The sequence below is a fragment of the Anas platyrhynchos genome, chromosome Z (assembly GCF_047663525.1).
Source record: "Anas platyrhynchos isolate ZD024472 breed Pekin duck chromosome Z, IASCAAS_PekinDuck_T2T, whole genome shotgun sequence".
NCBI lineage: Eukaryota > Metazoa > Chordata > Aves > Anseriformes > Anatidae > Anas > Anas platyrhynchos.
The window spans coordinates 19,691,620-19,763,708 of record NC_092621.1 but is presented as its reverse complement, the minus strand read 5'-3'; positions in this window follow the sequence as shown (position 1 = coordinate 19,763,708).

Here is a 72,089-nt window from a genome sequence, read left to right as displayed (position 1 = left end):
TAGCAGTCTTTGACACAGTACCCAGAGGCCACTGTGGTTAGGAGGCTCCCCCTGATCCCTGTCCACTCTTAAGGACATCAGCTTCATGCCCATGCCCTACAGCTGCAGCTCTTTACACTGCAGTTTTGTGCATTAAACCTCATCCCACTGCACATTAAGCTATTTGCCACAGAGTGGTACACTGCCTCCATGGGCTTTGTATGTGTTCTCTGGACAAGCCATAACCTCTTACTTCATTCATGCCTTTGCAGCAGATCTCAAACACAAAATCTACTCTACTCTTGGTTGCTATTTACTCACCACTTGCTGTAAAACCTTGCCCAGAGCAGCCCTGTCCCTCTTGCCATCTGGTCTGGTGTGCCAGTGACCTCTAGAGGCTCACGTCTCACCTCGTGGTGTCTGAGGCCACAGATCACAACCAGGACATGCAGCTGCTGTGGGTCCTGTCCACCCTTCCTGGATGGGAATAGCTACTTATGCAGAGATAGGCCACACTGCAGATAGACTGCCTGATTACCGCACTCGCAAAATATGTACTTGCTTTTGCAAGTGAGAAGCACAGTGCAGAGTCTATGTCACACAGCACACAAAAGTTGATGGATAAAGACCAGGACATGGAAGGACCTGCTGAGCACATTGCTAGGCACAGCTGTGTACAGAGTTGAGCAACAAACTGCTTACACAAGTCTCAATTCTTTTACAGTAGTGGAATGTGTGACCAGTCAATGTAAGAGTGCAGCAACAGCAGAGGCCCTGTACTACAGACAGCACCATGATCCAAAGGTAGCTTCAGATGAGTTGCCTTAGCAGAAGTCTCTAGGTACACCTATAACATCTAAAATCATAAAATGGCCAACTAACAAGGCAGGGAAAAGCTGAAGTGATTCCCTCTCTCACACAGACATCTACTGGCCAGGAAGTCTTGCACTTCTACACTTAAATGGAACCACAGTCTTATCCTGTATAGGTTTTGGTTTTGTTTTTTATTTGTTTTGGTTTTGGTTGTTGTTGTTGTTGCTGTGTTTCTTGCTGTTTTGTTTTGGCTTCGTGTTTGTTTTGATTTTGTTTTTCAGAGAAAAAGATATTCAAGAGCAAGGAAACCCTCCATACCTCATATGCTCACTTCTCACATCACATTTTTGCTCCCCTTCCCATATCCACAAGTACCATGCAAGGCTTAATCCCAGTTTGAAAAATGGACCTCTGAGCTGTAGAATCCTGCTTGATGATCTTGAAAATATTATCAGCCACTGTGGCTATTGCCAGTCCGGGGTTTTCTATAGTTTATGAACAAATTCTACACCTTCCTTGATAGGACAGTTTTTCCCATGCTTTCAGAGAACCATAATGATTTGCAGAACATCTGACAGTATGAACTGCTAACTGTGGGGAAGATATCCATTGCACATAGAGACACCAAGCAAACATGGAGCAGCCTGTAGTCAGACACAATGCACCAACTTACATGTGTACAGCACCACAGACGTGGCCACGTAACAGAGCTGCTTGGCACAAGTAGGATGTATGGGCTTTAAAATGATTCATTCCCTGTGATCAAACAACCCCCAAGTACTTTGGAGGATACAGGACCTTCAAAACCCCAAGTACCCAGAAGAGAGTGTTTGGGCGTATAAATATATACGTGTATATAGAGATATATTTTTATACATATATACGTATTTTACATATATATGTGCATATATATATATATGAAGTATGCAAAACAACTCTTGCAGGTCATGAAATGGTCCTTCTACGTACTAAAGAAGCTTCAAATAACATTGGTGGGTGGAGGAGGGAGGGTTGGTTAGGACTAGAGAAGCATTTACAAACACTCACAGGCATCCCACAAACCCTCATATTCCTGGAGAGCCTTGACTGAAATTGGAGGACCCAAGAGGCAACAGGCACAAACTGAAACACAGGAAATTCCAGCTGAATATGAGAAAACTTCTTTACTGCGAGGATGACAGAGCACTGGAACAAGTTGCCCGGGGAGGCTATGGAGTCCGTTTCTCTGGAGATATTCAAAACCCTCAGGGATGCAACCCTGTGCAATATTCTCTAGGTGACCCTGCTTCAGCAGGGGGTTGGGCTAGATGATCTCCAGAGGTCCTGCTATCTTCAAACACAGAAGTTGTACCCTATAGCCAGCCAGTTTCATCATGCTCTTGTGAAAGCTCCTCTGGCCTGGCACTGCCTCTCAGCACCTTGTGGTGGGTGTACCAAACCAACCTGGCCAGTTCCACACCAAAACAATAACAGCTAATGTCCATGTGATATTCTCAAGCACGTGGCTTATTGTAAGTATCACAAAGGTAACTTCCTGCCCATGAGCTCTCTGGCTCCTCTCTTATGTAAAATATTTCTCTAGATTGCTTTTGCTCATGCTGCTCATAAATAGGCCTCTTTAGGTCTACCTTGCAAATCTCTTTCTTAATGCAGCCAGACTTTTTTTTTTTTTTTTTTTTTCCTGAAGCTGTCAAGAACAAAACAACAATAACACAAGCTAATAAAATAGTCCATCAGGAATATGTTGACAGTGTAATAGGGTTTGTTCTACAACTTTATTTTCAAAAGAACAACAAAAAATTTGAAAAAAAAATGTTATGATATCTCAGGTAGGCTAAGATATTGCCATACATGTTACTGATGCAACAATGTGCACCCTAAACAAAAACTCCTGTCTATTGTAAGGTTTTGCCAGCACTCATTGGCTAACATAATGGTGAGAAAATGCAATTGCAAAAGAGAAGCATTTTCTCTACTTTATATTGATTTTGTTGTTTTAGCCCAACTTCTAAAGGGGAAGAAGAACGGAATTTTCATTTTATCTACACAATGACGTTATATAACTATATCTTGTAGAATCCAATTTCTGATGTTATGTCTGTGAAAAAGAGTGTTTTAGTCGACAAAAAGGGTGAAGGAGAGGTTATATTTTTTAGGTTGCATGGTGCTTTCTGGTCATTGTCAGAAAATAAACTCCCTCTCAAATGCAGGCAGGTGTCTGCATAGAAAGGATTTCCCTGGGGTTCAGAGAGGAAGGACCTGAATAAAATAGAAGATGTTAAAAAATATATATATACCCCATTCTCTCCATGCACCATTTTAGCACTCCTCTGTAGACAGGCAAGACATATATTAAAGAAAGGAAAAACGGGGGGGGGGGGAAAGAAAAAGGACAGAAAAGCAGAAACAGACCACCACGTTATATTTACAGCAGTATGCACAGTAACAGGTCTGGCTGCAATATGTGTAGGAAAGCCTGCTGGAGAAATCATGTCACGAGTAGGGATAGATGTCAAGTTTTCTTAGCCAGGGATTAGAAAAAAATATGTTTGTTTCCAAGTAAGCTTATCCTGCACGTTGCCAGGAAATAGCTTAACGAAAGCTGCCACTCAGCCCCATTTCTTTTACCACAAAGTGAAGAAAACATCAGTTCAGCTGGAAACACTGACAGGAGCCACCAATTCCTGTTTTATCTGCTGGAGCTTTCTCCTGGTTCTTGCCAAGCCCTACCCGACTGGCTGTGAGCTTTCTACGAGCTAGCACTAGGGGTTAGTGTTCATCAACACCCAAGAGCTTCCCTTCTCTCAACAAACCAGCACTGGCTACTTACTTCCGGTGTGATCCCATTTCAGCCTGCCAGAAATGCCCTCTGCTTTTGTTCAAGGAATATCAAAGGTTGCTATTCAGCTCTTTGATGAGGAAGAAAATCTCTGTGGTCATGTACACACAAACAGCACACCAAACATTTGATGAGGAATATCTTTGCAGTTCTCGGATCAGGCACCTACTTTTTCGAAAGCTGGGAAGTGTGCAACTGAAGGGTCCATCTGTGTATTGGCAGCCAGGTTTAGAGAAGGGAGAGAGAGAAGGAGGGACATCTCTAGAGAAGATCATGCACCCACCAATGTCCAACACAAACTGAAAACAAAGCAAGAGTGACTTCATACATGAAAGGGAAACAAAGCCAAAATGAAACCTCTCACTTAATGAGACTGAAGCAGTCAATGTCTTTTTTCTCTGAGAGGGCATCTGTCACCCATGTGGGACAGCCCACATGAAGCAGATTAAAACACAGCTAAAGGTGACGGAAAACAGAATGCAGACTGTGGCTGGATCTTAAGAACAATTTTTCAGGATGAATAAGGAGCTGTCACTCATGTTTTGACAGCACAGAACAGGTGTCGTGAGGCAGCAGATGGGGCCCAGTGAGAAGGGGAGGCCTCAGTGCAGCACCCTCACCCCTGCACCACAAGGGCCAATGTTCCTCACAGTCTCCTCCAGCCACCACCTCCAAACACCACCTGGGACATTCCCCTCAGTGTATTCAAATCTCATACTGCTGGTAAGAGCACAAAGAAGGCCATAAAGCTCTCCTGTGGGTGCCGGGAGGCTGCTACCTTTGCTTGCAAAATGTGTAATGATTAAGAAATGGTCTGTTTCATGAAAGTAAATAATTGTAAGCACGTGTTTATATGGAGACATTCAACTCCAGGACTGCGTTCTTCCTAAACAGCAGTCATAAATGCAGACTTGAATTTAGACATGTTTTGCCATGCTGAAGCCTGAGCTGTCCTGGGAATGCTGGGATAAGGAGTATTTCTTACTTCCAAAACCTCTGGCAGTGGCCAGAGATGATCTGAGAAAAGCTGGTGCAATATAAGTAGGCACAAAAGCAGAAAGTGATTGAAGGTTTCTAATCACATTTGGTAGGCTCCCTACTTCAAATCCTTCTGAAAACTTTGCCCTTCCAGTTATGCAAAATTTAATGTGATGTTTACAGAGCATCTGGCAGTTTAAGCAAAAGCTCACTCATAACCCTTTAAAATCAATACTGAGCTTTTTGTTGTTGTTTTGTCTTGATTTGTTTTTATTGTCTCTAATTTATTTTTTTGTTAAAGATAACTATTTCATGGTTTCTCTTTCACTCAGCAGCTGAACCACAAACACCACCACAAAACAATGGCTGGTCTTAGCAATTCTGCATTTTCTTCTAGGATCCCACCTCCCCTAGCCCATACTCTAGGACATACTGTGATAGCAATAAGAATAACTTCATCCCTTGCTTAGCATTTCCAGGCACTGCAGATATTAAAGCATCTAGCACAGAGAGATGTTTGTGTCTCATGTTTCTAATGGAGGCCTATGAGAATAGCAAACTAGAGTACTTAAAAATACAACGCAGCAATATCAAAGTAGAATTGGACTTTTGCAGGACTTTTGGCACACAGTATTCTCACATTCAAACTGAAAACAATCTTAGGGAAATGAAGGGTATGCTGGAAAAGTAGAGGGGCACTCAGGATCAAAGTTCAGGACACAGCAATTCAATGTGCAGCTGGCAACTATCTAGGGATGACAGTCTCAGGAGAGCCTGCTGGGACTGATGCTACTGAGCATCCTCACCTGTGACCTAGGCAGTGGAATGCAATGTACCCTCAGCAAGTTCAGGGGTGAAACCAGTGGATGTTGTCAGTGCCCACAGTAAGGAAGGATGGTTGGGCTGGCAGGCTGAGGGAAGGAGTGATTCCCCTGCTCAGGCCTCCCATGGCCCCATACAAAATGCATTTCCTTTCAGGGATCAAACCATGAGGGGTTTTGAGAAGAAAAAATACTAGGGTCCAAACTGGGTTGGCCAAGCTAGGCTCACAAGTAAATTTGGATATTGACCTCACCATCCTACTTAGAAAAAGGAAAAGTTACCAAATAGAAAAATAAGGAGAAAAAAAAAAAAAAAAAAAAAAGGCAAATCCAAAAATCCAAGCAGGATTGGAAAGCTCTGTATTAACCCTCTCCCCTCTATCTATTATGCAGTTCTTCATGCCTCTTGTGACCAAAATATTAAATGATAACAAGCTTATGTTAGCTTCATGACAACATGAAAGGAGGAGGTCAAGCAAGAACACACTGTTGAAACTTCGGGCATCAGGGAGCTGCAAAGCAGACAGAGATGGGGTTGGTGCCAGCAAGTGTTTCCTGTTTTGATCCAGAACATGCAGTGTAGGATCCTGCTCTTATCACAAGAAAGCTCTTCCTTCCTACACCTCTCCCGCAACTCAAAAGGTCAGAGCAAGATGGCCTGCCTAAAAACAAGCAGAAAGGAGCATGATCCCAGAGTTTTCCACTGAGAACAAACCAGCCACCTTCCACCCAAGCTAGCCATGGGCACAGTCACGTACTGCATGTCTCCCTTCATGCCCAGTGGCCCCTCCTGAGGTTCCTGTGGTCCCCCTCTACCACATGTCCAGACCACTGCTCGTCCTCCATTTTCCTATCAGCAGCAGAGCCAGCTCACAAGTTCCAACTTATCTGCCCATACCTGACCCTCACACATAAAGATGGCCTTTTCAATCAGATGGGTGAAATGATGGGTGTTAAGGGTAATCCTATAGGGATAAATAGGGGTTTAGTCCACATCTTAAGTACTGCCCTTTGGCAGCTCTTACCCTCTGGCAGGCACCGAGGAGAGCACTGGCAGTGACACAGCCCCAGGAGGAGCAGGAACAGGTGGGATCAGCCACCAAGACATAGCACACAGCTGGCTGGAAAGGGTGAAAAGTTGGAAAGCTTTTCTCTACAAGCTCCCTGAGGGAAAGCAGAAGGTTTTGTTCTTTTCATTCAGTTCTACACAAGGATGGAATGTGCAAAATGATGGTTTAACACCCCCAGAGTGTCTGTGGCCCTAACTGGACTTGCTTGGCAGAATACAGCCAACTCACTACTCACACTGGTGTTGCTGTTTCTGTGTAACTTTGAAGGAGAAATCTCATCTCTCCAAAGCTGTTGCCCCATTTATTTTGCAGGCTTAATTACTGCTGTCATATCCACTGATGTTAATTCTTTAAGGGAATAAATATGCAATTGATTTTTAAAAATGATACTGGCAAAATCCAATTGCATATGAAACCCCAGAGTTTTAACAATAGCCCAGTAAGCTTGTGCAGTTGAAATATAATCCCTGCCTACTCACATATCATCATAAACTCTACCCAAAATGGACAGGAGGAAAAGCTCTCGCTAGTCAGTCCAGGATTGTCACCACCCCTACCTGTAGCTTCTGCTCCAGTGTGCTGGCTGAAGGGGACCAGCAGTGCTGAGAGCTGCCCAACCCAGCTTTGCAAGGGAGCCCCATCATCTCCACAACAGGGAGAGGCAATCCTGCTGCTCCCAACCCTGATGCCACAACAACAGATCCAGAACAGGTCCAGGTTTTCTGCCATAGAAACCACTCACCAAAGATGATGGGAATTTTGTGGTAGGGCAAAATGATGTCCTTGCAAGGTATTTAATCTAGGTTTACAATTTCAGAATGTCCCATGTACATGAACTATTAAAAACATAAAAAAAAAAAAAAAAAAAAAAATTCTCTTCAGTTTTCTTAATTCTGCATAGTCCTGGTTGATACCCTTTCCAACACCAAATAAAAATGAAAATAAATAATAAGTTCTGTTAAGAACCTCCCACCAATGATAATGTCACCATTTCAAGGAACCTACAAAGTGATCATGCTCAGTAATGTCACCAAAGTCATCAGAAGCCAGATTCTTTTCTGTTCTCATAAAGGGACAACCAAAGATCATATTTTGATTCTTATCTTTCCCGTTTCCATAAACACCTTTTTCTTTTTCAGTCTGTGATCCTCAGAGGCTCTCTGGCACATAGAATAGATCAAGTTTCAATAGCACCACTTCTGCCTCTCAGTGTAATATGCTGTTGCTTGATGGAAGCTGATTTTTCTACTCTGCTCCCACGGTGATTCATGTATGTCCCACGCAGCTCTGTCAGGCAGCATCTCTGGACATTTGTGTTCTTTAAAACCTTGTTTGGAACTCCTAATTCCATCAATATGCTTTATGCACCCACTCGTTTCTATTTAATTATACTTTGAAACAATAGAAGTCAAAGCTATATAATTCTAGTTTTATCAGACTCATGCAGCTCTGAAAAATGATCTTTGACTGGAAGGGAAATAGTTTCTTCTACAGAAGTGCACAGAATAACATTCCACAGCCTGTTCTGCATTTACACTGGCGTGTTGATTTCTTTCAATAAATTAAAAAGGCAGAATTACCTCACAGAGTGCAGGATAAGATTTTTCGGTTGAATAATTTGTTGGCTAAAAATGTAGATTTGGGTACATCTATAACTATTTTCAGACAGGCATATGATTTATTGATTAGTTTCGGCTGAAAGAGCCTGGAGAAAAAGGAACAGAAATATTAAGAAGTGCTTTGATTTTTCATTTAAAAAATAATTTTGTTTAAAAATGTTCCTGAACATAGCACTGAATAATTAAAAAAAAATGTGAAAAATATCCTGTTTTTCAGTTCAACAAAATAAGAATAAATGTTTCATTTTAATCACAGACCAAACTTAAAATTAGAGCTAATCCACAAATGTAGATGCCTCGTAGAAAGGTCTTGTAAGGCAGTGCTAAAGGAATCTACCAGTTTGAAGAAGATCATTTCTCTGAGATTTAAGTATGCTCATACATAGAATCATAAACTCTCACCAGAAGCCCCAAAACAACATCTAAACAAATTTTGAGACAGAGCTATACTGCTGGTAATTTTGTCATATTAAGCAGCTACATCCTAATTCAACAGTGAGCTCCCATCTGACTGCTAGACTCCTTGAAAGACAGCACATAGCAACTCCTGAAAATATAAGGAGTTACTTTCACCTTCTATTAGAACAAGTGAATATTTGCTCAGAAGATGAAATGTTAGTTTTTCCTTCTCCTCAGTCACAGGAAGTGTTTCAGGTAACTGGCACCAACTGCTGATGGACAGCATTTGATGAATTAACAGCAAGTTATTTGCTGCTCGTGGACTGTTGACTAACCTCTGGGTTTTCAGCTATTCCTTATTAGAAGCAATTACTTTAGTTAAATCACAATGGACAAATAACAGAAGTTCTGGGAGAACATTATCCCAGTGGAAAACACCTATTTAAGAAAGGCCTCATGTTCTATAGGGCCAGGGATTGCAAGGAAATCCCAGAAGCAGCTGCTGGCAAACACACTGTTTCCCAGCCAACTGCATGCGGGGCAGCTAAGAAACCTGCCCTCTGGGACTAATGTATCTTCAGTACATGGCCTGAATTAGGGCAATTGATTTTCCTAAGAAACAAGCTCCTACGCTGACAGCTTTGCTTAATAAAACAATTCTCAGGCCACAACCTACTTGACACCATTCTCTGTGCCAAAAAAATGTTTGTAGTTGGCTCTGCAGCATGGTTTGTGCAGCTCACCCCACCAGGACACAGCTTTCAACCAAAGCCACTTCACAGAGCAGCTGCCAGATTTATCCTCAAATGCTGCCTGCCTTTAGCAGCTTAATTATCTTATCATCATCATCATATGGTTATCTACAGGCACCTGTGGGAAAGAGACAGTCTTGGGAAAAGGCCATTATTCCTCCTGTCGGGTCTGACCTCAAAACTTTTTCCCAAGCCTGTACATTTGTTATGACACCAATTTCAAACCTTCGCAATAACTCAACATGATAGAGGAGACAGCAGACAGAGCTCACACCCTTCCCAGGGCCAAGAGGTTCACAGGCCATGAAAACCACCCAGCCATGTCCTCCGTGCCTCCAGAAGTTGTCAAAATAGCTCTGCTGTCTGCATCAAGTACCAGGCAAAGGGCTTTGAAAAACATTTGCAGGGATGAAAACATGGACATGGGGCCATTTCTGTACCCCAAAAGTGCATGCAGGTGCACCCATTTGACCTTGGGGCAAGAAGCCATGGTGAGGGGTGAATCCTGCCCTTGGCTCCCAAGCATTATTTAAAGAGTTAAGGGGTTGTTGGGGTTTGTCCTGAGCATTATCCTGTTCCCACTCTGACAGCTTGCTCATCTCATAAATGAACTAGTCTACCTTCTGTTCACAAGCTCAGAACTGACAAAAATCACATCAATCATTTCCTGTATATTCTGAGAGTAAAGTAAGAATTTATAAATTAAATTTTCATTAAGACTTTGATGATGCATTTCTAATTCACTCACAGAGGAATATGCTGTAGACAGTTATGGCAAAACAGATCCAAGCAGCATATCTAAATTAAAGCCAGACAGCAGTACCAGAGAATGAGTATGATATTGCATTAAAAGTGGTGCCATAGAGACGTCACCACCTCACATCACTAAAAAGAGAAAGAAAGTGCTTTTATTAGCATTTAACCAGGGTTTGGTCTTTGAAAAATAAGTGTGCTGTCAATTTTCTGGCAAATACGACAAGTTAAAACTGCTTCTTGGAAAACAATGTAGTAGGAGTAGGTCACACCACAGACAAAGCTTAGCTCCATGCCCTCAGTTGCTCCTCCAAGGGGAAGTCACCCAGCACACTGCAGTACTTAGATGAGCAGACAGCAAGAAAGGTATATTTATTACCGTGTTTCTGCTGAAGCACAAAGGAAATGCTGAGAATGAATGAATTCTATAGCAGAGGTCACAATTCTGTTACTATCCCTATTTATTCTTTAATTTACAAGTTTAGTGCTCGGTAATAGTCTATAAGGCATGTTTCCTTTAGTTGCACCAAAAATAAACCAGGCCTGCTATAGTCTTCCAGGCCAGGTTAGTGGTTCCTGGGACACCAACAATTTCTCAGAAGCCTTTTCTCTTTACCTTCAAATACACTTCCAGAAAAGCTATTTCCCTAGTACAACTGTGTCTTGATTACAGACAGGCCCAAGTTCTGGGGAAAATAAGCTTCCAATTCCTTTTTAAACATCCCATAATTTTGCAAAGACAAGGAATCCTCTCTTTAAATTCTGCCTATCAAATCCTCAGACAGAAGTAAATCACATCCTTCTCAGTTTTAAAATATTCTCTGTACTGTTTCCCAACATCTATACCGACTCTTAGAAATTAAGTGTCTCTCAATTTTATGACACACATTTTCCTTTAGAGCCTTTTAACACTTTTATCCCTTGAAGTAACTAAAATTTCCATTTCAAGCTTATGTTTTTGCTCTGATATATAGCATCCCTAGTTGTTTGCCTTCATTGCAGTCAATGTGAGCAAGTAGTAGTTCATGCTGGCACACTGACCACACACTCCTTACCAGATAAATTGCTCTTTTATGAAGGATTTTAAAGTGCTTAGAAGTTTGTCCAGCAAAAGCCATAATAAACTGGAGGAAAATCTTATTTCTCATATGTGATGCCAACATTATGCAACTATTAGGGAAGAAGGACATTGATATTTGACTTGATCTTACAGACTCCTGGCAAATTCTGGCTTACAAGCATGGCAAAAAGCTCCAAAGTATTCTCAGATGTTGGTATAAAACCAGTATAATTCAATGTACAACTAATTCTTCACAGAGGATGTGAGGGAGCATATGGTGTCATGCCCATCAAAACCCTTTCTGCAAGCCCATAGTGTATTTTCTGCTACAGGAACTAGGATTGCTGTAGCACGGCAAACATTGCAAACAATACATTAATTTATGTCCAAAATGTTTTCCAGGAATGTTGGGGCCAAAGCAAATATCTTTACCTTCAAGCTGTCTACAGTTATTTCTTTATCCAAAATCACAGGAGAACTTCAAAAACTTCAATCACAAAGTAGAACTTCACTTCATTATTTATGTGGGCTCTACTGTATAAGTACAGCCATTACACTGAGACCTTTTCTCATTTCCACCCCACCTTTTTTTTTTTTTTTTTTTTTTTTAAGGCATTCCTAATTCTTTTCTGACAAGTTTCAAAAGCAAGAAATTTTAAGCACTACAAAGCACCATGGTCACAGCAGGTTCTGAGAACACATTGTCAGTTGCTAATACAAGACAGGGCAGCACTTTTGCCATGAGCAAGCACAGAGCACCATGTAACCTCAGATGAAAGTAGCAGCTGTTGGTAGACAACAGATCTCATTTGCCATTAGTTGCCTCTGTTTCCACTGTTCATTTCTAACAGTAATCAAATTTTGAGTTGGTCATTCAATGTGCGCAAAAGAATAAATCACTGGCATGTTCTTATATCAGAACAAAAATACCCTTGTAGTCTGAAACCATCCACATGCAGCCATAAACTGAGTTACATTCTGTAGCACCATAAGAATTGCTTCACATGGAGCCTGGACAACAGAGGAAAATTCTCTGTGTAGCTATGAAAACTTAAGCCCAGTCTACCCAGACCAAAACATTATTTTTCAAGCAGGGATTTACATGAAATACATTAGAACCAGAACACAGGAAAACATCTTCAGAGAACGTTTTCCTGTTGCAGGTTACATTCACATCTAGGGGTTTGGTTACAAGAATCAAGGTTCCCTAGTAGAAAGGACACATCTGCTACAACTGTTCAGCCAACAGGATTACAGACACTTCTCTGGGTAATAAAAAGTTTCTACAAATGAGGAGAAAAATATTGTTATTTTCCTTAAGATGTTTTATTAAGGAAGTTTTTAGGCCATAAAGCTAGCATATGTTGTTACGTTGCCTGGGCATGGAGAGGGACTGTGACGGTTTGCACTATTTGGCAATGTAGGTTGTGTATCACCAGGTATGGAGACCTGCCTTGATCTGAGAGATCTGCTGTGCTCACAGCACAGACTACCATGCAGAAAAAGAGCTAGTATTTCCCATTTTAATGTTTTTATGGGGAAAAACATTAATATCTCTATTCTTCAGAGCTGAGCTTTGGGGGGGAGGGGGGAGGAAGGGAGGGAATTATTTCCAAAGAAAAATTCCCTGCTCTGCTAATAAATGATATTCAAGTAATGTGTGATCCCACCACAGATGTGTCAGCTTTAGAAAAGAATGTGTGAGGATATCATGTTGCTTAGTTATTTTAAGACTTCCAGTATTACAAAGCCATCCGACTTATAAAAAGCATGTGCAGGCACAGCCTCATTTTTGCAATGGAACCCACATCTAAGGAGAAAGCTCAACCAAAGAGCACAATTATAAAAGCAACCTGCATCATTTCAAGTAGATTCTGCACTGAAGGCCTGATCTCATTTGTACCAGTGTGAGCACACTGAAATCAGTCAAATTACACAGATGTAAAATGAGGAGATGCAGAGCCAGACCTTAGAAATCTTTGTCCCTTGCAATATATTATGTTCTTGTGCTTAAATACTATACCCTTTGCGTAGGCAACACACAAGCAAAGCTAATTTTCTGTGGGAGTGGCAGCTATTATATACTCTGATACATAACAATCAGATACTAACATAGCAGTTCAGCTGACAGGCAGAACAGGTTTCAGTATGCTACTCCAGACCTTTCTGCCATGAAACTGGCTGTCTGTAAAATGAGGGAAAAATACACGGAAATCAAGTTCTTCTCTCATGCAGCTTCAGTTCTCAGTCCTGACATAAAACATGATCTCTACATTTATTTCTGGAGCATTTGCCAAGGGTTTGCGGGTCTCACATTTCTTCTGAGAGCATGCAAGAATCCACTTACTAAATGTTTTGTGCCAAATAGGGACTTAAATTTTATCCAACAGGATAATCTTTAATGTGGGTGCCCATCCTTGCTGAATAAAGGTCACGCAAGAGCAACACAAAGATTAGTGATGCATCAGTTTAGGCTATAGTCTTGGGCAATCCCTGATTATAGAATGTTTCTAAGATCTAGTACAGTTTATTTTGCTGTATATTATTGCCCAAAACTCCCAGTCACTTGGACATAAAACCTTTAACCATTAAGTATGCATACAAAGCATGTTCCCATGGTCATGCTGGTCCAGGACAAGGGATGTGATGAATTTTAAGCAGTGACCTGATTGCTGATTTCTCACCATAAAGACAGCCAAGCCCATGCACCTGTGCTTGGGTTTGGATCGGGGGTGTTTACAACATAAACTGTGTCAGATGCGAAAGTCAGCTCTGCCCATGCTCCAAGCCTGAAAAGAGTAATGTAACCGTGTTACCATTGCACCAAGCCCAAGGTGATGTACCCTGCCATTGCATTTTGTCTCTCTCAGCAGGTTTAACTAGCTTGGTCTCAAGTGCTGTACTGACCTGGTCAGTACTAAATGTTTTCTACAGAACAGGAGTATTAGGACCCCATGCAGATGGAGCAATGGAAAGAGGAACAGGAAACACCCCTAGTGTGTAGAACAACCCCTGAAGCATGGCAGCAAGGAACACGTGAGGAAGAATCCTTCAACTGGCAAGAAGGAATGGAGAATTCCCCAAGGCAGTGTTGACTTTGCTCAGTGAGCAACAGACTCAAGTCTCATCTATTCCAGGACTAATTCTACTTGACTCCATTGCAACTTTATTAACAATCAACTGCAAATCAACTTTTTATGTGGATTGAGAGAATGGGAATTTCAGGCCTGTAGCTTTATGAACCTTTTATAGTCAAATATTTATTTGAAGTAAGTATTTGAGAGCAAGTCAAGGGAGAACACACATGTCCACAGAGCCTGCTGTCCGCACTACATTTTAGCCTTACTCAAGGAGACACTAAGATGCAACTGAATACAACTGAACTATCCGTCTTTTACCTTCCAACTTCTAGATTTATAAAACAGAAGGCCAGTTAACCACGCTTAAGGATCTAGGCAGCTCATTTATAAAACACCAACTGTAAAATTTCATTCCATCACCCTGTATTGAACCCAACATAAGGTATCTGACTAAGGTAAAACTTTTTCTAGCTGAAGCTTACCTCATAAAAATGAACATATTGTCTTAAAGAAATGAAATCTTCCATTCTCACCTTCTTCATTTATTCTACTGGCATTTGCTTTTTGTGACAAAAGCATATAACAGAGAAGCAAATCAAAATTATTTGGAGACACTCATAAATTTCAAATAAATTACCTCTCAGGTCTCTTTTGCTAAGATAACTAGACTAAGTTATTTCAACTTTTTCACTGCCAGGCTGTTCCACCAGCATAGCAATGGCTTTAGTAACCATTGTCATCACCATCTGCAAATTCTTTCAGTGTTAAGGAGGACACAGACCAAGAACAGAGTCTTGCAGCATTAGTCCCCTTTTTCCCTTTCTTCCTCATCTTTTTTGTTCTCCTAACAGCATCAGCCTTCCTTACCACAACAAAAGAAATGTCAAGGTATGGACTAGCCCCTAAAGCTTTTCCAGACTCACTGCTTTGGATTTCCCATTCAAGAGACAGACTTCAGTGCCTGGTCCTGAACCAAAGTTTGCATTTGACTGTGTTAGCAAAGTATGTGTAAATAGGCCTGCTTTGCAGAGGCATCCCTCCAAGCTCCAATGTCTTCATCATTGATTAAAACTCTGACAATCTTCCTAACATAAAATCACTGCTAATTACAGTATGTGAATATTTGCAACTAGATCACTGATGAAAACACAGAATAGAGTAAGACTCAGCTCCATCAAGTGCATAGAACATTCTAGAAACACCTGCAGATGTTGAGGCTTTCCTTCTGCTCCAGCTTTTAATGCTTATAGTACTTGCTTCACTGATATAGTATGTTAGTTTTAAATTAGAATATTATGCATTACCAATAACAACATATTTTTATGCATTTTAAAGAAAAAAATTGTTTGTTTGTTTTTGTTAGGGGCGGGAGGGGGGAATGGAAGGTAGAGGCATGATTCATTTCTTCCATTTCTTCCTGTTATTAAATGTTTGCTATACTTCAATTTCTTTATTTTTAACACCCTATATTTTCTTTTTCTTTCCTTGCAAAGGGCGAGAAGACAGTAGATGTATTAATAACGCTGGACATTAGACTCGGCTTTCCCAAATTTAATTCTTTTTCAGACTTCCACTATATATTGTCTCCACAGTTATGAAGAGGTGCATGAGTTCTTAACTATGAAGAACATTTTACACCAATCAAAGAAACGAAAAGCCAAGATTTTCAAATTCTTGGCTTTATTTATCCAGAACAGCTTATTTAGAACAAAGGGAAAAGAAATCAATTCCTAACATACATTCTTTAGACATCCTTGCTAGCTGCCAATAAATTGTAAGGCACTTTCCCACCTTTTTATAACCTGAATACGTCATCCTCTTTCCAAACAGAACAAATTATAAAATATACCAGAACCTCAAAACACAGGAGGAAAAGAAAAATTGCACGTGATTTTAGTATTTTTAATATTTGCTTCACAGACAGACTCTTCAGCCATGTGTAAATTGAGGGAACCAATAAATGAAAAAAAAAAAAAAAAAGTGTATCAATAAGTTAGGAATTTAACATATAGCTTTGTTTTCATTGTAATACAAAGCAACTCCAAAGAGGTTAAAAGAGCAGTGGAAGTATAAAGTGAATACAAACAAGTTCACAAAACTTAAAACTTAAGTTTAGATTTCCCATGCATGCCCCTTTTATTTTCTCTTTAGACAAGCATCTAAGTAAGAAAAGTTTTGCACAAGTACTTGTGCAAACAATTTTGAACTTAGAGAGTAGTACAGTGGAAAAATATTTTCCCAAAATGGAAATGGTAATTGTTTTGTTTTGTTTTCCAAAGTTGGAAGCTGAAACCCACTAACAAGTTGAGATGCATCTAGGATTTATGCTTGGCATCAGCATTGGCTAAAACTGACTCTCTTCAAGGGAATCTGCTCTCTTTGAGGGCAAAATTTAAATTCCCCATGTGTGTTACTAATTAACAAAAGCAAGTGAAACTATCACAAAGTTCAATTTCAATGGATCTGATTAACCAAGGATTTTACTACAAAGGTCCAGGTACATCACCAGCTACTAGAACCAGAAACATGTTATGTCAAAAATGTATTAAGAGATGCCTGACACAAATTGGAAATAATTATACAAGATAACAATAATTCATGTTCTAAGTGTGTTTAATACATAGAAGGAGTAAGACCTGCTATCATCGAGACCATAAACAGTTGCACTATTTCTGCCCAGTTTTCAGCTAGAGTTCTGGAACTGATGCATCAATACAAGATACACTTTCTATACAAAATAGCTATCTGGTGCTATGCATAACACCAGCCAAATTTTTATACAGTAGAGATGTAATAAGGCAGATAGGAATCTGAACACACCTTACACAGATGCAATCACTTCGTGAGACAAGAGGAGCTTCATTTTAAAACTCACCCTACCTGTACTATCTCAGTAGACCAAATTTCATTCACACAGGCCACTGTTCCACCAATACCCAGACAAAACATTTATGCTTGCTTTAACACTCCCCTCCCCTGCTGCAAGCCCTTCCCATGCAGGCAGAGGCTACTCTCCCAGTGCAGCCTGTCTTCTTCCCATGCAGTTGCTGCAGGAGATGAGCTGCCTGTGAGCAGCCCATTTATACACCTGGAAAATCCCAGTGGAACAACACGTGGAGACCTTTGGTATCTAGAGCACAAACAAAGTTGTTTGCATCCAAGGACCTTCCCTGCCCTCAACAGCTCCACAGATGCTTTCACTATTTGTAACGATAACTCCAGCTACAGACATCAACAGGTAGGAGACCCATATTGGCACCTCTGATCACTGCCTAAGCCATCTCTTGTAATCACAACTCAAAATTGCTGCAACTGTTTGGTGCAAGTTGTTGAACTGGTGCAAACTAAACATTTCTGGAGTGATAACCTTGTCCCCATTAGTACACCTCAGCAGGCCAGGTGTAGCCTCTGCTCCCACATCAGCATGCAGCTGGCACAAGCCATGTTATGACACTCGCTAACATAAGCGCAATGCACTTGTGTGCTTACATCTGCTTCAGGGCCCATCTGGCTGCCAGGCACTCAGAAACACACAGGTTAGCATAAGCAAATATTGAACTGTTGGCACTCCCCAAGCTGCTTTAAAACTACAACCCTCTTCCTTAGAGTCCACAACTTCTACAACAGCTGTTCCACCTCATTTCTCTCATTCCTCCACTGACATCAAAACCAAAGTTTCCATAAGAGTCAAAGACAGCAAGATTTCTTCCACCTAATGGCAGCCTTTTCACACAATAAAGTCTTAAGAGGCATATAGTCTCAGTCTTCTCGGTCTACAGCATAATTTGAAAACATGGAGGATGTGAAATTTACCACAGTTCCTCCAGTAGGTCTACATGGATAAACTAATCTTACATTTGTTTTCACTGATATTTTAACGACTTTAAAAAATCATAACTTCACAGTTTTAAGTGTAATATGGTTTAGGTTGTGAATGGGTGGACAAAAAAAAAAAAAAAAAAAAAAAAAAAAACAGGATGTTTTAAAAAACAAGGGAAAATTGTTCTCTGAAAACCTCTCTTTCTTCCTCACCTTGGGGGAAAAAATAGGAGAAGGAAAAAGAACAAGTTATTTCTCCTTCCCTCATCCCCTACAACTCACTTTCCACACACACATTCTCTCCCTTCTGTCTCCAGTAACCCCCAGATTATAACAGGCTTTAAATATTCTCCTTTCGACTTTATCTTTTTCTCTATTTTTTTTCTTTTTCTTTTTTTTTCAGTAGTGGAAAAAAAAAGTGGGAAAAAAAGACAAACAAAACCATTCTCAGAATAATAAAAAAAAAAAATCACAAATTAAGCTACTTCTGATAATGGCAATTTTCTTCAGAATTTCTAAAAAGCCATAGAATAGTCTTTCAAACAAAACAGAAAATAGCTTGTTTTTAATCTCACTCAACTAGTTCTATTCTTTCAATGGCTCAGCAGCAAATGCCCTGTTGGTTACAGAAAGAGGCTTTGATCTCCGCCTCCTTTAAATAAATAGGCCTTTGGGGGACTTGGACAGGAAATTTCTTCTAATTACTGTAGTCAATCAATCATAAAAAAAAAAAAAAAAAAAAAAAAAAAAAAGAAAAAAAATCTAGGTTTCACAGACAACAAATATTTTACCAGTGACTTGTAGGAAGTAAACGACTTAAGTGCTGAAAAAAAACCCACAATTCCATTAAAGATGAAGTTATTTCAATTGTTAAAACAATATGAGCTTATTCTAATTTGTATTAAAAATGCCTGGGATGTCTAATATCTGGTGACCATTCCTACAGATCACTCAGCTGCTGTGTTAAAACTCATTGCTAATGGAGCATGTAGGGGGATCAGTCAACTGCAGAAGCTGTGCTGCCTTTATAACCAGAGTATACATTTTCTGCAGACATCTTCATCACTATTTCTCTGATAAATTGCTTTTCCAGATGTAGTGATATTGTGCCAATAAGAGAAGAGGATTTATTCATGTATATTTTTATTTCAAGAGGAAAAAGAATTGATAGTGGACCTAGTTGCTAGGATGGATATTGTTTTCAAAAATTTTTATGATGGATTGATTTCAGAAGAATCCAAGAGAATTAGACACACCTAATTTTTGTCTCTTCTGGGCCAAAATGAGCAAAAATTTCCTTGTGCTCTTAGGTACCAGATTAATTTTGACTACCCACAAAAAAAACTTCTAATCTAGACAGCTGAAAAGGTGGCCTACCCAGCCAGATTGATTACAGCAGGCCTGTAATCAATCCAATCAATACCACATCCAAGAATTTCACAGGAGTAGCAGTACATTGTTCCTGAAAAAGCAGTAACTCCATGCTTGTGGTTTTTGTTTCAGTTCTGTCTGATGCCTCCCACCACTAGAGCAGGTGAGACCAAAGTGTGCTCAGTGTCAAAGGGCTCTGTCTCTGAGGGCACAAAATGAAAGGAGCCTGAAGTGGCCCACAGCTCCAAGTGGCCTCTGTTCAATGGAGCAATGCTCCACCTTAGCCCATCAGCACTTGACCATGTGAGTCTGGCAAAGTTCTGGGAAGGGATGAGAGAGACCACAACTCCTCTGGTGTCTTTGTCTTCAGAAGAATAGGGTATTTATTCTGTTACTCTTGGTATTGCCATACCAGCAGCTTCGTTCCCACACTGCAGGCCATATGGTGACATAAACCAGTCACTCCATGACCTTGAATCTGGGAAATTCCAAACAGTGCCTGTATCACTGGAGCTGCTCCTCTCCCAGTTATACACACAGCCTTAGTGATAGCAACACTAGCGGGCTCAATTTTAATAAAGTACAATTATGCTAATATCCCTTAATAATGATTAAGATAATCAGAGCACCTTTGATTGACAAGAAGAAAGACAGTTTTATGTTGAACATAATTAAGCTGAAAAGATCATTAGCTCCATTTAAAAAAAAAATAAATAAATAAAGGTAAATGAGGAAGAAGAATTAAAATTTGGAACTTTATACCTGGCTGTAAGTGTTTTGGGTTCCTGAGAGCACAAGTGAATGTCAATGAGCCTGTGAAGCAGGAGGAGATTGTGCTCACTCCCATAGCAGCTGCAGCCAGGAGCTACACCAAGGAACAAGTTCAAAACAAATAAAATTGCTACAGGCACCAACAGAGCATGCAGGGATGAAATCACTATCATACTGGCCACATTAAATCAGAATTAAATTAAGTCACACGCAGGTTCACTAGCTCTACTGTATCTTTTTCTTTCCATTGCTACCATTTTGGGGATTTTTTGTTTATTTGTTTTGTGTGATTGTTTTTTGTTGTTGTTGTTTGGTTGTTTTTTTCCCTCTATTTCAGTACCAATAGAGATTTTGACCTCATTCATGCTGCTCATGCACGTGAAGGGAAGGCGAGAAGCAACAAATCAGTAGGAGGGAAAGATGGCCAGATAGATCCCCAGGTAGACACAGGTTGCATCACTCAGCCAGCTCTTGTTTTCTAGAATCATGAGGAAACAGAAAGCAATTCTGATCAAATAAGGTTAAAAACAGCAAGAAGGGAAATAATGTTGGAAGAATCTGCCACATTTCTACTCTTGCAAACACACTTCTTTCAAGGTCGCATGGTCTAGGGCTTGTTGAAATGGTAGGCAGAAGCTCATGTTATGTTACAAGGGCTGCAACAAGAGGAGGTGGCATAGTGCAGAAGTGTTAAAGGGAGATGTAGATGGAGAAAACGGAAGGGAACACATTTCCATCTCACCATAATTAAAAAAAAAAAAAAAAAAGAAATAAAATCAGGAGTGGTACTGGTACATCAAAAAATCGAGAGTGGTACAGAAAACAGGAAAACAGGTAGTTTTCTGAAAATGTCCAGCCTCCACCTTTTAAATCAGAGAAACAGTTTGCTATTAGAGACAAGGCTAACACTCCTATCCATTCCAAAATATGACACTTTCTCAGCTATAATAGGAAGTCAGTCACTTGTAAACCTTTGCCACATCTTCTCACTTAGGTTTAGTCTGCTCTTGACAAGTACCACAGATATAGATTAAACAGTAATGCACTGCAATAAGGTTAATAAACAACAACAAAAAAGTTTTGTTGATAAACACTGCCATGAGTTTGTGCATTCAATCAGATTTTAAAATGAAACGTGTTTCAGGCCATGCTGTGTCCTACTGAGAACCAAAGATTGAATTGTTCCTTGCTTGATCTGTGCAGTCATTCTCCAAAAGTGGTATGTTGAAGTCAAATGTAGAGCCTCCTTCTTCACCGATAAACTTATTGGCCACTTAGGCAGTCATGGTGGATTACATTATAAGCAGAACAGTCACTTAGTTCCCTGGGGCATTGTTATGGGGGGTTGTTTTGTTTTCCTCTGTCTTTAATTTTCCCTCTCCTCATTTCATTACATTTCATTTCATTTGCAGAACAGCATTTGGTTGAAAGCTATCACTTGAAGACTACCTCATGAAAATAGTGCATTTAAGGATGTTAAGCTTTTTTTTTCTTAAATAGATATAGATACATGCATACACGAGGTCTTTCAGAATGTAACCCCTCATCGCCAAGCCTGAGTGAAGGCAGGATGTGAAAAGCTGCTATGGTGTTCAGCACTGCAGAGCTTTCTGTGATGATTCCAGGTGACAAAAAATGTCTGCCCCAGCAGCAGATGTCCTCAGATTTGGCACATTAGAGGGAAACAACCACTTCAGTCTAGAGCGTGACCTCAACAGTCAATAATAAATATTTTCTGCAAAAGGCTTTTTCTTAAAGCACAGGGTCTCATAAAAGCAAATTTTATTATTATTATTATTATTATTATTATTATTATTATTATTATTATTATTATTATTATTATTATTATTATTATTATTATTATTATTATTTAAATAATTATAATTATATAAGTTATAATAAATATAATATAATTAATTAATAATAATAATAATAATTTCCTAGAAAACAAACATTTTCATTAAAAAAGAAGACATCAACTGTGATTCTCAGAAACAAAGCAAACATTTTCTGTTTAAAGAAAAATATGCTTTTGTTTATAAAAAGAAGACTGAAGGTTTCTAATAAAAGCTAACATATGGGGTGAAAGCTAGTTTGGAGCCAGTTTATGTTCACCAGCTGCACAAAGTCCTAAGTCTTCTTAGGATATCTTGCCATTTTACAAGTGCTGCCTGCAGTTTTCTTGACCTGGACACATGCCAGACGAATGGCTGGGGATGATCCAAAGAGGCCATACCAGCTCAGAGCATGGGTGCACCCAGCCCAATTCTCTGCCTCTGGCTTTGTGATGGGACATGTCATGCGTGCAAAACACAGCTGCTCTCCCTGCTCCACTCTGCTCACCTTCCCCCAGCACGCACAGCTGGGTTGTTAAAGGGCACGTACCTCTTTCTGTGTCTCTTACACCTCTTGGTATGTTTTCAGACCAATAAAATTGTGTAATCCATATCTGAATATGCTGATGCCATCTGCTCCTACAGCCTTCTGCACCATAAAATTCATCATTTCACTACCAACTGTGTGGAAAACTGCTTTCATCTGATTTAAGCCGATCTCTTACTAATCTCATTGAGTCTCCCTAGCCCCAATACAGTGGGATTTAGTGAATAAGAGTTCTGCATTAGGCTTTTCTGATTCTATAAGGTCCAGGCATGGTCCTCCAGTTTCTTACTATCCAAGTTGAAGTCCTATTATATCCAGCATTTTAGTATCTTCTTACAAGTTATTGATCATGATTTTGCTTGATCATTTTAGCTGCTCTTCTCTAAACCCTTCCTGAGGTGTGGATAGAAGAACTGTACACAGCACTTTTGATGTGCACATACCTAGTAAAATGATCCCTTTTCCTTATTCTTTTCACCCTTCTAATGCCAAACAATGTTTTGTTGGCTTTTGGGGCTGCTTTTACTGTGTATTGCAGCGAGGTGTCAATAATGAGTACAAGATTTGTTTCTGAGTTCAGCATCACACAGTCACAGTTCAGACTGCATGACCAAGGACTTGGTGTTAGGTCAGAGGTTGGACTAGGTGATCTTGGAGGTCTCTTCCAACCTAGATGATTCTGTGATTCTGCCTTACATTTATCTACTTTGAAACTTGTCTACTACCTTACCTTTTTGCTTTCTCACTTTGTTTTGCAAGGTTCATTTGGAGTCACATTTCATTTTATTACCTGCAAGAGTTTAATGAAGAGTTCAATATAATCTGCAGACATAGAGACTTCACTGTTTACTCCTTTACCTAGCTCACTGATGATGCTGTTGGAAAAAATCAGTCCCTGACAGCCCTGCTGCTGAGTCTTCTTCATAATGAAAATTGAATATTAAGCCCCTCAAAGCCATGCCTTCTCCTGGACAGATCTTTTAAAAGTAATAAGGACTTGTCTCTCTAGATAAAATAGCACCTATGCATAGTGATGTTCTTCACTGGCCACCAAAACACTCTGTAATCTTAAATGTCTGTCCATGGAAAACTCTCAATTGAAAGAGTTATAATCATACAAACAGTCAAATAACACAGAAATAAAACAGCTGGAAGGTGAAGAGACAAATTAGAAGTTTGGGATTTTTTTTTTCCTCCTCCCCCATAGAAGTACACCAGCCAGTAAGGAGCTGTGGACTATAATTTTTCTGATTTATGTAAACTCATTTGCATAGTGCCACTTTTTATTTTTGTATGAAGCACTCTCAGAACAAAAGTTTGTAAGAGGCTATGTCAAGAAAAGAAAAGCTTTGTGGTTGCAGACAGTGCTTCAGTATTCATCACATAGGAAAGGAAAACTTCCTCAGTTACAATAAAATGAGAATTTAAAGGCATAAAATCCAATAGTAGAATTAGCAGTTTGACAGGCTTTGGTCTCACTTGTTCCATTTGAACCAGATAGTTTCCCCAAGGGAAGCAGAAAACAGAGTGCAGCTTTCCTCACATGTGGTCCCAGCCTTCCAACAGCACCCAGCTCAGACATCTACTTCATGCAGCGGTTGGATCAGCAGCAACCCTGCCCCCTCACTGACTTAACAACACAGCATATCTCTGTATGTTCCTGGGTATCTTGTCTGAAAAGTCAGTTGTTTTGCTTCCACAGCCTACAAGACAACACAAAAAGAGCTGGCAAGAAATATATCCACAGAAATATTTTACATTCATTTAAAAATCCCCATGAGAACATTTTCTCTTGATATACGTTGTCCCTCTCTTCCTTTTCACTCCAAATATTTTTGTCATTGTTGTCCTTTTAGTGATAAAAGTGGAAAAAAGCCCATATGGAAGAATTTGAGATGGCTTTACTACAGTACTACTGTTCTCCAATGTGTTTTGTTTTCCTCAGTAAGCCAGGAGGGTGTTTTTTTTGGTAAGGCTGGAACAGTCTAACTGGGAATTCAAACTTATGTTTAACTGGGCAGCTTAAGCAAGAACAGTGCATCATGTTAAATGTCCCATGTAGTATGTAAATGTGTAACACTGCACAGTGGTGTTTTCTCCCAGGAAAAAATCCTTGGACAAGCAGCATCACGCAAGCTGGAGCAGCAGAATCACAGCTACTGCACTTGCACATCCATTCCATGACAGGCTGCGAGTTCATAACTAAATCCTTATTATGAACTAATCTCTGAACTTATACTGACCCCACTGCACTGCTCTGGCATGCAGTGCTGTCTCCCAGACAAAAAGGGTTGAAAAACAACACTCTTTCTGCCACAGGCAAAGGTTATCACACCTAAAATACCAAGGAGAGGCAGCATGGGGTTACAGTGTCCCAGCAGAAATATGGGGCTTCCCATCAGACCCTGAAAGTGAGTTCCATGGGGTAACATGTATGACATCCTTCCCTGCCCTCCAAGGCAATCCTTTGCCTTTTGGAAGTCTTGATTCCCTGCCAGGGCAGAAAGCTAAATTCCTTGGAGCCATCAGGCTGCTCTGTGTAAAGTCCTTTTGGGACTAAGGGATAACGGATAAAGAGCTACAGAGAGGGATGAAGAGCATGGGGACAGTTGTGCTCCTAACCTCAGTGGTTTGAGCACGTCTTCTGCTCAACACATCCAGCCTCATTGGTTGGAGGGGAGCTCAGATGGCTGACATCTGTGAATGCACCCAGCCTGCAGCAAACGGCACATCTGCCGTAAGCAAACTTCCTCCTCGTGTTTGTAAAATCGGAGCTAGAAAAAGGTCAGCCAGGTTTCAGTCTGACCATGTAGATCTGACCCACTGCTCAAAGCACTCATCAAGAGCATTGGTAGAAATGGTCAGAGCAATTTTCTAATTTCCTTGGATCTCCGCTTTGCATTACAGAGAGACAAATGAACGACATAGTAGAAGTTCTAGTCGTGTGCTTTCAAACAGCTGAATTAATGGGTAACACGATTAGTAGAGATCAGTAAACAGGATGTGTCCCCAAAATAATCTCTCAATGGCTCTACCAGCTAAATTTAAACTGTTTAACAAGAATAATTTGTCTACAGCAGCAGCAGATTGAACTGCACAGTTTGTCATAGGCTTAAGGGCTCAACTATGCAACCTGTGTTTGCACTGAAATTTAATTCCCTTTTGACGTACATGGCTGGGGCACAGCCCTCTGTACCACGTAAGCTTTGTGCAGGAAGGCAGCAAGCAGTCGGCATGTTGAATGGCCAAGGCAAAGGACTTTCTAGCCACAGAACTGGTGGTCATTCATTGAGCAGCCAGCAGAGCCCCTTGGCCACATCAGCAAGATGAAGGTTTTCTTCAGCAATATTTCTTCATGAATTTACTCACATGTGAAGTCAAGTCTTTGTGAGTAACATGCAACATCCAGTCACACTACACTGGTGCTGTTCACTGTTGGTTGGATGTTGTCCCTACACACAGATGCTTTGATGCCCCAAGCACTATAGACAAGGCTTCTGTGTGTGAGGTGGGAACTTAGGCCCAGCCCTTCCAATGGCCTGTGAATACTAAGTACATCAGAGATGCTAAAATTAACTCTAGTAAGGGCTCAAGGAGTTAACTTGTGCCTTATTCAGCCTAATTGTCACTGGCAAGAAGAGAACTGATGGCTCAGTACACACCTGGAAGCCAGCCTGAAGAATGCCACAATAGTTCATATGTAGAATTTCATATCATCCTTCAGTCTTCTGGGGACCAGGAGAGGGGATATCCCATCCTACCAACAGCAGCCATGCCTGCCCCAAGATGAAACCCTTCTGCCTGGGAGAGGAGGGCAGCCCCTTTCTCCTGGACTGGAAGCCTTCCCAATGCAGAAGTCCAAAAAGCAGGCCCTTGGGCTGGCTCTGGTTCTTACTGCCTCTTTAATCTCTTGGTGCAAGGCCACTTGCTCTTCTGGGTCCCTCAATGACCTAGCTCCATCTTGCAGGTTTTTATCCTATGGCTTCACCTTGAGCTCTCATTATGGCTGCCACCACCAGCAGTGTGGATGCACACTGCCCGGAAAACTGACTGGTTACACACTTCATTGCCTTGCCAGTGCCGGATGGCTGTGTGGTATTTAACTTCCATATCTTTCCTGAGGCCTCTTTTGTTTGCTTTAATCTAAATAACAAATACTTCTTTTCTTCCTTTTCTAGTTTATGCAATAGATACAGTGCTACCAGCGACCTGCACATGTCTTCATGGTATCTTTAATCCTGCACAGATAATACTTGCCTAATCCTCTAAATGCCCTCTGAGGTTTGATAAGGAAGAATTACTGCCACATCTTACCTGCAAGGGAAACCTGTGGCAGAGAGTTAGGACCCAGGACTACAAGGTAGCTCAGATACAAATTGAGTCCTGATGCCACAGTCACTGTGTTGAAGAGGATGCAGTTGACATCACCTAGGCTGGGAATGAATAACCTGTTCACTGCAGTATTCAGGTAACAACTCTTTGACTTCCTTGAACTGGACTTGCCTCAGGATCACTTTCCTCTATGCATCATGCACATTAATGGCAGTAGGTATTATCAACACTAAGTGCTCAAGATGAGACACGATGAGACATTGAAGCTGCATTTCCCTAGGCATGAAAATACTCAGCACAGAACCAGATCGAATTAATTCATAACAGACTTATGGCCAGCAAAAGAGATGCAAGGAAGAGAGAAGGCTGAGTCCAGGCACCTATGAAAAATGGCTGGCTTTTGTTTGCATTAAAATGTCTTAATACATCACATTGCCACACATACTATAGAAGAAATGAATTTGATGGAAGAAGTGATTTTAACAGAAAGGCTTTTCAACAGTAACATCTATTGACAAGGTGCAAATAATTACTGTATTCTCCCAAAAGCTGTTATTTTTGAACCAATGCCAAGCATGAACCTTACTTTCTATGCCTTCTGCAGCTCCCGTCAGCTCAGAAAGGAACAGCAATGTGCCTCTGAGCAAGGCACATCTGACAGACGGAAAAGCACAAGAGGCACAAGGAGACTGATCACCGCAGGTTTCCTTATGAAGCAGTCCCATCCTGCATATCTCTTTCTGCAGGGAAGTAGGGGATCTTGGAAAAGAAAGAGAGAGAGGCTTCTGATCATCTTTTCTGTTCTTGCGTTTGCTTAGGTCTCCACAAAGGCCACAGGTATCATATGTACTTGAGAAAGACCAAAATTTCCATGAAATAAAACCAAAACCACCAATTAAATAATAACAACAGAAATTACACAACATATTTTAGAGTAAGAAAAATTTTTAAGATTTATAAAATATGGCAGTCTGACTGTCAAAAACTGTATTACTCAAACTAAACATAGGTCCAACAAATGAGGTTGCTTTGTTTTGTTTTGTTTTTTGGTTGATTGTTTTTTATTTTGTTTTGCTTTTTACAAAGGAGCAAATACCAGGAGCAAATTACATTTCTATGGATTTTTAGGACCTGTCAGAGTTAGAACATTATAAAATGAGGAACAGATAATTTACTTTATAGCTTGCATTTTCCTTCCAGTTGTCAGGATATACCTGCAAGTGAAAGAATATATAAGAAGCATCAAACTTTATCCCTTCTTCAACTCACATAGATCTTCAGGGAAAAAATAAATAAATAAATAAATATCATCTGCCCTTATTCTGGAGTTCTGACTGCTTTTTTTGGAGATAGAGCATCAGGTCTACAGAATCTCTTTGGTTTGGGATATTAGGATTTGCCAAAAGAGATAAAAAAAATATTTTGGCAGTTAAGTCAGAATTAGCTAGCTGTCCTGAAATCTGTGTGATGAGAATTGAAGGTAAAAATACATCTGTAAGAGATTCTCTGAAGAAAGGGGAAAAAAAAAAAAAAAAGTTAGCTTAACAACCAGCATTTCCTTCTATTTCATTAAACACAGGACTGCTGCAACAGTAAAGAGGAATATTATATAAATAAATATACTGTGTTCCCCTTCATATTTTCAAAAGACAAATAATAAATATTTTGAAACATAATTTTAAAGAATCCTCGTCATATAAAAATTTCAGAAGATACATCTTAACCACAATTTTACAAGATTTGAGTTGGTCATCAGGAGAATTCCTGCTGCCATGTAGAGACTCCCCAGAAAATAAATGTTATGGTTGTGGGTTCCTTTAACCCCTAGACATCATGGGACAGATACACAGTCTTATTGGTCTATTGTATTTCTTCAGTTAGTTCGGTGTAGTTCAGGCTCACTTGAGCACATAAACATCCTTATATATGGCTGAAGGTACTGCTCAGGTATATAACAAATTTTTGATGGCTATAAACACAGAAGTAGAAGCCCCAATGACAATACAGCCTCTCAAGTATTCAGAAATAAAACCTGACAACCTTTTGCTTCCCTTTGTAAAACTATCAAATTCTTTCTCACTCCTGAAATCCTTTCTGCCATAAGGCAACAAAGCAATGCTTGGTGCCAAGTTAGGGCTGCTGTGTCTCTGACAACTCCAAAGAACATTTTGGCATTTTGATCATCCTGAAACACTTCAGAAAATCAAAAGCTAACTGTTTCAAAGATCTTTAGGAATGTCAAATATCCAAAGGAAAATATATATATATATATTCTTCACCTTTGCAGCAGTTGTAATCCCTTTAAATACTAGGATTAATTCTATTAATTATTTGTTATGTCCCTCCTCAAGCCCCCATGCAAGTCCAAACTGACACAGGCCAATTCTGGTCCATTGCTGAGCAGGGCATACCAGCAGCTAAGACCAGCATGTTTTTTATAATGACAGCAATGAAATTTCTGTCTGTAGCTCAGCCTGTTTATGTGGCAGATGTAATTTCTCCACACTCCTTGCCTTGGTTTGGCAGATGGAGCATTGGTTTATGGTAATGTATTTCTTGAAAGACTAAAAGGAGGGTGCTTAATGAAGAACTGAGATAAATTAGCATTAAAAGTACTACAAATAAATTGTTTTCCCCTGTGTTAGAGTTCTTGCATTACCCTGGTTCAAAATGTAGTATACACTGGGTGCAATAAACCAGAGATAAAGAAAACAAAACAAAACAAAAACAAAACAAAACAAAACAAACAAACAAACAAAAAAAACAGACGAAGTCTATCAAAACACTATATTTTCTGTGGTAAACAGGAGAAACATTTGTCCTTTGAACATGTAGACAGATTGTCACATAGTCCACTGCTGCCATGTACTTGCCTTCCAGTCCACGTGGGTGCAAGAAGGGAAGGATAGGAAGCAGTAGGCAATACATTGGAAACAGAAGTTTCCATTAAGAGTTGTATATGCTACACAAAAAGTCACTGAGTTATACCCTATTTAGTTTCCGTGATAAAGCATTCAATGGAATTAAAGACCAAACCTTAAACACACACCCAGCCACCCAACCCCCCCCCCCCCCCCAAAAAAAAAAGAAACCAAGCTCAGGAATACATAAAAGCATATCCCAGATGAATCATTTTAAACAGCTTGCTGTAGAGGCAAATAAATCCCAAACAACTAAGCAAGTTTCTAAGAAGCAGAAATTTATATGAATAATGTGAATAGCACTTGCAATTAAAAGAATGATGAGAGCTGAGGGAACTCATCAGTCTTTATTCCTCATGACAAAGGGAGTCCACCATGTCCAGGGACAGGAAGGTAAGCCACTGGAAAGTATCTGACAGACAAGCTTACACTCTGAAGAAATATAGTTCTATATTCATCTATACACTGACACTATACACATATAGTGTATATACACTATATACAGTTCTATATTCATCTATAGAAATATAGATGGAACAAAATCCTTCTTTCTTTTGCACTTCCTTGACTTCCTCTATAACCTGCAGGCATAGGCAACAAGAGAAGTCACTGCCTTAGGATACCTGAGTGTGGACCAACAAGTAACTACATAGCATGGGCACATGCCAAAAACCTATTATATATATTATATATTACAGCTTCCAGACAACTGGGATTTTGCTGTAGCTACCAAAAGGTGTTTATTCTTGCACACATGGAGGATGGTCTCTCAGGCAGGTGTCTACCTGCCTGAAGCCAGCTACACAACAGCCAGCTGTGGCTTACCTTTCTTATCTTGAAATAGGCACATGCCACTGAAGTCACTGAAGCACAGACATGTTTGTACATAAGGAGGGAATTATGCATTACTGAGGACAATATGGAGTTAATACACTATGGACAAAAAGATTTCTTATCCAAAATGTTGCCAAAAAAAATAAATAAAAACAAAACAAAACAAAAATGTATGCAGCACACACGCATGCACACACACACACACTAAAGTACTCAAAAATCCAAACAAATCTAAGAAACTGCAGCTGCAGCTGAAGACTTGTTGCAGTTTAATGCTATCTTTTCTATAGTATTTCTCATCAGGAACACTAACCTTGGCTTTAATTTACAGAAAGTTGGAACTTTTCACAAGGAAACTATTGCACAATTAATTATCAGCCAGTAATCAAGCGATAGCTGGGGACAGGCATCTTCAAACATACCACAAAATATCAGTTAGACAAGCTATGATGTACTAGTTTACCTTATAAGAAAATTATAAGACATTAATCCTACTGGGATTTTACAATGGGTGGGTAGTGTGAATTCCATAGGGATAGCAGGGCACAGAGAGGAAAGCATCTTTTTATTCCTGCTGCAGATGAATATCTTTGGAAACATGACAAGAAAGACAGGTTTAAGAATTGGATAAACTTGATAAACAACATGTACCCACATCAAAAGATGAATATACCATTTGTTCATTATGTAAATTATGTTGGCTGATTAGGAAAAACGCTAAGTTCAAAGCAAAAGCATGAACTGAAGAAAAAAGAAAAAAAAAGAAAAGGAAAAAAAAAAAAAAAAGCTTGCTTTTAGTCATTAATTATAAACCTTCCTGAAGGCTAGTGAAGTGACCCAAGTGATGAACTGAGTGCTTAAATTACTCTTTTCTTTTTTTCATTTTTTTTTCCCAGAGTAGTAGGGAATATAAAAATAAAATTTGTTTCATATGTAGTGTCTACTGTTACACAGAAAGGTTAAAGCCCTAGTTTCTAGCTTCAGCTGCCATGCAGAACCCTTCACCATTGTGCCAAAACCTGCCTGAACACATGTTAAGAATATCTATAAAGTGGGCATTTTGACACAGCCCTCTCCAGACAGGATAAATTTCAGCCGAAGTTGTAGATCAAGGAGCATCAAGTATCAGGTCATTGCTTCCACTTGTTTCCCACACAGCTTCAAGAGGCAGAAGGGCAGCATGCCACAGCAGAAGAAGCAGACTGGACACACGCTGTGCTGCGGCAACTTCTTGTGCACTCAGGTTCCTCCAGGATCTTGATATCTAGGACACCAAAACATGCAAAACTCTGCATGCACAGGACTGTCTGAGCAAATGAGAGAAAAATTGTGTGTTTCCTTCCTTGGAGGCCATGTTCGTGTCAATCTGCTCGAGGGTAGGAAAGCTCTGCAGGAGGATCTGGATAGGCTGCACCGATGGGCTGAGGTCAACTGCATGAAGTTCAACAAGGCCAAGTGCTGGGTCCTGCACCTGGGGCGCAATAACCCCAAGCAGAGCTACAGGCTGGGAGATGAGTGGTTGGAGAGCTGCCAGGCAGAGAAGGACCTGGGAGTGATGGTGGACAGTCGGCTGAATATGAGCCAGCAGTGTGCTCAGGTGGCCAAGAAGGCCAACGGCATCCTGGCTTGTATCAGAAACAGTGTGACCAGCAGGGCAAGGGAGGTGATCGTCCCCCTGTACTCGGCTCTGGTGAGGCCACACCTCGAGTACTGTGTTCAGTTTTGGGCCCCTCGCTACAAGAAGGACATCGAGGTGCTTGAGCGGGTCCAGAGAAGGGCGACGAAGCTGGTGAGGGGCCTGGAGAACAAGTCCTACGAGGAACAGCTGAGGGAGCTGGGCTTGTTCAGCCTGGAGAAGAGGAGGCTCAGGGGCGAACTTATTGCTCTCTACAGATACCTTAAAGGAGGCTGTAGAGAGGTGGCCTGTTCTCCTACTTGCCCGGTGACAGGACGAGGGGGAATGGGTTTAAGTTGCGCCAGGGGAGTTTTAGGTTAGATGTTAGAAAAAACTTCTTTACTGAAATCATTGTTAGACACTGGAACAGGCTGCCCAGGGAGGTGGTGAAGTCACCATCCCTGGAAGTCTTTAAAAGACGTTTAGATGTAGAGCTTAGGGATATGGTTTAGTGGGGACTGTTAGTGTTAGGTTAGAGGTTGGACTCAATGATCTTGAGGTCTCTTCCAACCTAGAAATTCTGTGTGATTCTGTGATTCTGTGATTCTGTGGGTGGTGAGACACACCAGTGGGCCTGAGGACTCCCTTCTTGCAGCATGACCCATCCAACACCGTGCCCAAGCTGTATGTTCAGTCACAAGCACCATTTTTGTCTGTCACCCTCCACGTTATTCCCTATATTCGTACCACATCCTTTCTCTTAGCCCCTCTTCTCACATGAAGACTCCATTTACTTCTTTTACCCCTCCTGGGGTAGATGCCAATCCCACTTCTCCTTTGGCAGAATTAGTGGGGAGAGAGGGGAATAACACTTGTGATGTTAGCAAACACATACCAAATTTTAAAATGACAATTGCTTCCTATTGCAAAGATGAACACTCTTTGTGGGCACTAAGATGTCACCCTGAAAGGCTACAGGCCACCAAAATCAGCTGAATGCAGACTGCCCAAGCCAAGTGCTTCTTCAGAGTACTCCACCTCTCTGTGCCCCTTCCCTGTGCATCAACATCAGCAAAATTGCCACCCCCTTGCTCTGCCTTTGTTTCCTTTGGTGTCCATACCGAGTGCAGGACTGAAAGATGTTAGTGCAGTTTTCCACATCTGGATTTTATTTTATCTACTTATTTATTTTTTTAACATAGACCAGTAATGGAGAGCACCAGCTTTTAGCTATGGGCTGAGAGTGTGGAGGTGGTGAACTCTTTAATGCTAGACTAATGCTGAGGTTAAATTAAGGTGCCTTGTGGAATTCACAACCAGAAGGCAAAGTTGCTGTTGCCACAGATGGTCTATTCCAGAGGTTGGTGTTGCTCTGAAAACACCACATTAAATATTCCATGGAAATCACTAAGCAGTCAAACAAAGAATCATGAACTGTCCTTTTGGGCTTCAGTTTAATTTTCCCATTCTCTTTTCATTTTCTTGGTCTTCTTTTTGTATTCTTCATTATATAAAATTGAACAGACATCAAAATCCAGATGTTTTCTTTTTCTATATTAAAAAAAAATAATCATTTTGGAAAGGAGACAAGTAATCATCCTCAATACTGAATTCAAAGGTTATTGGGCTGGTTCCATGGTTTTCTGTTTCTGTAAAGACAAATATATCTTAAATTCACAGTGACAAGACACACAGTTTCAAGATAGCTGTGTAGGGAACTGTTCATAATAAAATAACCATAAGAGGGAGGAACAGGTAAAGAGGGATTATTAAATGGATAGGTTCTTAAATAACAGCTGTTACTACTTTAAATTATACATAGTTGCTGACAGGAAAAAATAATATATAAATATATTGATGTGGAAAACATTTTCAATAGGTTGGGACTTACAGACATGTAAAGACCACCCAGACGCCGTATAACTCTCTTGAAATTTTGTGCAGGGATTCAAACTCCATATTTGGAAATACCAGGCAATTTTCACAGCCTCTTTGGAAAGATTTGATATTTTGTTCCCATTTCACAGACAGAGATCAGAGGATGTGCCTCAGAACAGGTGGCTGGCATCTGTAGTGTGCTTAGCTTACATGCTCTGAGAGCCACTCTACAGAATAAATGATTGTAAATGTCCTCTACATAACATTTTCCTGAATATAAATCACAGACAAGTAAAGTAAAAAGAGTAAGAATGCACACAAACAATTGAAGGAAGCAAATAAATACGGTTGAATAAAGGTAAATACACATGAAAATGCATCATACTCTTTGTGTGGGGTTTTCTTGTTTGTTTATTTTTAACCAGCAACACAAAAATACAGCCATCAAAAGTCACAGCTCAGAAAAAAAAAAAAAAAAAAAAAAAAAAAAAAAACTTGCATTAAGGATCATGAATTTAAAATTCACAGAGTTGAGAAATGCACAAGCTGTGATTTTCTCAGCTATAGTAAAGTCCTCTCACATGCAGCAGTGAAACATGGCAGATACATGGGATGCTGTATTTCATACAGATTTCCAATTCCTTGTAAAAACACTATGAGGTTTGGATTATAACAGCCATATAACCAAACACCTCAGTGTTAAGGTCCTTTAAAAACAACTTCCCCATATTACCCCATATTACTCACTGTCCCTTTAACTGTAGATCAACATTCTTCCCACATTTCTGTGATTGCTGTGGCCTCACTCCTCCCCACAATGGCTTTTCTAATTTCCACTTAAACTAGAAAAACTGAGAAACATAGAAGCCAGTAGGACTTGGCCTTCTGGGGGTTTCATCAGAACTGCATGATTTTCTGTTTAGTCTCCTTCTTTGGAGATATTCAAAACCCACATGGATGCAATACTGTGCAATATGTGCCAGGTGACTCTGCTCAGCAGGGGGGTTGACCAGATAATCTCCAGAGGTCCCTTCCAACCTCAACCATTCTATAATTCTGTGATTGTGTGTGTGTGTGTGTGTGTGTTTGTTTTTCTTGCATTCCAGTCCTCGTCTGCCTAAAATGTTGTCCTCCAAAGCCAATGAAAAGGCACTGAAAGGATCAGGATCAGCAGGAACATAACTGAAAATAAGACTCTTGTTTCCTTCCAGCACAATGTTAGCTCCACTCAGCACTGGCCCTCATCTTCACATCAAAGATTTTGATATTTTTCTCTCCACATCCCTCACATCTGTCCTTAACTCTAGCCCTCTCCTTACTTTTCAAGAAGAGTTGATATCAGATCTGTAGTTTCGTATGTTATTCTACACAGTGACGTAACAAGCAGAGAAGAGGGTAAAACAAAGTTTTCCATGAAACTCTTTCCATCACATAGAACATACTTATTCATTCTTCATATTAAACGGAGAAGATCTTGGTTTTTTGTTCCACTAAGTAGCCGGTGGGGAAGGATGCAAGCCTACAGGCAGGAAAGCTGGATGGCCCAAAAGTGTACAATACAGTGCTTGTCAAAGCTCAAAGAGCAGCCTTCCTTCTCTATCTTTGGGCTCTCCACTTTGTTTCAGACTGAGTTCAAAACCGGGCATTTTTCCAAGCACGCACTGAGTATGACCAATTCAATTTTTGCCTTCCAAATTTCCTCTAAAATAGGAACCATAACTATAGTTCTGTAGTTCTGCTCACAGTCCTGTGTACCACAGAAGCCTCATCTGCCCTTTCCCTCACTGCTTTTCCCTCCAGCAGATCAACACTTCCTCTCCACACACACACATGCACACACACGCGCACCCCTCGCTTGGTGTCTCCAGCAAACTTACTGAGGGTGCACTGAATTGCAGAAGACTTGAGCTAATGCTGCCACAGGCCTCCAGAAACAGATCTGCAAGAAGCTGAGAAAACTGGAGCTGTGCAGCCTGGAGAAGTGGACACTCAGGGGTAATATCATCTGTGTGCATAAATATCTGAAGGGGGGTGCAAAGAGGACAGGCTCTTGCCATGGTGCCAAGTGCCAGGACAAGGACCAATGAGCACAAACTGGAACACAGGAGGTTCCATCCGAACACCAGGCAGCACTTCTGTGCTGTGCAGGTGAGGGAGCCCTGGCGCAGGCTGCCCAGACAGGCTGTGGGGTCTCCTCCCTGGAGATCTTCAAAATCCACCTGGATGTGGCACTGGGCAGCCTGCTCTGGATGTCCCTGCTTGAGTGGGTGTTGGACCAGATGGACCCAGAGATCACTGCCAGCCTTAACCGTACTGAGATTCTGTGTATGTTTGTAGTATGCAAGCAGCAACAAACCCTGCTTTGTCCAATCTGTAGCTTCAGCCCAGGCTCAGCGCTTCACCAACACAGTCACATCACGTCTTCCTCACTGGCAGAGAGCCAGCACTGTCTTGCCATCACACATCCCTCACGCTGTCACATATGGGTGAGACGAGAAATCTAGCCATGTGCCCCTGTGCTTCTCTGTTCTAGGATGCACACTGTACATACTCACTGCATCCTAATTTTGTCACCTCTTTCACCTAAGCTTATATTTTTATTCATGTGACTATCTGCACTAAATAAAAATAAATAAATAAATAAATAATATATTCTTGGGCTAAAGCATCCTTCAGTCCTCCAGAATAAACATTTGTCCCCCCAACCCCACACTTCAGCTGTTTCTATTCCATCCTGAATTCATACTTTTTTTTTCCCATTCTTGTGCCTACCTCTTACATTCCTTGCATCACATCTCATCAATTTGGTCTGAAAGGGTCTAAGGACAGACTGCTGTTTAAATCATAGTAATCATAGTCATTTATAAGCTAATTTGATTTGGGACTGGAGAGGCACATGTTTTTTGTTGGATTTTTTAAAGTTATTTTAACTCAGAGAAAATATTTTTTTGTAATTCAATATAAAAAAAAATAAAAATAAAAAACAAGAACTTAAAATGATTACTATCGCAGGAGCCAAAACACATTATCAGCAAACATAACTGAAGTAATGTGATTTATGAGAGACTGTAATCAAAAAGATGGATCATCAGGCTGAAGGAAGCAGCTACATGTTCATCAGACTTTGCAGAGTGTTCCAGCTAAGCTCTGCAATAGCAACCAACTCAGTCACCCAGGAAAAGAATTGTCACTGAATACTGCCTTTCTGACATTGTATATATTTATATACTTGTTCAGGCAACTATACCCAAATCACCTTTACCTCTACAACATACTGCAATTATTTGTATATGTGATTAATTTTAAATGTGCCTGTGTGTCTCAAAATACGACTCAACCAGAAGTTCCCTCAGCTTCAAAAATTAATCTGAAAATGACCCAAAAACTGCAGAACAATGTCTCTATAGCAGAAATACATTTAGATTTTATTTTTTAAGAGAAAATAGATGTTTAATCTAGTGAGCAAACTGTAATTTGGAAGATTACACATGCACAGATAATTTATTGCAACACCTGACAGTTACATTTCAACACATAAGGCTTTTGCCTGCAATCCTAAGGAGAACTGTCTTTTATGTTAATTCCTATATTAAACTCAGAAATGTTTTTGTTATAAATATTTATAGGTAACTTTTAGAAAACATTGCCTACAAATGCATAGGGAATAAATTGTACACTTATGCATTTGTGGAATAATCAGTCATATAAATGGAGCAATTCTAGAGCAATGTCATTAACTTCAAACTTGCAAGAACACCACAGCAGAAGTTGGCCCTGAATATATGTACACACACACACACACACACACATATATGTTTAATTTAATTATTATTATATTTTCTTCCAAAGAAGTGCATATGTAGTTCTGATGTGGAGATAAAACTATCCAAAAAAGCCCTTTTCAACATATCCTAATATAATACAGAACTGTAGTGCCATTTGATTTCAGGTTTTCTCAGTGTTTCCAATATTAAAACAAAAATTTTAATGGGGTTAGATTAGAGCTTTGGCTGAACAATTGTATGAGATCCAAAGCTTTGGCGTAAGAAAAGTCAAGCCAGAAGCAATGTATTTTCAGCAAAATTTGAAAAGACTATGTTAAACATACATAGCTCATTTCTAGATTATAGGGATATTAAAAAAAAAGCTGCTTTGACATGTGGTTTTAGTTATCATATGGAAATTTGGGGGGTTGCAAGTTAAAACATGGATGAGACATGAGGCCCACATACACTAAAGGTTACTATAGTAAACATATAAGATTTACCAGGAGAAAAAAAAAAAAAAAAAAAAAAACACAGTATGGTCCAAATTGTGACCAAGATTCTCTTTTTTTTCCTGTTTATAGCATCTAAGCAGCTCCTCAAGGGCAAGCCAGCAGTTTGGCATAAAGCCGCAATAATAATTTGCAGATAGGGAATTTTGTAGAGGTCAAAACCTGAACTCCTACCTCTGAGAAAGGTGCTGTGCTGCCAGCTGGTGAAGATGAACAGAAGTGACTGATTTATCATTTTATTTTTATTCTAAAGATATCAAGCAAGTGTTTTTCCTGTTTTACAGAGCTTAATCCACTACCACCTACGCCTCACTGCATGTTGTTATTTTTAGCCCGTTTAACTGTATTAAATGGAAGGCATTTCTGGTTTAGGAGGAAAAAATGAGGTATTTCACTCATGTAAACCTAACTCTGTAAGGAAAAAGTAGAAAATCCTGATAGTCTTCTAAGACAACAAGCATCAAATGACTGGCTGCTTACAGCTCCAGCTTCCTTTCTAGCAATGCTGAGCTTAAAAGCATTTTTTCCTAATTTGTTTTCAGGGCCACCTTACTAGCACTTGTCTGGGCTATACCGCTTCTTTTATAGAGTCTTGGCTATCTATCCTGATGAATCTCTTTTTTTGCTTCTTTTCCAGGTGCACACTGATTTTCACAAAATGTTGCCATAAGGAGAGGAATGTTTCTGGGACTGCAAGAGCCATCTCATCCTGTGAAACAGTTTCTCAGTCTGTCTGACCACAACACTTCAGTTAATTGAAATTTCAGGAGACTCCTAACAATATGTTTAATCAGGTGAGAAGCAAAAGGGAGTGGAAACAATTCAAAGAAAACAGCTGAAGGAGAACAACAGCAATCTCCCCCTTAGAAGTCTCTGCAAAGCTTGAAATGTCACATTAAAAATTGATGACGGTTTTCTTCTAGAAAACCCCTAAGTCCTGAAACTCATACCCCATGATATAACAGCTGATGCTATACTGCTGCTCAATCTTTTATTGAAGAGTGCAGGAAACAGTTATGTAAGGCTGTTTAACTACTCTGAGCGTAGTCTGAAGGTCTTCAGCTTTTAGAAGCAGGACTCTTTTCTACCAGCTCTTTTTGAAATGTGCTCCCATCTAGCAAAAGCCCTCAGCTGCTTACAGGTCCAGTTCACTGGGCTTTTGGGGGACACACAACCCCCAGAAGCTGCACAGCAGCTCCTCAGGAGGTGCCTCACTCAGCAAGTGCCTCCAGCCATTGCAGGACCAACCCACACCAATATAGTTTGGAGGAGTTTTTTTTATCAAGGACTGGCTTCTTTTTCTTCCCTTTTGAAACAGACTAAAATTAATGTAAAGCAATTAAATGGTGTAAAGCATTGTTTTATCAAAGTAAAACTGTAATATATTTGGTAGGAAAAAAAAAAAAAAAAAAAAAAACATAGCTATTAGTATCTGTTTTCTGGAGTTAGAGGTATGACTGATGTATTACAGGTAATGGAATTAAGAGGAATGGTAAATTATCATCAAAATATGTATCAAAATTATCACCAATCACAAATCACTAAAGGAAGATGGGGCGGTCCATATTTTCCATGAAGAAATATTAGGGAACTCAGAGGGGAAGTAGCATTCTACGTGTTGATATTTAAGTCCCATGAGTGCTGGTATCAGAGGCTTGTAAGAAGTTTCTGTGCTTGGACCTTTTGTCATGGCCCTCTCAGGCCACCCAGACACAGTCCCCTGATGCTGCCAAAGCCAGCACTTCCTCTAGCTAGGCTCCAGGGTCACTCCAGTGACCAGCTATGCCTGTAAGCAGGACTTCCATAGCAATGTGCCTTGTTGCTTTCCTGGCCATCACCTGTGACACATTCATAACTGCTGACACAGCTGAAGCAGAGCACCTTTGTAGCAGAGGCAGAGCAAGCTCCAGCCAAGCCAGGACTGCAGATGTACATGCAACACCACTCTCCTCCCACACGAGATTTTACATCCAAAAACATTTTTCGCACATTAGTGGACAGTTTCTAGCAAGGCAATCTGATTATCTGTGAAGGAATTGGGTGCCTCCCTAAATTTTTCTCATAGTCATGACACCTTCCAAATAAACAAACAAACAAGCAAAAAGGTACAGAAAGTGTTTCATAGGCAATGTCCAAGCATGGGAAAAACTATCAAATGTTTCATGAGAGCTGAGGAAATAGTACGAACATGCCTCTGTCAGTGCCCAGAGGTGAGACATACTGCAAGGAATGCTCCATGATGCTTATGCTCCAGTTTCTGATCTTGAACTCTCTGGACATTGCTTAACACTCCCATCTCATCTATCACATTCATGGAAAAACAATTGACTAAGATGAGCAGGCAGAACTACCACTAGAAGGTTATGTCCAGGAAATCCAAGCTTGCAAGTGTTCTCATGTTCAAGGGAAAACTTATTAACAAAGTGAGGGAAGTCAAAAAATAATTTAAAATAAGTTTGGAAAATTAACATTGTCTTCAAGTCTCTCCTGAAGGAATCAAAACACACTGCTTCTCGCTGATATAGAGGCTGAGTTGTGTCTTTCTCAGTAGCTCTCATCCAGGAGTTGCAAAGGAGCGAGATCAGAACAAGATCATTTGTCTTTGCAATTTCAGGTCCCATGAACATGTAAGATCATTAATAACTACCTAATGAAAAATAACTATGCACAGCTTAATGTAAACAAGTGCCTGCTTGGTCAAGCTATTCCCTTGTGTTCTCACAATTACTGCCATCAGGAAGACTCCTAGGAGCAAAATTCAATTATAGAAAAGTGTAAGAAAGTCTAAGAGGAAAGCACAAGGAAAACAACTAACCACTGAGGTGCTGGAAAGAACAGCGTGTGGAACTGGAAAAAAGGCTGAAAACTGGAAAGGTTAAGGACGAGAGCTTAATTTATGCAACTAAACTGCTCCACAGGCTGTCATCTCAGCTGTTCATCAGGCAGTGCTTCTGGAGAGGGACTGCGTCTATCCGCCATAACATTGTGGTTTCCTGGACTCACCATCTGGCCTGAGTCACTGAACTGTTAAGAAACAGCCCATAGTTCTTGGGTTTTACTGAAGCACTCACAGGTCAGGACATGGAGCCTGGTACTGCCATACCGTTTTCATACAAGCTCTTACAATGTCTGTGCAAGTGATTTTGAAGGACATAAATTGATATACAAATATAGGATGAACAAAACCACAGTGGTGTTCATCATTGGTATTAAATGAACAACTAAATTATCTTTTTTTTTTTTTTTTTAACCAGCACATCATAAATAAAATTCACATAGAGTCCTCCATAACAGAGAAATCAAGCTTTCCTACAAGTTGCAGCATTAAGGTGTATTTGTAGCACAGGGTTCATCACTCCACGACACTAACAAAGCCTGCAAACATATGAAGTCTAAAGATGACCCCACAGGACCCCTCAGAGAAGTACCCCAATGTGAGAGAACAGAGGGATGGTTTTCCACAGAGTGAGCCCCTGGGAGCCCCAGCTTGCTGGACAGGGCAGGAAGGCACCACTTCCTGGTACTGGGGCTTCTACTTGGGTGTCTGCTCAGATGATGTGCTGGATCTGACTAGGTTTTGCTGTCTCTGCTGCTCCCTCAAACACATAACAGTCCATTATATTCAAGCGCTTGAATATCTGGAAGGTTGTTTTCATGGTATCATTTGAAAATTAAATTTAATCTTTTCCATAATCCCTAGCAAATCCTCTCTGTTATAACCTTTACATCTTATTTTCCTATGACCTGGTCCTCCCTCTCTTTCTTTCAACTCTCTGTATTCATCTCTCTTTACAAGTCTCTTATCTAGGCACTTTTAAAAGACCTTTCCTGCAATTTCCTAGTTAAAGTTCAGTCAAACCAACAATAGCAGCCAGAAATAGGTTATAGTGGATATCTGAATGTGAGTTCTCCATTTTCACAGCCCCAAAACAGCCTTGCACAATGGCATTCCTAAAGCCTAAAAACAGTGACAGCACTGCAAAAATTGCCAGACGTACTGAGAAACCAGCACAGATTTATCTGAAGGGATGCTATGGTGAGGATATTGACAGCTGGTTGAGCAGACTGGAAACTTATGTGAAATATGTGTTAATGTCATATGGATAGTAATTCTCCTTCTCAGTTTCTTTTCTTCAAATATCTCTCCAAAACTGAGAAATCACTATAAAAAGAACAAAACTCTTCTCCTGAGGCCAAAACACTTACCATTGCTAAAATAATACCAGGATTTAGGACAAGTAGCAAAGACATGCCTTGCTACAAAATATTCCAGCAAGAATTCAAAGTCCTACTGAAGCCAGGCCAGCACAGGTCTCGGGGACTCCTTGTAACAGGTGGGATCTGCTTCAGCCCTGTTCTCTGCTCTGCCCTAAAGATTTTGACAGATGCATCTGACGGCACAGAGGCAAGATTAATATTTCACTGTCTCCTATGAAGTCAAAATCTAGTCTGGCTTATAAATTTTATATTGAAAAAAAAAAAACATGTTTTTTATGCTAGCAGCAAAAGATCCAGCATTTGGCACTTATCCTGAAATGGCTTGATCTGTGAACCCCAAAAAGCTGCTCAATGCCACCCTGGTGGCACTGGGATCCCAGCTGGTAGCACAGATCCAAACAATTCTGGAAACTCAGGAAAAGCTCAACATTTGGAGAGAATCTAGGGTGGAATGGAGATCTGCTGTCATCATTACTGCTCATTCATAGGAGGAAGGAAAGCTCCCCATATTTCTGTTTGTTTTGTATAGTGTGACCACCTGTGGTAGCTATTGAGAGATACCGTAACTTTAAAAAGGAACTGTCAGTGAAAACAGGCAGATAAAAAATCAGAGAGAAAGCAGACTGCCAAAGCAGGAACAAAATAAAAATAAAAATCCATGGGTCTCAAATATCCTCAGAATAATAAAGATATGTCATTGCAATGGCCTCTAAAACCAGCAATAATCTGGTTGTTAACAGAATATGAAAACAAGATCCCAAGAACTAACCAAAAACGGTAAGCCACTTAGGAAAAACAGTTTGTTTTCTTAGAGACTTTATGGAGAAAGTCTATTACATGACCCTAGCCAACAGTAGCCTCCTTGCAGCTTTTAACAGCAGATGATCGGATGTTCAATGGAAGGACAGAGTCACACTACTTGGCAAGCCAGAGTGCTATTTTAAGTCTGCCTTGAAGGATTCACAACTACAAACAGGGAAGAAAAATACAGCTCACATATTGGTAGCACCCTCGAGGAAAATATCAGAAAATAAATAAATAAATAAATAAATTATGAATACCAGTTTGCCAAGGTTAGAGGTTCTCAAGAAACAGCAAACAGTGGTGCAACCAATAAATGCCTGGCTTAGCTGAACAGCCAGATATCACATTTGTTATTTCCACTACCGATTGCAAAATAAAATAAATAAAGAAACTCATGAAATAATTCAATCCAGAAAAGACCTTGGGATGTCATTTAGTTAAAGCAGGTCTGACATTTTCACAGAATCACAGAATAGCTGAGGTTGGAAGGGACCTCTGAAGATCATCCAGAACACATTGTGCAGGATGGTATCCAGCTGGGTTTTGAACATATCCAGAGAAGGAGACTCCACAACCTCTCTGGGCAACCTGTCCCAGTGCTCTGTCACCCTCACAGTAAAGAAGTGCCACCTCATATTCAGCTGGAACCTCCTGTGGTTCAGTTTGTGCCCATTGCCTCTCATCCTGTCTCTGGGCATAACTGAAAAGAGACCGGCCCCATTCTCTTGACACCCTATTTGTACATAAGATCCCCTCTCAGTCTTCTCTTTTCCAAGCTAAACAGGCCTTGCCCCCTCATCCTCTCCTTGTATGAGAGATGCTCCAGTCTCTTCATGATCTTCATAGCCTTCCACTGGACTCGCTCAAGAAGCTCCATGTCCTTTTTCCTCTTAACAATAAGTTGGCAAATGCACAGTGATAAATTTTCATTTCAGAGTTATTGCCACTACTATTGCCACTACTCACATTTGCTGAGATGAACAGAAAAGTAACAAGGCAGTATTCAGATCAACCACCTATTTTTCTGACAGAAGTCTACAAACTGACAAGCAGAACTGTCCCATAAAAGCCAAGTCCTGGCTATCCAAATCAGTTACTCCCAAGTCACTTGCACACCTGTCACAGAAAGAATCATTGCTTCCTTCGTAAACAGGAGGAAGTTTCTATCTCAGACATCCTACACCAGCCTAAGGCCAAGGCATTTCTTTTCCAAAACAATCCTTGTCTTCCATCTTAACACACTGTTGCCAGATGTTTTCCACATAACAGTGGCCTTTGCTTAGTTTTCACTTGTATCCAGGACCTGGTCTTCTGCAGAAACACCTCAAAATCAAGAAAGAAAAACACCTTGAAACTACCTTCTACCTTACCGAAATGTGTACTTCTTACCCTGGAATTACTACAGAATAGGATTTTTACCGATTCATTTATACAATTTCACAGTGAAAGTATCATATTTATTTTTATTTTTAAAGCCATTACTAAGCTTGAGAATAATCCAATATACATGTATATACCCTGTAAATTGGACACTTTTCAAATATCAGCATTTTATTATTTTAATGTCAATATACTTAAGATTTATATCACATTTGGCAATTAAAGGTTGCTCTTCTAAAAATTAAGTAATAAGTAATCATATCAAAATTTCTGTAACATAAAAATTACTAGGAGCAAAATCTCCAAAAACTTATCTCATGGAACTATGTTTCTAATAATTATGTGTTTCCATAATTCTTCACTAATCTGCAATGCTGATATACCTGGAATAGAAGATACAAAAAAAAAAAAAAAAAAAAAAGTCTACAATGTACTTATTATGCTTTACATTACTAGGGAAAACAGTTCCAGTGGGACAGAGGGTATGTTATTATGAGAACTGAAGTGTCCAACTGATTTCAACTAGTATAGAAATTCAGTTTAGTTGTATGTTGCATCTTCCTTTGATGAATACTCAAACCATAAGGATTTCTTTAACATTTCAAAATTATTATTATTATTATTAATAATAATAATAATAATAATAATAATAATAATAATAATAATAATAATAATAATAATAATAATAATAATAATAATAATAAACCTTACAATCTATATAAATGGTATCTAGTAGTCCAGCTCACACAGATTAGATCCAACAGACTAACACTGTTCTTTAAAAAAGGCCATCATATAACCATACAAACTCTCCCTTAGTCTCTCATTATCTTCTTCTGAGACCCATCACTCATGGCAGATCCATCACCTCTTCATCTTTTCCCTATTAAATGTCATTTGGGGGTTTTCATTCCCATACTCTTCCTTTCCTTTATGTTCTGAGGTATGTCACCAGAAGCTGCCTTATCCAACCATCCAAGAACTGTAGTCTACACCTCAGCTATCTTTTGTGGGGGAAAGACTAGCCCTCATCCTTCTTACTCCCTAAAGACTAGACAGCAAAAGGGATGAAAAAAAAAAAGTGAAAGACAATACAGTTTTAACAGTAATACTGGAATCCCATGTATTGACAGGAATCCCATGCCCAGCATAGGACATCCCAGAAAAGAGCTGAAGGTGCAAGGAAAATCTGTTTCATTCAAAATAAAGTCAGTGCCTAGCACAAGCCAGATCTGTGTGTCTGAGGCTGCTGGGTACTGCCTGAGGGAAATAAAGTATAGAGTAGCAGGAGGAAGAAAAGCTACATGAACATGCAGCTTAGTATCCAAAGGAATGAGTACATAGCCTTCACTGAAAACATGCTTTTAAGTACTTTGGGGTCCCCAAAATGAATACAGACATACTGTGACAGGCAGAAGTTGAGGACATTTCATGGGAAATGGCACAGTAGTACCTCCAGGGAGATGCATCACATCTGGTGTTACTGCTGGAGCTGCTGATACAAGAACAGGGAATAGGGAACAGATTTATGTACACTTCAGTTGCATAAATCTTAGCCTTTTCCTTTCGGTAACTTCAGCTTCAGAACAGGCTTGATCAGAAATACGCCTGCATGGTTATCTCAGAACAGCCCACTTCATAAATTACAGATCATTGGAGAGTCATAAAAACAAAGTCCTACGGAATTATATAATGGCAATGCTGCAGGCCAGTGCAGACACTTTCTCAAGATGAGTAGCAGTGGCATGGAGCAGCAGAAACACAACCCAGGATGGGTGAGCTGTCAAGTCTCTGCTGGAAGGTCTCCCCCTCCTTTGCTGGCAAGAACAAGTAACCAAAGCATGACAGGCAACAGAACCTCTTCTGCAAGCACAAAAAATCTGTCCAGCACAAGAAAAATATCGTAGAGTCATAGAATATCCTGAGTTGGAAGGGATCCACATGGATCATTAGGTCCAGTTTCTGACTCCAAAGAACCACCCAGACATCAGACCAGATGTCTGAGAGCATTGTCCAAATGCTTCTTGAACTTCAGTAGCTCAGTGCCATGACCAGAGCCCCGAGGAGCCTGTCCCAGCGCTCAACCACCCTCTGGGTGCAGAACCCCCAGCCTGACCCTCCCCTGACCCTCTCCTGTCCCAGCTCCATGCCGTTCCCTCGGGTCCTGTCGCTGTCCCCAGAGAGCAGAGCTCAGCGCCTGCCCCTCCGCTCCCCTCGTGAGGGAGCTGCAGGCCGCCATGAGGCCTCCCCTCAGCCTGCTCTGCTCTGGGATGAACAAACCAAGGGACCTCAGCCACTCCTCAGACATCTTGCATTTTTCTTTCACCATCTTTGTAGCCTTCCTTTGGACACTTTAACAATTTTATGTCTTTCTTATAATGTGGTGCCCAGAACTGCACACAGTGCTGGAGCTGAGGCCACACCAGCACAGAGCAGAACAGGACAATCCCTTCCCTCGACCAGCTAGCAATGCTGAGCCTGATGCACCCCAGGGTATGGTTGGCCCTTTTGGCAGCCAGGGCATGCTGCTGGCTCATGTTCAACTTGCCATTGACCATAAATCCCAGATCCCTTTCCGGGGGGGCTGCTTTCCAGCCCCTCATCCCCCAGTCTGTATGTATAGCCAGGGTTGCCCCATCCCAGGTGCCAAATCCAACACTTGCTCTTGCGAAACTTCATGTTGTTGGTGGATCTCTCTGCAAGGCCTCTCTACCAGCTCCTCAACTGTGGAGTCAACAGCTCCTCCCAGTTTAGTTTTGTCCACATGCTTACTTAGTATACCTTAGTATGCCTTCAAGTCCTTCATTCAAGTCACTTATGGGAAATTTAAATTGAACTTGCTGTAAAATGTAACCCTGCTCTACCCCACTTGTGACTGGACACCAGCCTGATGTAACCCCCATTTACTACAAGCCTTTGAGCCCAGCCTCTCAGTCAATTGTTCACCTATCACCCTATGTATTTTTCTAGCTGTATGATGGACATTTTGTCCAGAAGGATACAGCAAGAAACAGTATCAAAACCTTTGCAGAAGTCCAAAAAAATTACATCATCTGTCTTCCCTTAATCAACTAGACAGGTGTCCTTGTCAGAAAAGGAAATTAAGTTCATTCAGTAGGATTTTCCTCTTGTGAACCTGTGTTGGCTATGACCAAAGATGGTATTGTCTTTCAGGCATTTTCCATTAATTCCCAGAATAATGTTCTCCATAATTTTGTCAGGCACTGAAGTGAGGCCAACAGGCCTGTAATTACTAGGGTCTTCTTTGTTGCCCTTCTTGAAAATGGGGACATTTACCTGCTTCCAGTTGACAGGGATCTCCCCAGATTCCCAAGACCATTGAAAAATAAATGAGGAAGGCCTCATGAGATCAGCAATCAGGACCCTAGGATGAATCCCATTTGACCCCATAGACTTATGTGCATTCGGCTGATGCAGCAAATCCTGCACAAGTTTGGAGTTGACTGTGAGTTTATCATTCCCACAGTCATGGTCTTCCAACTAAGAGCTGAAAATCATCTTTGTGGTGTTAAACTTTTTTGCTGGTGTGCTGTGGGGTTTTTGTTTGTTTGTTTTTTGCTTTTGTTTGGTTGTTGTTATTGGAGGGAGTGGGGGAAGGAGGAGGAGGAGAGTGGGAGAGTGCTTAAAGAAAGCACTGTTTTAGCTGGTGATAATAGCTCCCTGCTAATAAAAGCTATGTGTGGCATACTGAGCAGATGGCAAAAAGCAAAATTAATCTGTTTCCCCTTATGTCTCCATTATAGCAGCTTAGAAAAATGGAGCTTCTTGTACAGGTGAGATCTCTAACTTTCTTTCCTGTTCTTTTCTCTCTGTCCCTCTTCTCAACACACTCAACAATTAATTGCCTCCTTCTGGTGAGCTACAACAAATTTCTGACCAATATGAATGAAATTACAAGCTGAAGAAAGAACATAAAAGAGAAATCAAGCTATCATAGAGAACAGAAGGAAATTGAAAGGTGGGAAAATTATACATTTTGACAAAAGCAAATTGAATTTGCCTACTGTTTCTGGGCTACAAAGTGGAACAGGAGCACAATGAGCAATTTATTCTGTAAGTCTTGTTGTCTCCCTGTTTGTCACCCCAGAGTTATTCACAGCCATACTGGTAAGTGCAGATACCTTGTGTAAAAACATTGCAACCCACTGACTACCTGAAATTCATTCATCCCCAACTGCAACAAAAAATATGATGCATGATCACCCATGCTAACATCTCTCTAGCAGAAATCCATGGAACACACTTCATTCATTTGCAAGAACACAAGGAGCTATCCAATAAACCTTCCTCAGAAATGCACATACACAAGAAAGAAAATAAAATACAGGGATTTAAGTATAAGAAATAATTCAAAACTGAAAACATTATTCTTGTTTAGCTGTCTGGAAAACAACAACAGTAACAAAAACATGGGTGGAGATCACCATAAAAAAAAAAAAAAAGAGCCCTTGGACTTCTGTAAGGCTATGACTTCATTCAAATTTAGAAAAATAAAAAATAAAATAAAATAAAATAAAATAAAATAAAATAAAATAAAATAAAATAAAATAAAATAAAATAAAATAAAATAAAATAAAATAAAATAAAATAAAATAAAATAAAATAAAATAAAAATCCAAGCATGGGTAGAGAATTAGCACTGTAAATCAGGTGTTATTCCTCCCTTTCTAGATTTGAATGGCCTCACTTTTATCAGCAGAAGGAGGCATGACCAGGTTACAAAAACTGTGATTCGTTTGCAGACTGAAGGACAAAGCTTTTAAGTCAGCTGCTTGGCCTGCTTTCTAATATCCTACCACTTCTATCTGCTGAAAAGATACTGAAGAGAATTTGTAAGTATTTGAAATATGTCCGGATAGCTATCTGAAAACATTTATGTATGTTATCATTTAACTATGTTCTTTATAAAGTGAAGCAGAGCAACAGAATCCTATAAAGGAATAGCAGAAAAAAAGCTGCCCTGGATTTTCCAGAGAAATGCCCAGATCCCAGGTTTGGCCTGTTAGTACACACACACTGACAAACAGAAAATGTTAAGAAACAGTGCCAGGAAAGAAATAGTTTAAAAGCTTTTTCATCTCATAACAAACTTACTCAGGTTCTTGCTGTCAGCAAAACTTAGTTTTGCCGCCATCCCGCTCATGAGACAAAGGCTTGTCTTCTCTAGCCTTCTCTAGGAGAAGGGTCGGGGACAGGAGCAATGGAGTGGGAGAGCAATGCAACCAGGACTGCTGCCTGTAACTGCCTGCTTCACCTTTGCTTAGGGATGGGTCTCACTCTGGTTACACAAGGATGAACATCATGTATCCAGCTGCATTCTGGCTGCAACCTTAGCTATGAAGGTTTTCTCATAGTGGAGCGATAGCAACAGTGATATCAAACAACATAAATATTGCAGTGAAATGCAACTTTTGGAAACACCTCAGTGTTCCCAGTCCAATTATACTGGGTAACAGTGACATGCAGAGTGGGATTCACCTCTCTGCAGTTTAGATATCTACAACACTACTCAGTCTTTACTGCTTTTAGACTAGACTAGACAGAACAGTCCCAGATGGAAGGGAACTACAGAGATCAAGTCCAATTGTTAGATCACATCAGAGCTGAGTGAAACTTAAAACATATCATTAAGAGTATTGAGTATTATCCAAATATGACAGCAAATGGAAAAAAAAAATACTCTCTGCTAGACATTGGTTTTAATATTGTCACCATTCCCTCTGAGCTTGTTTTCCTCTACTGATAGTAACGGGAGTGCAGAGTGACCTTCTCAGATACAGAGAGTCACACAAGTATATGTCATCTTATCAGGCAGATATTGTCCACACATCCAAATTTGCAGCACCATCATTTGGCTGGACTAATGTTATGTGCCCAGCAATCCTCATCCAAAACCATACATGTTATGGTTAAGTACAGCTAATACATTTCTCAGAGATATTATCTTTCTCAAATAAAGATAGGACAAATCTACTATAACTGAAGGAAATGCATGAGTTTTGAACAGGTGGGAGTGCTATCCTTCCAGACACACATTTTTCAGGGTACATCATTATTCACTGAAAAGACATGTATTTTAAAGATTGTCCACAGTAGGTGTCTTTGCACAAAATACAATTCTGTCTGCAATGGAAAATTTAATGACTCACTTTGTGTTTATCATTGAGGGAGGAAAAAAATACACAATTCGTCTTGGTAGACAGCAAATAAAGGTCATTGGTGGCACACATGTTTGCCTTCCAATTTCAGATAGTTGAGTCATTTCTGGTTTTTAATGCACTTATCTGCTATTTGTTTTTAGGACCTTTGGAGGAGGGCAGAAGATGTAAGAAGAACAGCTTGTAGTATGAAAAGTCCATCTGCCAAGATTATTTGAGACTAAAGGGAGAAAGAAATGGAGAGAATCACATTTGCACATTAAAAAACCTTTCAAAAAGTAAATAGTTTGTCTTTGAGACTTAATTTTTAAAGAATTATAAAATTCATGTGTTAGGTAGAGTACCTACCTCAATGGGTGGGGTAAAATTTTATCTGCTACTTGCTTGCTAAATTCAGTGGGAATTCCTTAAGAAATATCCTGTTGATACATATTTCAAAAGGTGAATTGCAAGATAAGACATTGCCTATTTTACTGCTTGATACACTCAGAAGAGCAAGGTGTGCAGAGAAAGATGCTTGGTATTTTCTACATTCATTGCCATGGGGAGAGGGGAGTGTGGAGAGCAATGGAGGCAACATTTCTCAGCAGTAACAGTTGAAAAATGTGGATGAAGCCTAACCATGGTGGGTGAGCAACTAGAGATGTGGTTTGTGGTGGAAAGACACCCCACAAACTAACTATGTTATTGATGTGGACAAGCAGAGATCAGCTGTTGAAAATCATGTGCACGCTGTGGAAAAAAAAAAAAAAAAAAAAAAAAAAGTCATCATCCTTCATTCTTCACAGCTCATTAATCTGAAAATGAAAATATTGGTTAGGTTATTAAAAACAGAAAATAAAATCCTACACGCAGAAAGGAAGGAGATGGCAGAAGATAAAAAACTCTGTTTAGATCTTCATACCTCGGTGAACTCTCCATTTTTCAACAGAAACCTATAAAGAAAAGACATCCAGGAAAGCTCTGAACCAAGTTTCAGCCACGTTATTTATTAATCCAAACATATCTGAACATACTTTTAATTTTTTTTCATAAATCTTCCAGTCAAATGTTTTGTACCCCTGAGTGAATGATCCTTCTAAATGATTTATCTTTGTCCTTACTACATAGTCGACCTAGTCTGCTTATCTGCTTTGAAGCTTCCTTAGGACTAATCAGCTGTCTCACTTCAGTGTCTCAAGAGCCCATGTTTTTGTCTTCCTTTCAGGATCGTCTACATGAGTAGAAAAAGCACAAAAGCCAGGAAGACAGATAAGACATTAGAAGGCTATAAAAACACTGAAAGTCATTAAACCTGTTAATCAACAAGTTACATACACATGGGGGAAATTATTTTTGATAATATAATGGTAATTTTTCCACAAAAGTAGAAAAAGTGGAAGACACATATCCCCATCAACAGATATAATCTTTGTAATTAGGATCTGGTCCTATAACATTTACTTCTGAGCCAGATACTGAGGGACTGAACTGTTGTTCATGTTCAATCTAGCAACCTGCCACAGGGTTAATGCCATAAATCAGATGTGGATAAAAGTGCAACTGAGCCCATTTCACTCATTGAACTCATTTAACTCATTTATTCAAAACTGAAGAGCACATTAGAATTGCAGACAGGTTTATGAGTCATGTCTAAGAGTCTGCTTTTATGGATCAAGATCACCAACTTGTACATTGAACACTCCCTGGAAAATTAGCAGTTTAACAACCACATTGATAAGCATACTTCCTGCTAGATGAGGAAAAACAGACTTCATCTAAGTTATTACACAGTCTTCCAGAGACATTTCAGACTCTCTGCTGGCTTAGAAAAAAATGAAGTACTGCACATTTCTTGTGAAGTGCTCAATATAAAAGTTACTAGTTTCAGCTTGTAAAAAGGAATTAATGCTTCTAACCTAGAAGACTTTCCTGAGTTTATTTTTTCCATGAAGCAGGATGAAAGTTCTTGTCACTGCAAAGTTTTCCAAAGGAAAACAGTTTCCACATAAACGCTTTCTTTTCCTGGCAAGTAAAAAACTGGTTTCCAATTAGGTGTTAAATTATTTCAATCTAGATGAGACGTGGAATGGGGTCTCATCTCCTGATACTGCCACTGAATATTCTACAGCAGGCATTGTCCACTCCTAATTTTTATACAAATGAGAAAACATGCATCTTGCACACTTTTTCACTTTCTTAAGGGGAGCTATAGGTTTCTAAAATCTTTCATTATATTTTTGTAATTTAGTGACTTGATTATCAAAATTATCATGTGTGGATCATTATCTCTTATTTTACATATGAAGTCATTACCAATAAGTTTATGGAAACATGGATGTCAATGGGCAAGAGTGTTTCATTCAAGTGCCCTCTAATATTCTAAATACAAAGGAATTCAAGAATTGAGAATTTTAATATGATCTTCATGGTAAGCAGGATGCATGTTCCATAATTAAAAAGTAGAGCTTGATGACTGCCTCAGATGGCCCCAGCACACACTGTGCTGCATGTTTACTAAGATATTTAGTCTGCTCCAAAACTAGGGCCACAGTTTTCATCATTTCCTCAAAGATATAAGATCATGGATTTGTCTAACAAAAACAAAAATGAGAGAAAAGCAATGGGTCACATTTCTGCACTCTGTAAAGCCCTCTGGAAAAGAAAACAACCTTAGTATTGATGATATATTATTCAGCTTTATATTGGCTTTCCCTCTCAATTCATGTTCCTTTCTTCAAAAATCTTCACATAAAAATGCACAAAATCCAGACCTGATAGTTCAGTTCATCTGTAACATTTTGTCCTCAAGAGTAACAAATTACTTCCCCTTTCCACCCCAACTTATCTCAGAGTGTTCATGCCAAAGTGTGGGTGTTCAGCAAAAAGCAGAATCATTACCATGCATTTAGCCCTTTAAACTCACAGTTCTGGTACATAAACAGAAAAGGGTAATTGTTTGCCTTGCTGTGTGTGTGCCACAGCAGCCACCTCTTTGACAGAGCCCATATTGAGTGGCTGTGACTCAAGCTTGGACGGGTGGGCCTTGGTTCATGCTTATATCTGCGTGTGTGTTGGATTACAATAAAGACACTTAACAGCCAGAAGGGTTTTCAACAACTGCAAGACCGGAAGAGGCATGCCTGTTTCTTTTGTGCTCTTTCCCTTTTCATGACCTGATAATTATGCATACATCTTCTGGAATAATAACTGCTCAGTATTAGTTTGCAAATACTGCTACAAATATTGACTACAGTACTATCACTTGTAACAGATGAAACTTTTTTTTTCCCCAATCAAGGCTATTATTAGGAAAACAGACCCAAAATAAAATAAAATAAAATAAAATAAAATAAAATAAAATAAAATAAAATAAAATAAAATAAATAATAAACAACCAAACAAGCAAAAAGAAATAACACCAGTTAAGATCTTTTTAACCCCCAAATTCATATTCATCATCACATGACCCCAAATAAAACACAGATCTCTCATTTCAGATACTGTGTCTTTCCCAGTTTGAGGTTGCTCAAACAGAGTACACAAAATCCTTTTCTCCCAGGAATAAGTAGCTCAGGAGACAAGAACAGGTCACAGACCTGATGCAGATAGCCATTGAACCAGGACTGAGCTCCAGTCCAGAAAGTCCCAAAAGGCAGTGACTGCCAGGTGAGATACAGCTAGGATAGGTGGTGAGGCAGCCTAAGGACAGAGCAATGGTACGTGAGAGGGAAATTCAGCAAAAGGGGGAAAATATTCCATTTGAAGGTTTTGTATGTACACATTTGTACATACACACACATATATGGGCCAAGGTTTTCAGTAATAAGCTGTGACTGAAAATGCCTATCCTGAGACTTCTGAAGGGAAGCTTGCTTTTTGCACGCTTGACAAGTACCAAGAAAGGTGCAGCTATTGAATAATCTAGTTCCTGGCTTTCACTCAACATTACATGCTGCTTTGCCACCAATTAAAGAAGAATTAGAAGTTAGATGATACTCCAAGGTGATAGAAGGGGAAGACGATGACCACCTGACACAAAGCAATCAGTACGCACCTGTGTCAGAACTCACTTGTCTGTTTTCATATGTGCAGTCATATGTTTATTCATATGTGCAGTCCAATTGTAACAAAAAAAAAAAAAAAAAAAAAAATAGTTTCGTAAAGCACAAGTGTCTTGCCGAAGTACATTATATGGTATACCATTTCACACTCACCCAGGCCTAGAAAATTACTTGAAGCAGAGTTGCCATTTAATGTGCAGTTTGCTTTTTCTCACACAGATGAAATCCTGAATCACTTTTACAACTGCACTACACTGACTGTGAAACACTAACCTGTCTCCTTTTGGCCGACAAAGCACGGAAATGGCCCAGCACAACATATTTTAGATACTGGCCACTAGCACAAGCTCCTTAGTACAGAACAGTTCATCATTGCTCTGTGTTTTTGCAGTAATGACTTTAGTTTGTTCTTTCTGTCCTGTTTGTCCTGAAATCACCATAGGGACTTAGTATTTTTTTTATGCATTGCTCCTATTTTTTTTCTTACTTTTTAAAATTAATTTGCATCTTAAATGTTGTCCTACTCACAGGCAATATATATATATATATATATATGTTGCAGGGTCCTTGATTACAGAAACTTGCTGCAGGTTCTGATGCTACTGTAGAAATATTGTAATAGTGGTCTAGACAATAGAAACTCTCAGTATCTCCAGTTTAGGAGAGACCTTTCGTTTCCTCTCTTCCCATGTACTACAACAGGAAGAGAAAACATTTTCACACATATCTTTTTTCTTTTTTTTTTTTTTTCTGCTAGTCACTAAGCAAGAATTCAGCCCAATTACTTTCAGTTTTAATGAAGCTTCTGAGAGACTATCTAGTATCACCTATGTGGTGAAGTAAGCTGAAATCAGTGTTTGACAAGGACTACCACCTGAAGTTGGTGACTGATAATATCCCTTCAGATTGCAGAGATCACTACAAAGGTAGCATCCAAAAGCCAGCCTACTTGTTTTTTTAAATTTGTTCACAAAGACATAGACTCAATGATACAAAGCTGTTGAATAACGTACTTTTCATCTATGGAAAAATTTCATGCTTATTGGAGGTATGGATACCCTGGATTTAGGAGAGCAAACTTTACCCCCTTCAGGGCTCTGCTTGGCTGAGTACTATGGGACAAAGCCATGGAAGAAAGAGAGACCCAAGAAAGCTGGCTAATATTCAAGGATCACCTTCTCCTGGCTCATCCCAACAAAAATGAAATTCGGCAAAAATGCCAAGAGACCTGCATGGATGAGCAAGTAGCTCCTGACCACGCTTAAACAGAAAAAGAAGGCATACAGACAGTGGAAGCAAGGACAGATAACCTGGGAGGGATAGAGACACACTACCCAAGCAGCCAGGAAAAAAGCCAAAAGCCAAAGCTCATTTAGAATTAAATTTGGCCAGAGCCACTTGGTGTGGGCCCCAGAAGGCAAAGTCAGGGACTGGAAGAATGATGAACTGCCCTGTAAAGAAGAAGATTAGATTCAAGACCATCTAAGGAACCTGAAGGTGCACAAGTCCATGGGACCTGATGAGACAGAATCACAGAATCACAGAATTTGTAGGTTGGAAGAGACCTCAAGATCATCGAGTCCAACCTCTGACCTAACACTAACAGTCCTCCACTAAACCATATCACTAAGCTCTACATCTAAACATCTTTTAAAGACCTCCAGGGATGGTGACTCCACCACCTCCCTGGGCAGCCTGTTCCAGTGTCTAACAACACTTTCGGTAAAGAAGTTCTTCCTAACATTCAGCCTAAAACTCCCCTGGTGCAACTTTAGCCCATTCCCCCACATCCCGTCACCAGGCATGTGGGAGAACAGACCAACCCCCACCTCGCTACAGCCTCCTTTAAGGTACCTGTAGAGAGCAATAAGGTCACCCCTGAGCCTCCTCTTCTCCAGGCTAAACAAGCCCAGCTCCCTCAGCTGTTCCTCGTAGGACTTGTTCTCCAGACCCCTCACCAGCTTTGTCGCCCTTCTCTGGACATAACAACAAGTCCTGAGGGAACCAGTAGAGGTAGTTGTTAAGCCACTGTCCATCATATTTGAGAAGCCCTGGCAGACTGATGAAGTTCCTGCTGACTGAAAGAGGGGAAATATAACCCCATTTTTAAAATGGGAAAGGCACAGGGAAGAAGGAAGACTTAGGGAACTACAGGCCAGTCAGTCTCACCTCTGCACCTGGCAAGATCATGGAGCAGATCCTCCTGGAAATTAGGCTAAGGCACATAGAAAATAAGGAAGTGACTTTTGACAGACAACATGGCTTCATTAAGGGCAGATCATGCCTGAAAATCCTGGTGACCTTCTACTATGGGATTACAGAATTCATGGACAGAGGAAGAGCAACTGAAATCATCTACTTGGACTTGTGCAAAACATTTGACATTGTCTGTCATGATATCCTTGTCTCTAAATTGGAGACAAATGATTTTGACAGATGAACCACGGTGAGTAAGGAGTTGGCTGGATGGTTGCACTCAAAGAGTTGTGGTCAATGGCTCCATGTACAGGCAGAGATCAGTAGCAAGTGATGCTCCTCAGGGGTCTGTACTGGGACTGGTGCTGTTTAACATCTTTGTCAGTGACATGGGCAGTGGGATCAAGTGCTTCCTCAACAAGTTTGCCATTGATATCAAGCTGTGTGGCAACAAGCTGGAGGGAAGGGATGCCATCCAGAGGGACCTGGACAGTCCTGAGATGTGGGCCTGTGCAAATCTCATGAGGTTCAACAAGGTCAAGTGTAAGGTCCTGCATCTGGGTTGGGGCTATCCCAAATAAAGTATCCCAAGTATATAAAGCTGCTGAAGAATGGATTGAGGAGAAGGACCTGGGAGTGCAGGTTGACGAGGAGTCAACATGAGCCAGCAATGCATACTTGCAGCAGAGAAAGTCAACAGTATCATGGGCTGCATCAAAAGAAATGTGGCCATCAGGCCCTGTGAGGTGATTCTCTCCCTATGTGCAGCTCTCATGAGACCCGACCTGGAGTCCTAAATTCAGCTCTGGGATTCCTAGCACAAGAAGGGCATAGAAGTATTAGAACAAGTCCAGAGGAGGGCCACAAAGATGATCAGAGGGCTGAAGCACCTCTTCTATGAAGACAGGCTGAGGGACCTGAGGTTGTTCAGCCTGGAGAAGAGAAGGCTCCAGGGAGACCTTATAGCAGCCTTATGGTACCAGAAGGGGGCCTAAAGGAAAGCTGAGAGGGACTCTTTGTCAGAAAGTGGCATGATGAGACAAGGGGGAATGGCTTTAAACTAAAAGAGGACAGCTTTAGATTAGACATTAGAAAGAAGTTCTTTATTTCTTGGTGAGGCACAGGAACCTGTTGCTCAGAGAAGCTGTGGATGCTCCGTCCCTGGGATTGTTCAGGGCCAGGTTGGATGGTGCTTTGAGCAACATGATCTAGGGGAGTTGAGAATAGGGTTGAAACTAAATGGTCTTTAAGTTCCCCTCCACTCAAACCATTCTTTATAAAAGGAGGTCTGCAAGTCAACTTGTACTTTTAAGGCTGCAAGAAGAAATCCAGGCATGGGACAATTGAAGCCTTAATCCCATCTTCCAGGGACACCAGATACAGCTGGACATGCTCCCAGGTCCTGTGCATGCTGCTCTAGCCCAACTGCAAGGCTACCCTGTGGGAGTTATCACAGAATCGTAAAACAGTTCAGATTGGCAGGAACCTCTGGGTCCATCTGGTCCAACCCCTACTCAAGCAGGGACACCGACAGAAGGTTGTCCAAGGCCATGTCCAGGTGGTTTTTGAAGATATCCAAAAGAGAGACTCCACAGCTTCTCTCAGCAACCCATGCGAGGGCTCCATCACCCACACAGTAAAGAAGTGCTGCCAGATGTTCGGATGGAACTTCATGTGTTCTAGTTTGTGCCCATTTCTCCTTGTCCTGGCACTGGGCACCACTGGAAAAAGCCTAGATCTAACTTCTTTGCACCCTTTCTTCGGGTATTTATTTTGATGAGATCTTCCCTGAACATCCTCTTTTCCAGGCTGAACAGTGACAGCTCTCTCAGATTCTCCTCATAGGAAAAGTAAGTAGGTACCTTCAGGGATGAAAACTGCCTGGTCCCAGTTAGTGAATTTTTATGTGCAATTAGATTTCAAATACAGAGGATCAGCTAGGATTTGAAATACAAAAATGAACTGCTATGTTGCTGTCAAGATGGACTCCATCAGTACAAGCTGAGAGACACAGATTAGTATATAGTAAATTGGTGTTATGGGTTATTCAGCAAGGTTTACCTATTGAACTTCAAAAGGCCTCAGTGGAGGTAACAGCTACCTCTTATTTGAACCCTCTTATAAGCATGAAAAGTAAAACATATTTGCAAACAGATTTTAAGTCTTCAATTTAAGAAATAGAAGAAATGGAAGAAGAAATGGAAGACAAAGAAGATGAAGGCGAAGACAAAGGAGAAGGAGAAGGAGAAGGAGAAGGAGAAGGAGAAGGAGAAGGAGAAGGAGAAGGAGAAGGAGAAGGAGAAGGAGAAGGAGAAGGAGAAGGAGAAGGAGAAGGAGAAGGAGAAGGAGAAGGAGAAGGAGAAGGAGAAGGAGAAGGAGAAGGAGAAGGAGAAGGAGAAGGAGAAGGAGAAGGAGAAGGAGAAGGAGAAGGAGAAGGAGAAGGAGAAGGAGAAGGAGAAGGAGAAGGAGAAGGAGAAGGAGAAGGAGAAGGAGAAGGAGGAGAAGGAGAAGAGGATTGTCAGGAGGTAAATAGAAGATCAGTCCAGGCAGATAACGTAGTAGTAAAATCTCAGTAAATCTCAGGGGTAAACCTTGTTTAATTTTACAGTCACTTTCCACATGATGGCAATGGTTCTGCTAGATGCAGTGACTACAGATCCGTAAAAGTGGTGGCTTTCCAGATGTAAGAAAATACCTCACAACAATCAAAGCAAAGATTTTCATATTTACTTTTTTTTTTACTATCGTGGTGCTGGCTTGTTAATATCTTCTCTGCATGTGCAAACACAGAACTAGTAATAGATGGGATGAAACTAGATAATGTCTACTACTTGGTGGTCAAGAAAAGTGCTATCACTTAGAGAAAACAAATAACCGATGACGTTTTAACAAAGCCAGGGGAAACCTCACTGGAAAAAGCCCATACATTTACAATTACAGTTAAAAAATTGATGCCATCAGCATCAAGCAACATCAAACAATTCTATTTTAAAACTGCACTAGATTTTGGCATAGGGCTTTTGTTTCACTATATATATATTCAGCAAACTTTATCCAAATCTAAACCAAATGTACATTCCCTTCTTGAATTCTGTGTGCAGTACTAGCAAAATTTAGGAGGGGAAACATGTTTCAGTACCATATTCAGGACTTCTTCAAGAAAAAATAATAATCTTTTGTACATGGAACATATTCATTTACTTGAAAAGGAATAATATATAAATATTTGATATAAAAGAGAAAATACATCAAGGAGAACTAATCTAGCCTTTTACCAAGATTAGTTGGTGAATTTGTTGATACTTGTACTGTGATACAAGGCAAGTACTTGCAAGCCCTCTTTCACTCAGAACCAAAAGGTCTTACTAAAGCAAGGGGCCTTCTAGCCACTCTTCCTCAATCCACTTAGTGGTGGATAAATTAAATTCCTTTGTGCAATAGGATAGCTGGGGAAAAAAAATAAAATAATAAAAATCTACTGCCCAAAGCATGGACCACTTGAGACCTGAGCAAGAAATGGTTCCTGAGAACAACAACAACAACAAGATTTATGTCCTTTTCTGAGGACTAGCTCAAATTTGAGGTTTTTAGAAAGGGCTGAACAACAGTAGTATGCGTCCGTGCACTGCCAAGAGAGACAGGGGAAAGTAAAGAAAACCAGAAAGAAATTTAAAAGTTTCAAAACCATAATCAGGCCATCCCAACAGGCAGAGACCTGGTTGAAAATGTAAAATTGATAAGTACACAAAGAAATGGCCCTGTGCATCAGCTGTGAACAGAGGGCTGTGTGTGGCAGAATGGTACCAAGGAGAAATTCCTTTGGCACCTCCTGCTGCTCAGGCCTTTCTCATAACTTAGTTTTCCTGTGCAGTAAATTATCACCTATTGTGAAAATTTTGTTTAAACTGGTTCTCATTAGTTAGCTCTGGAAATGTAATGTTTTCCCTGCAGGAAGTAGGACCAACCAGCCCCTGTTCTTGCATGATGCATCTCAGCCTTAAGAAACCGTCTTACCTCTACAAACAACCAAAATAACCAAGAGAGATTTTCACCATTAACTGTATCTGTTTGTAACACCCTGATGGCAATGCAGAGTCCAGAGTAGCATCGTCATACATTTCCTTCTGCAGAGCACAAAAATCCCTTATGCCCACCCAGACTTGGTGAATATACAAATCCACTGCAAGAAAATAAACTGACATTTACTTGTGGCTGTTGCTTATGTTTTGTTTGTTTGGATCAAAAGTGAGCATGTCAACTACTAGTTCTCCTTAAATAAGAAAATTTATATTAGTCAATATGTCATTTCACACCAAAACTCACGGGCATCTAGAGTCCTTGGGAGGAGCAGGAGAGAAGGTAAAACTCTATTCGCCAAGGAAGGAGATAAGTTTTCACAGGCTCTGGCTCTTTCAGCATATCAGTTTGCTGCCTAGGAAACCAAGTGAAAGAGAGAGCGATGTTAAAAGCCAGATATGATAACACCTTTCTGGATGGCCAAGTTGACAGGAAGCCTCCTGAGAAATTATAATCTACTGGTTTTGTTTGTGGGTTTTTTGATGTTTGTGTTTCTTTTGCTTTGTTTTGCATGTGTGTGTGTGACAATCTTCTGAAGAAAAGAGAACGGAAAAAAAAAATTAGGCTTACAGGAATTAAAACATTTTGTATTTATAGGAAGTGTGTACACTGCTATTACACTCAGCAGGAGCTGGATGAGTATAGACAGCAGCCACGGATCAAGCAACACTACACAGACTTCCTTGATGTCATAAATGTCAGCCAAAAAGTAATTTTCAGGTTATCTAGTGGTTTACAAACTAAAACAGGTGCATCAAGACAGCTGTGAAAAATGACTTCATAGTCAGTGTCTTTCACGGGGATTGTTTGAGTGAATTATTTATGTTGCATAACTGTATCTAACTATCAGCCTCTGAATAGCTCAGAGAAGTAGTTTTCTATTGTCAGGGTGGCTATGAGTTGTTTTCTTGGATTCAGTCTTTGACAAAATAATGCATGAAAGCCAAGCAATAGCAAATTGCAGAATCTTAAAACACACATGGATCAGCAAGCTGTCTTTTTTGTACACAAATAACTTCAGTTTATTTGCCTGAAAATATAAATATTTTGAAAAGGTCATTCCTTCCCATTACCTTCATAGGGATGGCAATAACAAAACCACATGCACAAACACGGAGGAGTTGAAACTAAAGCTCTGCAGAGAGCTTAAGAGCACATACATCTTGCCAGACCCACCCCCACTGAGCACCTATTCACCAGTGCAGATTTTTGGCAGTCTTGTCTACCAGAAGTGTTTAAAACAGCAGCAAGTGGGGCATAATAAGATGCTTCTTCCTCCTATTCCTCCTCCCCCACCCCACTGGTGCTGGACATCCCATAAGTACAGGATTTCCACTCAGAGTCTCAAAGACCACCTTTCTGGCTAGTTGTGTGGAGGATGTTCCTTGTGCTGCATTTCTCCTATTGCAGGGTGCTCAGGCGGTTCCACAAGCTTTAAGGAACCCTGTAGCTGCAGGATAGGACACACAGATCCTGCACAGGGTGATGGATCTCCCAGCCCCACAAGGAGAAAGAGCTCGTTCTGAGTTGCTCCTGCACTCCCCACCACCACAACATGCAGCATTCCCTCCTATCCTGCATTCACCCACCCCAGGATGACAAAATGATAGGCTTGGAGGGATCACAAAAGGTCATCTTGTTTCTCTGCTTGCCCAGGGCAAGACGCTGATGATACTCCTGGCAGCTGCTTGTCCAACCAGTTCCCGAAAACCTCCACCACATCCCCAGGCATCCCCAGTCCTACTGCATCTCCAGCCCGGTACATGAGTCCCTGCTGCCAGTTAAGCCCATTACTTCTTGCTCTACCTTCAGCAAGCACAGAAAACAGATTTTTTCTTTTCCTCTTGGTGTTTGAATGAAGAAATATGTTCCGCACCTCATCAGTATCTCCTGAATATTCTTAAGGTATTTCATCTTTCTAAAGATTTTCCCCGATAACCATTTACACTTTTTTTTTTTTTTTTTTTTTTTTTCAGTTGAGAACTGGTCTGGGGAGCTTCAGAGTCTTCCCCAAGCTCCTGCAGAAGACCATGGCAACATTTCGAACAGAAAACAGACTTTAGGGATGAAGTTTAAGCTACTTTCAGAAGACACAGTTCTCATACTTCCACACTACAGCAGTCACAAGAGACTACAGAGTTAGAACCACCACCCTCTTCCTCCTCCTCCTTTTTCCTGGCAGCCCCTTGGGATGAGGCTGGACCAGCACAGAAGCAAAACTGGGCTCTTGCTGTTTACCACTTTACTCTTCACAAGATATGACCATACTTCTTTCTATCTGCAGTAGTGAAGACAGCAGCTCCACAGGCACAACTAAAGTCATAAAGGCTAATTGAGTGTTGAAGAAAATATTGAGTATTCTTGATAATGACTGCAAAGGAACTTAATAAATAAACAACCAAATAAATAAATAAATCAGTGCTGTAAACAGCAAGATTCAGAAGGGAATCTGGTTTGAGGCAGTTAAAAAAAGTTAAAATGAAAGCCTTGGGGTCACAGTATCTTAATTCCTTAATTCTTTGCAGGAAATAAATTTATGATAATGTTTTCCTGAAGACAATTCATTATTTTGGGCTTACTAAAAATCAGCAGTCATCAGGTGGACTCCACTGCTATGCTGCCTCCTATATACTAATCAAATCCTTTAGTTCATTCAGAAAGAATAATTAGAAACTTCAGCACCTTGTTATAGCTTTATCCTGTGTCTTGCAGCACTCAAGGTGCAATATTCTCATTTCTAGCCACCTCTATAAGTTAGACAAATCTCCAGAGCACACTATTGTTTCCCCTGCTACAATTATAGTCTTACCTGGATACTTTGGTTAAAAGCCAGGTTTTTAAAAGTACATTCTTCTAAAATCAAAGCTTTGGTCACCATGAGATAAGAATAAAATAAAATAAATAAAATAAAATAAAAATAAAATAAAATAAAATAAAATAAAATAAAATAAAATAAAATAAAATAAAATAAAATAAAATAAAATAAAATAAAATAAAATAAAATAAAATAAAATCTGAGTCCTACTGAAATATGAAATTATGTCCTAGAAACATCAACTCAGAGCTCAAGTGTTTGATTCTTGCAGAAGTATTACACGGAGAACAACAGCTGATTATACCATGGCCATCTGATTCTGTTAACATAAAATGGTCTGTGTACTAAACGAAACCTTGCAGTTTCACTTTCTCTAGTATGAGTAAACAGTTTTTCCTCCCTGTCATCTGCCTGCCCTGATTCAACCACACAAACAGGACATTAAAAAGTACAGTGCAGTTTTTTATCTTGGTTTCTTGTATATTTAACAAACATTGGCCAGTCTACTCATAAGCTTCCGCAGAGGTGCGTCAAAGCTGAATTATTTAAACAGAAAATTAATAGATTGAAGTAACTTCATATTCCAGCATTCACCCCAAATTGCAGTAGCCATAGAATGACAACAGTCTGAAGATTATAAGGATAAGCTAAGGCTTAATTTACTCACCACATGTCTGGGAGCAAATTACTAATAATACTTGTAGTCTCTATCCTTATGGTGGCTGCACAGAGATATCATTCCAGATTTTTTTTTGCCCTTTTTTTTTATATATGCAACCAAGAGTATAATGAAATGAATTACCACCCGTGGATTCTTCAAATGCCAACAACTTACAATCATTCCTTTTCTTTAAAAATATTCATTTATTTTCTTTTTAAATTCTGAAAAATCTTAAATAGTATTGTGCTAACAGCATTTTACTGATTCTCTTTTCCCTTCTTTTCCACCACAACATTTGTTCCACTACATCGACTAGTTTCAGTTTCAAAGGCAAGGAAATTTTAAAACTTTATTCTCAGTGAAGTCAAACACATACTTTGGAAGCAATCATGGTTTTTCTTCTTTCCAGATAAGAATATAAACAAACCTAGTCTTAGAAATGTAACTCCAGCTGCTGCAATGTTCCAATAATACACTATTGCCTGAAGAAATGTTGAAAAGCAAGTTTTAGTAAACATGTTGAGTCAGGAAAGAAGCCACCAATCCACTTCCTGCAAGCAAAGATGACACTATAGCAATGGAAATCTTTCCATTGTCACAATCAGGAGAAACTACTCCGAGGATGCCTCTTTCTTGTACTGCATGAAGGCGGCTTCAGTGGTGGATCTGGCTTTCTTGGTCTCAGTGTTTCACTTACATAATTGCAATATCTGTAAGCCATCTTAAGGGAAAAGGCCCCATATGAGCATGTCTTATAAGTCAAAAGAGAATAACAGCACCACTAGTAATAACACACCCAAGCTACATTGCTATCCCATTTGTTTTATCCAGCGTGTTCTCCACACAAGACACCCCAGCCTCAGAAAAGTGGTGGGGTTTTTTTGTTTGTTTGTTTTTGGTTTTGTTTTTGGTTTGTTTGTTTGTTTTTTGTTGTTTTGTTTTGCTTTGTTTTGTTTTGTTTTTCCTCTCCTTTCTTTCAATCATTTTCCAGCTTTCCCTGCTTGGCACTTCAGTAGCAATTACAGCAATTAAGAGTTAGCTGGAGGCACACAGTAATATAATCCATCTGACTTCCCTCCCAGGAAACAAACGCACAGAAAGAGCAGAGGGGGGGGAAAGCTGCAGACAGAAATAACAGAAAATGTAAAGGCAGGACTAGACAACCCTTTGATCATCACACACAGCTTTTCTCCCAGCAAGCTGAGACCACCCAGTCACAAAACCATACACTCCTATATCAGTCCTCCAAATCCCACTTTTTTTTCTCCTCCTGTCTAGACTGTGCTTAAAGAGGTGTCCAGGCAATTCTTAAAGTCATCAAGTAACAGCAACTGTCTCCAAGGGCTCTTGCTATGAAAGACGTATATTATTCCCCCTTTTAATTTGTCTCTGTTCATGATAGCACTCAGAGACAGAGCAGACAGCCCAACTCCAGTCCCTCTGCACCTGAGGTCAAGTTAAGGTGATGTACATCACCTCTGTCGCAGAGCTGCTGACTTGCATACTTTGCCTGGAAAAGAAACGCTCTGATGTTGGTAACAGGAGGTGTCATGGTGTTTGTTTGATCTGCTCTGAAATCTGTCATTATTTTATCATTTAGTAAATCTGCACCCTTAATATTGGTTTGCTTCTTTTAAGTGGTTCAAGGGTCCTACTGCAACCACAAAGAATGCAGAATCAGAGACAAGCAATTAACGGTAAAGCATTAAAATCAATAGCAGAGGGAAGAGTTAAAGCAAATACACAACCAAAAGGCTTCCATCTCTGCTTAACAACACAAAGCCAAGAGCAGTTGCCTTGAGTGAGTTTAGAATATCAAGTACAAACTTGTCCAATTTAACTTAAAAATTGTACATGGTAATAAGAATTCGTAAGTGACAGTGACTTAAGAAACAGCAGGCTTTCCACAAAGTAGTTGAATGTGTGTTACTCAGCATCCACTTATACATGGGTGTTTTTTTACTGCCTCTGTTCGCTGTGTTTACTGCACAATGCTTTAACCCATGGTAGATTAAATATTCCTCTTGAAGGGTATACACATATTATTCAGCATTTCTTTGCTACCGGCATGATGGTATTTGGTACACACCTTTGCTCATTTGCAAGATGGAGCCTCTTCAGATGTAAGCAGGTGAGAATGGGGACCAAAATCTGATTTTGTCTCTCTGGTGATGGTGACTGGACCCAAGAGAATGGTATGAAGCTATGACAGGGGAGATTCAGCCTGGGAGTTAGGAAAAGGTTCTGCACCCAGAGGGTGGACGGGCACTGGAACAGGCTCCCCAGGGCAGTGGTCACAGCACTGAGCCTGCTGGAGTTCAAGAAGCACTTTGACAACACTCTCAGACACATGGTCTGATTTTGGGTGGTCCTGGGTAGAGCCAGGAGTTGGACTAGATGATCCTTTGTGGGTCCCTTCCAGCTCAGCACATTCTATGATATTATGATTTGGTCTGTGTCCATGCCTTAAGCAACAGGCACCATCACCAGCCCACCGATATTATCATACTACCACATCAATTAGAAGCAGAGGAGTCAAAGTCTTTGCTCCCCATGCCGACAGCATTCATGTGCAAGACTGGCATAAGCAGGACTGGGAAAGCAAGGTAACATAAGCATGGAAAGAGACTCCCTTCCAGAGAGCACTGGCTGTAAGCTGGAGACCTGTTGGTAGCTTGCCAGCTCCACAGAGAGGAGTACTTAAAGGATAGCACAAGGCACCACTGACAGCCCCCAGCTGGCAGGATGCAGTGACCTGGCTTTTCTATAACTTCAGAGAGAAAAAGTGAAAAGACTTTTTTTCAGAAAACCATACCAGAGGGCAATGAGCTATTTGAGCAAATCCTGCTGAAGATATGCCCTTTGTCTGACATCTTTTGGAGTGATACATTCTCCTCCATGTAGAAGGAGCAAACAGGTTGCTCAGCACCTCATTCATCACTTCTGAGCTGAAGCTGTCCACCCACCCAGCACAGCACTGTTCTCCATTTAGAAGGAGCTGGCTTCACCCCACAGACTGACCATAGAGAAGAAACAACTTGCACACCTTGCCTTTAAACCTCAAGTCTAATAATGAACCAAGGCTTCCTTTCTGTACCTGTTCTCCCTGCCAGCTTTCCTCTGGGTGAAACTGGAAAGCCAAATGCCAAGTGCAGTCTGGCCATGGCCATGGAAAAAAAAAATGTGTTGGGTGACTTTCATACTGACATGAAAGCAATAAGCAGACACCAACACCACAGCAATCCATCATTGCTGCTGCCCTTTGATCCTTTAAGGACACAAAGATGATGAAGGGACTTGAGCTTGTCTTGTATAAGGAAAGGCTGAGAGCTGGGACTGTTCAGCTTGTAGAAGAGGAAGCTCAGGAGAGTTCTCATCAATGTCTGTAAATATCTGAAGGGCGAGGGGGGGGGTGCAGAAAGGAAGGAGCCAGGCTCTTTTTGGTGTTGTCCAGTGCCAGGACAAAAGACAGTGGGCACAAACTGGAACACAGGAGTTTCCATTTGAACATCAGGTAGCACTTCTCCACTGTGCGGGTGAGGGAGCCCTGGCACAGGTTGCCCAGAGAGATTGTGGAGTCTCCTGCTTGGAGATCTTCAAAAACCACTTGGACATGGTCTTGGGCAGCCTGCTCTGGGTGTTCCTGCTTGAACAGGGGTTGGGCCAGATGGACCCAGCGGTCCCATCCAAACTGTTCTGCGATATAAGACTTATCACAGTGCTGCATCTACAATTGGTGATGTTGCCAGTCCTGCTAGAAGCTGTGTGTCCAGACTAGAATCTGCTCTATAAACTTGGTCCCTCCTCTACAGTGGTCAGAGAAGACTATAATGGCACTTTAAAACTGCAAAGCTACAATTCTGTCTTCCAGTAAGTGACCACCGATAACTGAAGGAATTATCCTTTAACTCTGTAGATTATAAAACTATAGAAAGTTTCTACTCAGTAAGCGGCACCTCCTTATGGAGTGCCACTCTTTACTACAGATCACAACAAACTGTGACTTCAGATTTAGATCCTGTGGGGTCTGTTTCAGGACCTAAACCATCATTGTATACATACTACTTTGTAAAAGATTCTGCTGCAGCCACAATTTGTTAAGAGAATAAAAATACGTTGTTAATTAAACTGGGGTGCAGTTTTCTCAGGCATAACAAAAAGCAGACAAAATACACAAGCTTTATAGGCATGTGAATTAAACAGGTAAAACTGTTCCCTCCAGTAACAAGAGAGGAAAAGAAACTACAAGAGCTGGAGCTTTTAAGTAAAGTGTGAAACAGCAGAACTGACTTCTTGCAGTCCTTTGGCTGTCTTATCTTCCAGAGAGTAGAGGTAGCCCTATCCCAGCAACACTCCCTCTGGTTTTCCTATCAGACTTTTTTTCCCTGTGATCTCAGTTTAAATTTATCCTTCATCACCACTCAGAATATATTGGCCCATGAGTTTTCCGTATCAAAAACCTCCATGAGCTAGTGCCTATTCAGATTTCTCGATACCCTTAAATCACACCTGAGAATACAACAGAAGCTTACAAATGTGAAATCGAAAGAAAGCAACACTCCTCCACTACCTTCACACTTCAGTTAAGTGTGTGAAATGAACTTTTCAGAGGTGGCTGCATTTTCGTGGGAAGGGAAATCAGTCACAAGTTGTGAACTGCAGCTTTGTTGCTTGCTCAGCTCTGAGAAACTGAGAAAAGCAACAGAGAGGAGACGTGGGTTTATGGTTGAATATGAACACTGGGCAGCCAGGCTCAGAGAACCCATTTACCAGCTTGATACTAAGGCAGAAGCTTCAGAACTGCCTGAGAAGGTTTCCCCAAGGACACGGAACAGTTGCACTCACCATTGGACTCAGGTCTTTACCCATTGAAGAACATCCATTTAGCACACTTACTTCCAGCACCACCACTGGTCCACACAACACCTCACCCTACAACTTTAATAACATAAATCCATATTTTAATATATCCATGAAGTTTAATAAGAGCAGTTTGTCAAGAGCCTTACATCATTTGTTTAGTGGCTCCTGATGCTGCAGACAGCTAATGTGACAGATGATGCCCTGTCAGCCCTCCTGGAGCTGCACTCCTGAGATCCTGGGAAAGGGCAGTTATGAAACAGCAATAAAAAAGAGCTTTGTGGATTCTTTGCAACCAAAACCAGAAACATGGCTCTTACCAGAGCTGCTTGCCAGCCCATGCACCTTTTGTACAAAAGAAAGCATTACTCCAGCTTCACTTTCTCGGGAAGTCTTGTGTTAGTGTAGTGTGGAATACAATGTAATTTCACATACAGACTTGCACAGGACATGCATGGAAAGGGTAGTGAGCAGCGGAACTGGCTCTACAGCTGGGTGACCTCATGGCTAGCCTGCTCCAAAGGCAGATTTTATCTTAACCTGAAAGAAGAATGAAGCTTCATGTGGGAAAGATTTTTTACTTTTTTTATTTTGCAGAGCAAGGCTTACAGGGAAAGGGCACTGTCCCACTCTGTCAAAGCCTTAAGGCATGTCCATCTATTCCAACAAGCTTAGGCAGATTTAATTTCTCCATGCTGCTTGTTGAAAACACCAACATAACTCAGAACCAGCCTGGAAGCCAACACTGCACAGCACAGTGCATAGGGGACAGCCCCATAGACCAGAGCCAAACCAGTGCTGACATAACTCTCAGCTGTCTGTGCAACTGCAATCTCAGACACCTCCACAAAGCGTATCCTATAGGTTGAACCCATTCCTAGTGATATTTTAGGTAATTACATTAATCAGAAACCACAGGCTGGACTAGGGGTCCCAGTGGAGACCTGGGCTCCCTTTGTGACCAAGGGGTTGTCATCTTTGCTGTTCTTCTCACGTACCAGACATGGTACGTACTATGGGAAGATACATACGGGAAGGAATGAAAAGCTATCTTCTCTGTCACTCTTTTCTTTGTTCCTTTTGATTAAATACATCTACATGTTCACAAAAAGCTATCTTCTCACCTATTCCACATTTCACTCTTCAGTCCCCAGAAAACCCACTAAGAACCTGCAAACCACCGCATGGCAGCAAGTAGCAAGTCATATATCAGACCAAAGTCACTTCAGTTGTGATGGATTTTTCTAAAAACAAACAAAAAGTGCTTTCAAGGACTGTAATGATCTTACCAACTGTCAGTGTAGGCATACCAAGCACTGAGCACAAGACCTGAAAGAGCTACAACCCTGCCATTTCAAGCTGCCAAGAGAGTTAAGTGGTTTGCAGAAGGTTGTGTTTGACTCATTTCCTTCAGTTTTGATGCACATTAGTCAAAGGAAGATCTTACTTTAGCTGTGACAAGAAAGAAGAGAGAAAAAGGCACAGCCACAGTGGAATTCAGACAAATGCAGCTCTCAGTAAAACACTATAGTAATGGTAGTATCTGTTACTTGCCTAAGCTGTACAGCTCAAAGAGAAGACAAGCACTCTGTAATATCTGAAATAGATGTAGAATACTGCAACCGTGAGTACAACTGGAGAGCAATCTGTCACAGTTTTAGTAGGTAGGTATTGATCTGATCACCTTTGAAAGTAAAGGTAGCTTTTGTATGTGGAGCAGAGAGGAGACAGGTGTAAAGCCAACTCTCAGTGTCACAAGCTTACAAAAAGGGACTCAACACTGGGGTAAAATTTCAGCTTTCTCCATCAAATAATGCAGTAGATACTACATCATCTCACCAAATCATTAATTCACTGACTGTCACCCTCCAGCAAAGAGAAGCAGCAGTGTCTCCTGACTGCATTTGTGTGTTGGAAGTTGGTGCCATGCAAAGACAGCTTGCCTGCAGCTCTCCCTCCCAGGCAATACCCTTCTATTCTAGACACAAAGATGTGGACACAGTCAAACAGATATGAGCTAATAATATTAGACCCTTAGGAAGGCCAAAGCAGAGTTTCTAGAAACACCGAGCAGCTGAGGAGTCCCCTTCCGTCCAGTGTAAAACTTGTCAAGTTGAGGTTTCATTACTCTTCCAGCAAAGATGTATTACCAAGGAAAGGCAGCAGTGCTATTCTGTGGGCAGCACAAGACTCTCTGAGGTGGAGCTGCCTTCTGCCCTCAGGCCTTGCTTCTTTGTTGGCTGAGATGAACAAAGGGCAAAGATGAGTCTTCAGCTTAGTCCCAGAAGCTCTCCTGCCAGTACTGGGGTGTAAGGCTTTTCAGCTGATTTTAGTTGTAATTCAGTCTAATGTAATCACAAAACTTTATCTTTGAAAGCTAGGTGCAGCACAGGGTTACTTTTTTCAGCATTTTGAATTTCACATGTGTACACACACCCTACTCACTGTTCCAAGTTAGCTCATAGTGGACATAGTTCCACCCCAGTGACAGTCT